This window comes from Phodopus roborovskii, unplaced genomic scaffold (assembly GCF_943737965.1).
Source record: "Phodopus roborovskii unplaced genomic scaffold, PHOROB, whole genome shotgun sequence".
Taxonomy (NCBI): Eukaryota; Metazoa; Chordata; class Mammalia; order Rodentia; family Cricetidae; genus Phodopus; species Phodopus roborovskii.
In genome coordinates, this window is record NW_026126575.1 from 1,084,505 (window position 1) to 1,145,452 (window position 60,948).

The 60,948-nt window shown below is 40.1% G+C and overlaps 1 protein-coding gene across 1 annotated transcript; it reads right to left on the minus strand.

The window, feature by feature from the left end:
• Positions 1-14,243: 14,243 nt before the first annotated feature.
• Aplf (aprataxin and PNKP like factor) lies at positions 14,244-58,611 on the minus strand. The gene is made up of 10 exons (XM_051203334.1): positions 58,380-58,611; positions 54,435-54,506; positions 46,036-46,208; positions 41,238-41,382; positions 40,813-40,945; positions 37,419-37,603; positions 30,629-30,984; positions 28,037-28,162; positions 23,472-23,518; positions 14,244-15,478 (listed from the first exon to the last, which is right to left on the minus strand). Exons 1-10 carry the CDS (start codon positions 58,473-58,475, stop codon positions 15,270-15,272), a joined length of 1,542 nt encoding a protein of 513 aa, XP_051059291.1. The 5' UTR covers positions 58,476-58,611; the 3' UTR covers positions 14,244-15,269.
• Between the last annotated feature and the right edge of the window lie 2,337 nt (positions 58,612-60,948).

Here is a 60,948-nt window from a genome sequence, read left to right on the forward strand (position 1 = left end):
CTGTCAACATACTCTTGGATGTATGGCTTTTGCTAGAGCATCATCAGCCAATGAGGGGCCACACCCTTAAAGAAAACATCTTCATCCTTTGCTCTCTGTAGCTATCAATTGCCAATAGCTCCTTATCTGGCATTGAGACTTTACACTCACTTCCACTCTCTATGCTAAAATTTTGTCAGCCTTGAGCTTGTGTGGGTCTTGTGCATGCTGTCTCAATTACTATGAGTTCCTATGTACAACTTCACTGCACTATCTTCTGCCAGCCAGATCTTCCACAATTATTTCTGTTCCTTGCATGTGTGTGGTGAGGCATGATACAGCTGTCCCATTTAGGGTTGAGCATTCCACAGTCTATTATTCTCTGTGCCTTAACCATTAGTGTATCTGTGTTAAGTGTTAATTACTGAATTCTCTGATGAGGGTCAAAATATGCACTATTCTGTGAGTATAATATTGTTACTAGGAGTCCATTTAAAACTATTCCTATATAGCTGAATAGTATTAGCAGTTTCTCTCCTAGGTCCTATGACCCATCTCTGTACAGATTATTGTCTCTGATAATGGTGCCAGGTGTGGATTTCATTTTGTGGAGCAAGCCTTAAATCTAATCAGAATGTGATTGGTTGTTCCCATGATGATCATGCCATTGGTGCAACAGGGGCTGTGTGTTGCCAGGCAGGTCATTTCTGAAGGTCACAGGGTTCACACCTGGGTAAGGTTGATGATTACTTTATTCCTCCAGCAGCACATGCAGCACCTTCCAACACTATGAAAGCTAACCAGTAGGGTTGACGCTTCCAAGTCAGTACCCAATTTGATTTCTCCATGTTCTATAACCCAAGTATTGTGCTGAGTTCAGCAATACAGTCTTACTGTGACCAGTGACATTAGCAATCAGCTTTAATGTTTGGGTGTCTATGGGACTTCACTTGTCAACAACTCCAGAAGGTAACCCATTCTAGGTACAGGGTTTTTTATTTCATGTTCTAGGGTGTCCAGTAGAGGCACTGTCACCTCGTTATAAGGTAACTACATCTAAATCCTTTTTATATGTGCATATCTTTTAGGAAAATTCTACAATACTAGGCTTTCATATAACTTTTTTTGAAGTGTTTTAATCCAAACAAGGTTTTGAAATGTTATTAACCCCTTCCTGTATCCCCTGCTCTACCCTGCTTTCCCACCTCCCTCCGCATTTAACACTTCCTGTTCCACTATTCCGTTAACCCTTCCTATCATATCATTCTAACTCCCCTTCTTTGAAATCCACCCAGATCCTTTGCTAATTTCCTGACCTTTATGAGTATTACAAATGGACTTATACATTTCTGAATATTCAAAACTAATGCCCACCAGTGAGAGAAAACATATGATGTTTATATGTCTAGGTTGTCTCATTCAGAATGACCGTTTTCAGCATGATCCATTTACCTGCAAACTTCACAATTTCATTTTTTTCTTAATAATTGAATAATACCCTGTGTAAATATAGTACATTTCCATTATCCATTATCAGCTGATGGACATCCAGGCTGTTTCCATCCTAGGTTCTGAAAATGGAGAGGAACACTTATTCACTGCTGGTCAGAGTGCAAACTGGTTCACTCAGTATGGAGATCAGTGCGAGGCTCTTCAAAAAGCTAGAAATTGATCTACCATGTAATCCAGCTACATAGCATCCTTGGGCATACACTCAAAGGACTCTATAGCCCACAGAAGAGATACACATGTGTCCACATTAATAGAAGACTTTAATCTTACTTATATTTGGTGTAATTGGAGATAGGGAAAATTGTTGTTGCCTTTCTGTTTTGCTTTGTTTTCTTTATGTCTTGAAGCTTTTTGGTTCCTCCAAGAAGAATATTTAATGAAGCTTCTATTTATAATCATATCCAATGCTGAAATTGGAGATTGAGCAGATCTATGAATTTTAAGATATCTACAGTCCTTTGCTGAACATATATTTGATGAGTCTGTTGTGTAAAAATAGATGATAGAAAAATATTCTGAGTGGAGCATGAGATAGTGACCCTAAAAATATTTGGGTTGGCATAGCCACCTATCAATATAAGCTAAATATATTTGGAGACAGCTCTCATTAGCAAAGTTTACTCTATACTCATTGGGCACATCAACATCGATAGTAGGTACTTTTCCCACTGACAACTTTGTGTTCTTCAAAGAAAAGTGAAAATATTTCAGGTTGATTTCTCATACATGTAAACTATGAAGATATCAAAATAAGGGCATGTTTTTTAAAATGTATTCTTCAGTAGCATACTGTGTCACAGAATACGGCTAAGAAACTGACTCAAGTACAAGAACCAGCACAAAGAATAAATATTATGCTAATGCTGAAAATCAAAATATGCAAAATAAGTTTTAATTTTTTATTTTTGAAAAACACTTTGAATGCAACAAGTGTACAGATTGTTAATACAATACAATTAATTAGTTATTAAATACGTATTTTCAAAATCATTTGTTTCTAAAACATTGGGCTTGCTGCACATAAGACACAGGCATACCTGTGCTCTGAACACATACCTCTGACCCCATGAATACTTTTCCTGGGCTCTATTCCCAGAGGAGGCTGTCACCCACAGACTGAGCTCACCACTGCCAGGAGAGGACTGACGAGATGACAACCAGATAGAGAAAATGTCCCCAGCTGGTTCTGGCACAGCCAGACTAATCCTGGTGTGGAAAGGAAATTTTCTCCCAGGCAATTATCTATGAAAGGTTTTAGAAAATATGTCAGAATTTAAAAGACCACACTGTAAGTGAAAGAGGGGTCATATAGACAACTTTGGATAGACAAGTTAAAAGCCACAGAGTGGCACGTTCAACACAGCAGGTACCAAGTGTACATTGGACACATGGAAGATCCTCTGGCCTCATCCTTGCAACATGTGAAGCAAAGTGGCCTTCAGGCCACACCTTCCAGGGGATGGCAGATCAGCTGCTGCACTACCCTGTCTTCCCAGGAGAGGGTGGGAGAGCCCATATGGAAGCAGAGGGGGAAAAGCAAACAATTTGTTTTGCTTTGTTTTACACACACACACACACCACCACCACCACCACCACCACACACAAACTGTAATCAACTGGAATGTTTAATGTTTCAAATAAATGGGCTTGGGAATCACTTGGGAGCAGTGGTTAACTAGAGGCCTCCTTAACTCAACCAGAGACCATCATGCCCTGTCTTGGATATGACCTGTGACAACCTAGACACCCCCGGCATCACATCCCACTATAGAGTGGGCTATAGCTGGCACAGCTAATCAGATTCCCCTGCTGCCAAGAGTGATGCACACATTTTTCTCCCCACATTAAACATCCCATTTGCGTCCAGCATTCAAAAATTTGTTTCTTGGTAAAGGTCAAGAAAAAGCAAACAGTGCTTGAATTTGATTGAGCTAATCATCAGTCACTCACTGCCAGGAACAGAGACAGGAAGACATTTAATGCAGGAAATCAGCTACAATTAGCATAATGGGGTCTTTGTGTCTCTGAGTTAAATTTCTTCTTTCAAAATACTTCATCTATAGCTGTAGGAATGATGCCAAGTACGAACCCATCTTACCATTTTATGGCAGCTTGTTCTTTTCAGCAGCAAGTCTAGCAAAAACAAGATGCCAGTCCTGCATGCCAGTGATTCAGTGGGGCCTTAGAGCAAAATCAAAGCATGAGATAAAAGCCAGACCTCACATACTTGGTTAACGTAGGCCTGACAGGGTGTGGTCCATGTTCGAGTACTGATTCCATTCCAGAATGCATCGCTAATTAGGGTCAGGTTCAGAAGTTGAAAAGGCTTGTGAGTTGTTCAGGGTGGCAGGTAAGCAGTGATGGCTGCTACGGAGCATGTGAGGAAGCAAGGCACGGTCACATGACTCCCGCCTCAGACTACCACGGCTACCACCTTTCCCTTGTAACCTTGGTGAGTTCATTTCACATAGTTTAACTTGCCAACTGCAAACTAGGAATAGCAACACAAGGAGAGTCACCCATGGTGGGTTGACAGTGACAGTAGCTATACTTGGTTTAAGTGCTGTTTGTTCCACTTCTCTGAAATGAAATCATAGTATATTATAGATATTTAAATGTTCTTTCACCATTATATGTCATAGTTTCCTTAGTATTCTATTGTATGATCCTATAACAAATACTATTCTGTATTTCTTCTCTTACGGTGTGACCCAAGCCTGCACCTGCATCAGTCTGCTTTAAACAATTGAATTAAGTCACGCCCTTTAGCAACCTCTTGATAATTTGTATATAAACATGTCCCAGAACAAATCCCCAAAATAAGGAGATGAACTGGTCTGGCCTGAACTGGCTTGAGGAGAAAGAGCAATAAGGTGAAATGTGTCCTCTAAGTGTACGCAGAGTTGGGTATGCATAATTAGCAACAGACGCATCACTGGAATTGACATGTGCAGTGAGCAAAGACTGACACAATCCAAGCCTGTGAATCCAACAACCACAGTCACTATGCTCCTTAGCAATTAATCCCTCCTGGTCTTGAACAGTGTAAGACGAAGCCACAAATAATAACCTGGGCCTTTGAGTAGTCTCACTGGACAGCATTTCCTGATTTGTATAACTGATTTTTTTTTCTTTTCTTCCTTCTTTTCTTCTTTTTCATTGTTTTGGTTTTGGCCTCTGCCTTCCCACTGCCAAGACTAAAGACATGCAGACATTACTTCTTTTTTGGATGATTTTCTTGTGACTTTGTGCTCTGTGTGCTTTTATTTCAAGTTTTGAATAAGGGACCAAGAACCTGGAAACATCTGGTCCAGATGCTGACCACTGATAACAGCTCTCTAGCTAACATCTGGGCTTTGTACTGGAGTCAACCAAAGGTCCTGAGAAGCCTTGCCAGCTCTGCCACCTGGAGCACACACAGCGTCTCTCTCGAGATGGCTCCACTCTGTGTGTGGAGCTTCTCTTGGTGGCCATCCCAGGGTTCTGCCATTCCCAACATCCTGGGTTCTCCACAACTTCATGCAGTGACCTCTCAGAGCCTCCTTGAAGGGACTCTGACCCTGCCACACAGTCTGGCCTCAGATGCTCTCTGAAACCATGGCACAAGTCTTGCTGAGGTTCCAATTTTGCATCTTTTGTGCTTGAACAGCTAGCACCTCTCAGATGGTGCTAAGTTCCAACATCAGCTGGAGATGTGGCCTGGGTGCCTGGAACCACAGCTGTCTCTGTGTCTGAACCTGAGGGCACACTTCCCTGGACACTGGCTTTTGAGGATTTAGAGGGACCTTCACCTGCACTCTAGCTCAGGTCCCCTTTTTTCAACTAAATTTGCATTCTCACAATTCGGAGCTCCCCTTTTTGGTGGGGACTTGCCCTGGGCACATTTGCTATTGTCCCATTGCTTAGCAGGGTGCTTCTCTTTAATAGTTACAGCCTTTATTCTGACATGCTCCTTGGCTTCAACTTTTTACATTCTTTCCTCCTCAACTGTATTTTTTAAAAAATATTTATTTCTCTTCCCAACTTTTTGGTCCCCCCCCCCATATAGACTTAGAAAAGTGCATTAAGAAGTAGCCACAGCACAGCCTTCAATGTTATTCAAATCCCCAGGGGTATGGGCAGAATGAATTGTGATTCTTGTGTAAAATATCACACAGAATGGCTTGATTTTTCCTTCTTATGTAATCTAGAACACTAGGTAGGTGATGATGCTGCCCACATTTAGGGTGTGTCTAGTCACCTCGGTTACTGTGGTTAAGATAATCCCTTACAGCTAGCCTAGAGGCTGACCTCCTAGGCAATTCTAGATCCTGTCAAGTGAATAATAACCATTAACCATCACACCCTGTTCTATTCTCCTGTAGACCAGGTCTCAAACTCACAGACATCCACCACCCAGCTAAAAGAAATAAATCCTCACATGTATGCCATACATACTAACTACTCTGGTAGCCATTTCTCTCCACTGTTTGGGAATTCTTACCCTCTTTTTTGAGTTGTCTACTCTGAGAAATTCCAACCTCAGTGTTTGAATCTGGCTCTGGGCCCAAGAAATTAGTTACTGCATTTTTATAGACATCATGATTGAAAAGCAGCAGTTTCTAGGCTGGCAAGAGACAGACTGTACATGAGTTTAGGTCAGTTTAGAACAAACCCAGGGGTGGCCTTGTGCAGGACCAAGTTCATACACCAGAAGGGAAGCAGCTGCTACGGGATTCACTGTCCTGTCTCCAATGTGTATGGCCTAGCCTGTGCCTCTTGTGCCTCTTTGGAAGTGTGGAGGACACCCCTTGGGAAAGTCAGCTTGCCGAGAAGTGTAACTTGTGCAGCCTTTGCTCTGCTTCCTACCTTCAGAGCCAAGCTTTCTTTTACTTGCAGTATGTGCTCAATCTAAAACTTCTCTCCAACAGCTGCAGCTCCAGCTGTACATAAATCTGTAACAAGCTAAGCATATTGTCACAGCATGCTGCACACAGGGTTTACAGATCCAAGGAACTTGTCCACACAAAGTTCCTATATGTAGTTGAAATTCAGGGGGATATTGACAAAGTGCCTGAATGATCATATACATTCCTAGACATTGTCTCAGTAAATAGCCAGACCATCACGTAGAGTTAGTCAGACCCACAGTAACTTCACCTCAGCAACAAACATGAACCCTGGCTAGGGAATCCAGACTGCTAATTCCCAGAGTTATTTTACACAGAATGGAAAACAGCTAAGCCATTAAAGTACCATGTGTCCCAGGTGGCATGGTTAATATTTATACATAATGATTAGCAGCATCTTGAGATGTCAGCCATTATTTAGAAACAAGCACTGTATCTATGAAGACTATCAGCCATGATCTGCAGCTCTTAATTAGACCTACCAAGCAACTAAATCGCATCTCCCGTCAATTAGCGCTTACCTTTCAACACAGTAGAAAGAGGTAAATTTCTCCAACAGGTAATCAAGGATACTTTGCTTAATCTCAGTTTTGGAACAAATAACTTGTATTTTAAAGCCAAAGAGATGAGTTCTGAAGATAACCTTTCATTATTAAGCCAGTATTAGTATAATTAGAGACTATTTCCCACTCTCTACCTAAGCACTAGGGGTGTGGCGGTGGTGTGGGGTCAGATCCAGTCCAAGTTCTTCAACTTGCATTTATCCTGCTTGCCATCCTCCCAGCCATACTCCACAGATGAACAGCCCTCCACGTGACATAAACACTGTGGCAGAGTCCAGGCCTCCGGGGAAACCAGATCATTCAGTGTCACAGTGGGGATGGGTCACCACAGAATGTGAGCAGATCTCCAGAAAGTGCATTGCTTTCTGGGTAAAGACGCATAACTCAGCGCACTCACCCTTTCACCTCTATCTCCCCACCCCTGGGTCCCACCAACTCCCGCCCTACAGTGCCTCACAAGGCTACACTCAAACTTCCTGGAACTTGGGGATATGAGGAAAGTCCAGGCATCAGATGTGGGACAGGGCATCCACTGATTAACCTGTAACAAAGAATATGCCTGAATCTATAAAATCTCCTAAAATTCTAGCAGTTAAACCATTTTTGTTTTTGTTTTAGCAGAGCCCCACAAGCGATGGCTGAGGGCTTAGCAAAGCACTTTGTTGATAGAAATGCCTCTGTGGTGCCAGAAACAACAGTTCACTGGCCTCCAAGCGCTTCATCTTGAGATCACATGCTGTCTGGGCAAATGAAATGCCCAGAAACATATTTGTGGCACAAATGTTATTCAGACACCTCCTTTATATTATTCAGTCAGAACACTAGTATGTACACGCAACTTGACAGTCCACCCCTAGGGCCCTGCCCTCAGTATGGTCATCCTTATTGGGAGGACAGTATTATAGCAATTATGTATGTAGTCTCACATTTTCTATTTATATCTAAATATATGCATAATTGTTTTTGCATATAATTATGCTGGGCTCATTATTCACCTTAGAGCCATGAGTTAGCACTATCATTTTTCTACATAACTTATCCCTACTCCCCACTGAAGAACACATTAGGTGTCTCCCTTTTGTATTACTTCATTGCTTGCTTATTTTCCTTTCCTCTTTTTTTAAAAAATTATTTATTTATAATCTATGTATATATGCTCTGCATGCATGCACAAATACCAGAAGAGGGCATAAGATCCTATGATAGGTGATTGTGAGCCACCGTGTGGTTGCTGGGAATTGAAATCAGGACCTCTGGAAGAGCAGCCAGTGGTCTTAACTGCTGAGCCATCTCTCCAACCAACTTTTCCTCTTAGTACAGATGGAGCCACATATCCTGGTATATTCATCTTTATAAGTGAGGTGCAAATGTGCTGTAGGACAGTTTCCTAAAATAGGAATAGCTGAGTCAAATATTCAAATATTAATAGCTATGGCTAAACTGACTTCAAGAAAGACCTAGCCAATTAGCACTTATCACTGAAAATTATAAAAGGTTGATGGTCAAAAACTGTTTCCCTCGTGTCTGTACTAGGTGTTATTGGATCCCTTTGTCCCTCACAATAAATAAATCTTTCCCTGTTTTTTATTATAACTTTGTAATTAGCATAACGAGACAGGTGCCTAAGCATCATTTGTGGGTGCTGCTGGAATCCAGGCTTCATCTAACCCCCCCCCATTACAGATGGAGTACATGGACCCATTCCTGCCACTGAAGTCCCTGAATCTGCAGCCTACATCCTGCACCCAACCAGTGCCCCTATGCTCACACTGAGACCAGCTTTGAAGGTTTTCAGATGACTTAAAGAACCGTGAAGCCCCACGTTTTCCTACATCTTAAGATTTCTAACTGGGAAGCCATTCTATGAATTAAGGTTTGGTGGACTTCACATGCAAAGCCAGGGTTTCGGTGAGCTAGGAGCTCTGAACACCTCCTATTCCTAAGATCTATTAAGATTTTAAAATCTGTCTAGAAGGGGATTTTAATATATTGTATTTTTCTAAAAGTCATATTCATGTAGACCTGAAAGTTGACAGAAAATTACACATATCCCTCTTTCCAGAATGTAAAGTGGTATTTGCAGTGGTAACCCTTTCCATCTCTAATTCCTGTCTTTCTCTTGTGAAGAGTTGTCAATTTTACTGTCATTTCAAAGGCTATTTTTTTATTAATCAAGTCTATGGCTTTTTATAATCCTTCATCTTAAGATTTGTACTTTATTCTGTCTTGCTTTTTCTAGTTTTATATAGATAATTTTGTCTGGCTTTTGGAGTAAAACATCCAGTTCATTTATTTTTTAATACTTAATCTTACACACTTAAAGCAAAATATTCACCAAGTATATAGCTGCACATCACACAATGTTATAATTGTCTAACTTCCAATTTCCATCTGATATTTTTCACAAAGATTATTCAGATTAAAATTTCACATTTATTAATGTGATGATTAATGTTACCAATTTAAGAGAATCTAGAATCCCTTTCTACCTCTCTCCTTTCCATCTCCAGGCAGGGGACCCTGCCATGTGTAAGTAGAGAAAGTCAAATGAGCACTAACAAAAATCCATCACTTTCTGCTACTTGAGTCACTGTGGATACAATGAGATCAGTTTCTGCTGCCTCAACTTCTCCATGATGGATTATGAATCAGAGGAGTAAGCCCTCTTCTCCTTAGGTTGCTTTTGTCCTTAGTATTTTATCACCGCAGCAGGAGATGAGGCTAAGGCAGCTGGGTTTATTTTTCTCATCCTGTAGGCATTCTTTATTACAGGTCTTCTTCATGAGCTCCATGGATCTGATTCTCCCCCATGTCTGAGTTCTCTGGGCATAACTAGCTGGTAGTGTAAGAGGCTGAGCTCACACCTAACAGAGTTTAAAATGAGAAAATTAATACAGGATGCTGATGGAAGCCTTGGTCTTGTAGTTTGATTTCAAAGAGTATTTGCTGCTGTTCCTACTTTTATTGTGAAAATGAATGTCTCACAGGCTAATCCTCAGCTTTGGTATCATTTTCCTTTGAGATGTCTGGTCCTCACTGTTGGGGTTGGGCTTCTCATTGGTGATCCATAGAAGAGGCTCACACTGGCTGCCCTCCCATCTTCAACTGCATCTCATCATCGATGTCAGACTACAGTGTGAAGTTCTATTTGTCTGGCACTAGGACTGCTGCTCATGTAAGAAATTCTGACACAGTAGGTTTGTGATGCAGTCCAGCACTTACCTTTTAAAAGATTCTCAGAAGGAATTCTAATGTACAATCCAGTTGAAAACCAGTTTTCATAAATGTAAATTAAAATATACACATAATAACAATTAAAGAAGTAGAGGCCATGAATTTGAGAGAGCAGGGGAAGTGGTACATAGGGTTGTGGTGGGTTGGGGAGGATCATTATATTAGGTTATTTTTCTGTTGTGGTGATAAAAACACCATGACTGTCTTAAGTTAGGGTTCTATTGCTGTGAAGAAACACCATGGCCACAGCAACTCTTATAAAGGAAAGTACTTAATTGGAGCTGGGTTACAGTTTCAGAGGTTAAGTGTTACAAAGTTTTCCCACCAGCCTGGCCCACAGCTGTGTCAGCCCCAAATAACACACAGAGACACTTTATTAGATATAAATAAAGCTGTTGGCCGGTTACTAGCCTGTCTTATTAGCTAGCTCTGTCTTAAATATTAACCCATTTCTATTCATCTAAGTGTTGCCACGTTATCTTACCGGAGAGAGGATCCCAACCTCTTCTCTCTAGTCTCTACATCTTGAATCTCATCTACTAAATCTCTCAGTATCCTCCTTGTCTCCTAATCCCACCTATCTTGCCTTCCTATTTGCCAATAGTGCTTTATTCATTAACCAATAAGAGAAACATATTTACAGAATGGCATCTCCTATCAGTTTAGTTCATTACTGTCATGGTGGGAAGCATGGCAGCATGCAGGCAGACATGGTGCTGGAGAAGGAGCTGAGAGTCCTACATCATGATCTGCAGGCAGCAGGAGAAGGCTGCCCACTGGGCCTAGCCTGAGCCTATTAGATCCCAAAGCCCTCCTCCAACAAGGCCACACCTAATAGTACACTCCCTATGGACCAAGCATTCAAACACATGGGTCTATGGGGGCCATTCCTATTCAAACCACCACAACCAAGGGAAGTTATGAAGGGTTTACTTGAACTTACAGCTCCAGAGGGATGAGAATCCATCACCACCATGGGCAGGGAGCATAGGAGCTAGCAAGACACTGAAGTAGCAGCTGGCAACTCACATTTAAAGCTACAAACAGGAAGCAGAAAGAACCCTGAGGACGATGCGACACTTTTGAAGCCTCAAAGCTCACCCCAGCAACAAGACCACACCTACTAATCCTTCCCAAACAGTTCCACCAAGTATTCAAACTTATAAACCTATGGGGGCCATTCTCATTCAAACTATCACAATTATGTAATTTTATTTTAAATGTTAAAAAAATTAAATGTAAATATTAACTACTATACAAATATTCATTCCTTGACAATCATACCTTTTATAATCCTCCTTTTACCCCAGCCTGTGTTCTCACTATCACAATGCAACAAGACAAACACCCTCTGATATCACTATCTCTGAACTTCTCCAGTACTTGAATCAACGCCTTGGTTTTCTCTCCACTACTGGATCCTGGATATCCTGCAGTCCTGCTTCTGTCCACACCACACTACTCTTTCTGACACGACCCTGAATGTCTCAATAACTACAAGTCCACTCAAATAGCACATCACATGCCATTATCTTTTGGGTTCTCCTCTTAAACACTAGCAGCAGTGGAAGAAATGCACAAGAACTTCTGTCCTAATGGAGCTTACATCTTAAAGGGGAAAAGAAAACATAAAGTACACACTGAGGTAAGAAATCAGTATTACAGAAAAACTGAGTGTGAAGAGGGATCAGGAGTGTCAGGTAGTAGATGCAGAAATACTTATGCTGGGTGACTCAGGAGAGCATTAGGCATTTAGACAATTTCTTGAGAAATGAATAAATATTCCAAGAAGCTTGTACACACACAAAAAAAAAAAAAAAACAACACTATGTTCTTACTGTATTGCTAGCACCTGAGACAGGTCTAGAACACAACACAGCACAAATTAAGTAAGATATTATTTATAATGTATGTTATATTAAGAGGGAAAATGTCAACATCAACCATCACAATTACCATCAATTTTCTTTCTATATGTTTAGAGGTGGAACTTCACAGGAAGACCTCCTTCCCCCATCAGACTCCTAACCAACAAGAACTTCATAGAGAAGAGCTGGATGCAGCCTGGGGTTGTGTGGCTGACACTTTACAGTGCAAACTGAACTCTGAAGATTAATGGAAGGAAAAACACGATCCATTTGTTCTTAGCTTTGCATTGCCATTCTGTGCTCACAACCTGTGTGTTTATGGTACAGGGAAGGCTTTCACTCACTACCATCCTTAGAAAACAGTCTTGTCTCAAGAGAGCCACCTGGAACCCAGAAACAATGTACTAAATCAAGTATTCCCCATATTCCTGTCTCCAGGTTCCCCGGGTCCTAGAAAACTTTTCTCCTCTCAGAAGACCAACTAAACACATTTGCTGTTAAAATTAAACCTAAGTGAGATGAACACACAGGAAATGACTCTTAATTATGATCAAAGCTGAGGACACAATTTAAATTCATTAAATACTGTGTTGGAGAGCATTGGTTCTCAACTGATGTTTAGGACAATCTTTTTTATTTCTTTTTTCTTTTTCAAGACAGGCTTCACTGTGCAACAGCTCTAGCTGTCCTGGAACTCATTCTCACACTGTAGACCAGGCTGGCCTTGAACTCACAAATATCCACCTGCCTTTGCCTCCTGAGTGTTGGAAATAAAGGTATGTGCCACTGTAAGGATGGAAAAATTTAGCCTAATTCTCCCTAGACTCTGCCCCCTAGCAGTGAGTAGGCAAAAGGTCATTCTTGACTGTTTACGACAGGGACGTTTAGGGACAGCACCTGTGAGTGAATGAGAACAGGAAATGAGCCACACTACCCAGAAGCCCTAGCGAAAGCAGACTTCCTGGGCTAAGCGTGGGCTTGGATAGTTCAAATTGATTGGTGTACACTGGATGCTATGAAATGATTGGTTTGTGATGTGCGGGCTTTGTTGTAACCCTATAAAAGCTGTCTGAACCCTGTACCCAGGGTTCCCAGTCTTCTACCCCACGTGGAGTATGGCTGTGGACCCCAGTGCACTGGAATATAAAAGACCTCATGCTTTTGCATCAAGACCGCTTCTCGTGAGTGATTTGGGAGGGGGGCGCCTTTCCTAAGTAGGGGCGTGAGGGTCCATGCCCTCCGCGAGTCTTTCACCACCACCACCTGGCAGAAAATTTTTAAAATCAAGTTTTTAAGCTGGGTATGGTAGAGAATGTGGAGGCAGAGGCAGGTGCATCTCTGTGAGTTGAAGGCCAACCTCATCTACATAGTGAGTTCCTGGACAGCCAGGGTTACACAGAAAGACTCTGTCTCAAAATGTTAAATAAAAGTAAATAAAAAATAAACAAATAAACCAAGTTTTTAAATATTGCTTTTGAGCTGGGAATGTGGCTCAGCTGGTAAAGTCTTTGCTTAGGACCCAGGATTCAATTCCCAGCACTGTATAAATCAAGTGTGATGGTACATACCTATAATCCCAGTGCCCAGGCATGGAGGAAAAAACAAACAAACAAACAAACAAACAAAAAACCCCCACTGTTTCAGAGGCCCTCAAGAATAAAGAGACAAGTGTTAATCTTGATTAGCTAAGGCATGCCTCTCTGGGCAGGTCTGTGAAGGTATCTCCCAGGGTTACTTGGGGGGAGGGGCAGAGACCTTCCCCACAGGGGCTGTCACCAAAAGGTAAGGATCTAAAGCTGTGGGGAAAGCAGTGTTGCCTCTGCCACCATCTTCATTCCCTGTTGGTGAGCTTGTCAACCCCACTCCTGACTCTGCTGCAGCCATCCTTTACCCACATTGGAATCTTGCTTCTTTGGTTTTCTAAAGTTGGACAAGGACCAGCAGCTCTCCAGAGTCCTCCAGGCCACCAGCACCAGATTGGGACTGCTGAGGACTTCACCAGCCTCTTGTACTTGGCAGTTCTTGGTTCTCTGCCTCTCCAGGGTGAAGACAGCCATGTGGACTACCTAGCCCTTACCATGTGAGCCAATCTAATAAATCCCCTGTAACATAGTCCTATCCGTTCTGTTCTTCTGGAGAACCTAACACAGAAGGGAAAAACAAGTTTGCAAAGAAGTCAACGTAACTGATAATAGTATAAATATTTATTTAGTCTTTCTTCGATTTAAGTAAAATTTAAATTGTATAATTACATGGAGAGGCTAAGAAAACATATTCAGCATTGTTCTTCTAAAATGTGTATTTTATTTCCTCTTAAAGAATGACAAGGTGCTTACAGATTGCTGCTTCATGATTTGACACACCCCCAAGCTCTGTGTGCAGACTCTGTGAACAGTGAAAACTAGAAACGCTAAACTGCCTAAAATGAGTTACTGAGAGCCTGGTTCAAGGACAGGAGTGAGGAGATGTACCTCATTAACTTGGAGCAGGGGATTCTTCAGAAGCCAGAATCCTAACCATGGCAGAGAACTTTCTCCTCTCACCCAAGCCTAGGAGAACCTCCGAGAAAAATATGACCATAAAAAAAGCTTTTGGGCATCCTATGTGTAAAGTAGTGTAAGCAAAGTAATCAAGGATGGGCATAATGTGAAAGCAACCATAGTTATGGGATGTATAAAAAACATCTCCTTGCACAGTGAGTGTTGCTTCCGTATATCTTAACAGGGTCATTTTCAGCATCTGTTAATAATTTTCCCAGGATTCAACAGACAAAAGCAGTAAATTAAATCACAAAGCCACACGTAATGCATGAGGAAAATTACAGACACTACACTGGCTATCACTGTGTTCAATGAGGGACTCTTTAAAGAGCAGTGTAGGGCTATGCCCTCCACTGTTCTGTAATCGTCTGGCTATGCTTGCACAGGATGTTACAAAGATCAAAGGCGTGTACTACCTATGGCTTTTATTAGCAGTATGTAAAGTATATGAAAAAGTGTCAGTCCCTGCCTAACCCCTTTACCTGCTTCCACTAACAGATGAACTAAATAAGCACCCAAACAGGCAACAACATAACTTCCACCTACTTCTCTGAAGGCTGGTGTTTAAATGTTTCAAATGAGAAGAACTATAAATGAAGAAAATGGTTCCTGAAGTGCCTACACAGTTTCTGGACGTTTCCCATAAGGACAAAAGCAAATGTGAGTTTTATTACTGCAGAAAAGTTACTTTTTCCTCTTCATAAACCGTTTTGCTGCTTTCAAAAGCTCTTCCACATCTTCCTTCTCCTCATTGTCCTTTCCCGGCTGCCAGTCAGAATCCTCATCTGTTGGCTCGTGTCCTTCATCCTCATCTTCTTCTGGAAAGCTGTCATTCAGGTCATTCTCACTGGGGTGCCCGACATCATCACTATCTTCATCTAGAGCAACCCTGACTGAAACACAGTGTATTGCAAACAACACATCAATCAATACAACTGGGGTTAGGGACATCTGTTGGAAAATATCTCCCTGCAGCAAGAATTAATTACTATTGAGCTAACAGGCGTTTTCTTTCAGGCCACCAACGGCTCCCACATCAGGACATGGAGACTTATTAGTTGTGAATGCTTGGCCTTATCTTAGCTCTTATTTTAATCTGTTTCCTTGATCTACGTTTTGCCTCAGGGCTCTTTACCGTTCTTTCTTTACATCTTACTTCCCTGCTGTCTCTATGTCTGGCTGGCTGGCAGCTGCCTGGCTTCTGACTCTGGGTGTCTCCCTCTCTTTCTCCCTTGTTCTCATCTCTCTCATTCTTTCTTCTCTTCTCTTTCTCTTCTCTTCCCCCCCCCCAACCCGTGCATGTGTGCCTACTCCTACTTATTCTCTCTGTCCTCCAGCCTTACCTACCCTTTATCTACCTAGCTGTTGGATGTTCCACTTTTTATTAGACCAATCAGGTGCTTTGGACAGACAAGGTGAAACAGCAACACATCTTTACATAATTAAACAAATGAAGTAGAAACAACTGTAACACACCTTTACATAGTTAAAGTAATATTCCACAGCATAAACAAATGTAATACATCTTTTCCAAGTTAATATTCCATACAACAACGGGCTCTAAAATGATCATTTGTTTATTAGTCTAACTCTCCACACTGTGAGGTACCTGTGACTAACCTGGCCCATGAGAATCAAAGCAAGGGTCCCTAATAACCCATGCTACAGACCCCCAGCCAGCTGTGCCATGCCCTACCCCTTCCTAAAAGGGCTACTCTTATGTCTCCACTGACTTGGCCAAAGGTAAAATGGTGACAGCATGCACCACTTGCAAGTAGATGCTTGGAAACCGCATTTAAGAACCAACTGGGAAGCTTTTTCTCTGGAAGCTCGGAGGCAGAGGGCAATCCCTGAGAAGCAGGAGCTCGGGAAGTTCTATCAGGCCTGGGTGCTCTCCCATCTACCTTTACTCTGACCTTGGACCCCAAACAGCTGTAGGGAAGGTTTCCTCACAGATTCCCCAACTCTGTCCTCATTCTTTCTGACTCAGAATGATTTGTCTTGAGTCAAACCACAGTCTCCAAGGCCACACTCCATATGGTGCAGTGAATGCCCCATTGGTGAAAAGCTTACACAACACCAACATGACCAGAGCCCAGCCGCAGATGTCCCACTTCTAAAATCAGTAACAAAGCACAATTTAGTAACTTCAGTTCTCATAGTTGTGACTCCCAGTAAATGTGCACAGGATTCAAAAGCATAATGTACTTTAAATTAAGAGCTCACAGCATTTTCTTGTATTAGATTCAGCTTATTTGATATATGATTTCTGAGTATACTTGCAAAATAAAAGTGAGCATGTTTCTTCCAAAGTAAGGTGAGCATAGAAGTTATTGTTTTTCTTTTGCAACTTTCTCTAAAAATGCTTAAAGGTTTCTTACTGTAGATACTCTAAGTCTTATGGTTGGTCATTCACCCTGCCCCAGAAAAAGAGTCTTACGAAAACCAGCATGGTTTGTAAGAAACAATAGGCCTGAAGTCTAGACATGGGTAAGTCAGTCAATGTGGTGAGTAAGCCAATGAGGGCTGCTCTGCTTTACCTTCTGTTGCTGTGATAAACACCATGATTACAAGCAACCTGGGAAGGAAAGGCTTTATTCCATTTTACCAGCCACAGCCCTTCACCAAGTGAAGTCAGGGCAGAACTCAGGCTGCTGACTGGCTTGCACTCTGGTTCACACTCAGCTAGCTTTTTATACAGTCCAGGCCCACATGTCTAGAGATGTTGTCTCCCACACTGGGCTAGGCCCTGCTACATCAATTAGCAATCAAGAAAGTAACCCACAAACATGCCCACAGCCCAATCTAATTTGGGTAATTCCTCAAATATGGTTTCTTCTTCCCTAGGGACTCAGTTTGTATTAAGTTGACAATAAAACTAATCAAGGCAATGATGAACTTTACTTTATATGATGGAATTAAATATTTTTTTAAATCTATGAAGTAATTAAATTGTCTCAAAGATCATTTGTAACTCTAAAATAAACATTTTAAAGCCAAAACAGGAATCTTGAACATCTCTACAAATCAGTGAAACACAGTGAGTTGTGAAAATGTACTGACAGCTTGACTACTTGAAGACAGAACAGAGGATATAAACTGTCATTTATTTTTACAAACTGGTGGAAAACACTTAACTACCATGATGGTGAAAACAACTTTTAGAAAAAACAATAGATTTGACCTCACCTACTGTTCAACAGACAGTATTAGAAAATGGCCATGTTGGACTTCCCTAATTCTCTAATGACTCTAACTAGGCAGAGGAAGCTCTAAGAATAAGATGACATCAGAATTATAAGAATTACATAACAGTTCTGGGGGGCACAGCTCTTGCCTGGCACAACCACTGGGTGAGTTTCCAGGAGAATCATTCCAAATTGTTGCTATACATGCTTCATAGCAGATTAATAGCTTAATTCTTTGGATTTTATTTTCCTTTTTCTTTCCCATAAATACTATTTGGTACACTACTCTAGAGAAGGAAATTTTACTATAGGCTATAATAATATATTTTCATTTTACAACCAAAGACTAGATTTTTTTTTCCCTTTTCTTTCTTCCTTTTTTGGGGGTGTGTGTGGATTGTTTGTTTGTTTGTTTGTTTTTCAAGATAGGGTTTCTCTATGTAACAGTATTAGCTGCCCTGGAACTCACTTTGTAGACCAGACTGGCCTCAAACTCACAGAGGTCTGCCTGTTCCTGACTCCCAGGTGCTGGAATTAAAGGTGTGCACCATCACTGTGCAGCTTTGTTTGTTTGTTTGTTTTTTTAATATACCAACACGTTAGTAGGTGTTCACATTTGGAAAAGCAGCTTGTAAACATCTGCTGCACTTTATCACACCACTGCATCGGCTCTCTAACAGCCCATACTCCTGTATCGCTCAGCTCTTCCCATTTACGTAGCAGCTTGAATCTCAGGTTCTTTAGTTGCTTTCTGTCTAGGTCTCTGGGGTTCCATTTCTTGGGGGGAAGAGGGAAACTATCAGTGTGTGCACACCACTACAGAAGGTTTGAAGCAGTTATCAGTAATCACTCTGAGCTCTTGTAACAGCATCAGTTGCCTAGAGGGACACATACCACATAGTAAGTGACTTGAAAAAACAACTCCAAAGTCAGATGTGAATGCTGGTGACAACTGCTTTTAAATGTCATCAAGAAGTAAGACAGCTAGCGATATGACAACATTTTCCTGGCACTGATTTCTCTTGCATTCACTATCTTGTGCCAAAGCTCTAGTACTCTGAAAATGTGTGGAAAGCTCATGTTAGCTAGACACAGAAGAAACGTGACAGGTGGCAACAGAACAATACACAAGCAATGCAAACCCTTAGCTGCAACATGTAAAAAATCTCTATGGACTTTCCAGCATTTCAGGAGGGCTACAAATGAGAAATTAAATACCCAGCCTCTAGTGTGGTTGCTTTAATGCTGATACTCTGCTATATTGCATTATCTTATGTGGCCATGAGTGTCTACCTCAAATGAAGCATGTTTAGTTTTTTAAAAAGAAACTCCTTCGTGGAGTGTCATCTCCCTATCCTGATCACCTGCACTACAGTCCAAGACCACTGCTGTTTCCTCTCTCTCATGCTGGCCTCCATTCCATGGCACATCAGTTGGCAAGTCCTATTGATTCTTTCAAGATCTCTTAGCTTTGGGGTACTTCTCATATCCCTGTGCCCCTTCTCACACAGAAGACACATGACATGAAAAACTGAGTGTGTGAAGTAATGGATCTATACACATATGAGGTTAGGATCTAGGTAATGATAAATGTTTACATTTGGGAGGTAAGAAAAACAACTGTCAGAATTCTGTCTTAGACATTGCTGAATTAGAAAATATGAGACCCTAACATTTAATTTACCATTTAAAGTATTCAGACCCACAAGTTTTAGAGGAGGAAATGATGTTCTGATTACATCAGCACAGAGATTCCCAAGAGCTCACAGAATTGCTCCCTACTTACAACTGCTCTGGAATCTGAAGCCAGTTAACACACATACGTACACACATACACACACATACACATCTAGGATAAAGCCTGATTTGTAAGAGATTAATAGCAGCAATAACGAAATGGAATAAATAAAACAACAGTAGTTACAGCTTATGAGTTACTTATTTTATGACTTTTGTTTTTCGTTTGTTTTGTTTTGTTTTTCAAGACAGGGTTTCTCTGCATTGCTTTGGAGCCTGTCCTGGAACTTGGTCTGTAGACAAGGCTGGTCTTGAACTCACAGAAATCCACCTGCCTCTGCCTCCCAAGTGCTGGGACTAAAGACATGTGCCACCAGGACCTCGCTTATTTTATGTCTTTTCTATTTGCTACCTTTAGACAAATACTGACTGCAAGTAACTGAAACAGAGGAAGTGATTAAGGTTACCTGGTTAAACAGTGGTCCACACGTATGAGTTTTTGTGTTGCTAGTAAGAAAAAGTGTCCAGTACAAAAAAAAAATTCTTTAAACATTCACTGTTGAATGCTGTAATTACATTATAAGCTCAAAAACTATTTAAGTTTACAGGTCTGAAGTATATTCTTCATTTAGAAAACACCTATGCTACTGGATGAGGGTGTATAAAAGACTGCAGATAGAACCCTGTCTGTCGCTGTGCACAAAACACAAGTCCAAATGGATCAAAGACCTCAACATAAATCCAGCCACACTGAACCTCTTAGAAGAGAAAGTGGGAGGTACCCTTGAACAAATTGGTATAGGAGACTGTTTCCTGAACATAACTCAGGAACATAGCACAGACACTGGGATCAACAATTAATAAATGGGACCTCCTCAAACTGAGAAGCTTCTGTAAGGCAAAGGACACAGTGGACAAGACCAAACGGCAGCCCACAGACTGGGAAAAGATCTTCATCAACCCCACATCTGACAGAGGGCTGATCTCCAAAATATACAAAGAACTTAAGAAACTAGTCACCAAAACACCAAACAACCCTATTAAAAAAGAGGGTACAGAACTGAAGGAAGAATTCTCAATAGAGGAAATCAAAAAAGGCTGAAAGACACTTAAGTGCTCAACATTCTTAGCTATCAAGGAAATGCAAATCAAAACAACTCTGAGAAGAAACGTGACAGGTGGCAACAGAACAATACACAAGCAATGCAAACCCTTAGCTGCAACATGTAAAAAATCTCTATGGACTTTCCAGCATTTCAGGAGGGCTACTTCCTCCTGCCAGAATGGCTAAAATCAGAAACATCAATGACAACTTATGCTGGAGAGGTTGTGGAGAAAGGGGAACACTCCTCCACTGCTGGTGGGAGTGCAAACTTGTACAGCCATTTTGGAGATCAATATGGCAGTTCCTCAGGAAAATGGGAATCAGTCTACCACAGGACCCGGCAATCCCCCTCTTAGATATATACCCAAAAGTTTCATATCCATGCAACAAAGACATCCGTTCAACTATGTGCATAGCAGCATTATTTATAATAGAAAGAACCTGGAAGCAACCTAGATGCCCCTCAAGTGAAGAATGGATAATGAAGATGTGGCACATCTACACAATGGAATACTACTCTGTGGGGGGGAAAACAATGGAATCTTGAATTGCACAGGCAAATGGATGGAACTTGAAGAAACCATCCTGAATGAGGTAATCCAGTCACAAAAAGAGGAATATAGATTTTAGACATAGAGCAAAGGACCACCAGCCTATAATTCACACTGCCAGAGAAACTAGGATACAAGGAGGAACCTAAGAGATTCATACACAGTCCCTCACAGAACGGGAAGGGAACAAGATCTCCTGAACATATGGGGAGGGGGGGCAGTGAGTGGAGAGGGAGCTAGGAGAAAGAGAAGGGGAGGAGAGGAAAGCACATGGGACTAGGAAGATTGAGTCAGGGGAGGAATAGATGATAGACCAGAGAGAGGGGGGGAGGGGAGAGAGAGAGAGGGAGAGAGAGAGAGAGAGAGAGAGAGAGAGAGAGAGAGAATAAAAAAGGAACCATTATAGGTTTGAAGAGAAAACTGACTCTAGAGAAACAATTTGAGAAACAGTGGAAAGGCTACCATAAAGAGCCCTCATCTAGTAGCTGATGGAAACAAAAGCAGACACCCACAACTAAACACTGAGCCAAACTGTAATATAGATGCAGAGAGGGAGGACAAGGCCAGGCTACAGAAACCCACAGAGACAGCTGACCTGAACAAGGAGGAGCTAATGGGCCCCCAGACTGATAGCTGGGAATCCAGCATGGGACAGACTAAGATCCCTGAATATGGGTCTCAGTTAGGAGGCCTGGGCAGTATAAGGGACCTCTGATAGTGGAACCAGGATGTATGCCTGGTGCACAAAAGGACTTTGGGAGCACATTCCCCATGGAGGGATACTCCCTTGGCCTAGAGGCAGGAGGGAGGGCCTAGTCCCAATTTCAAATGACTTGAAAGATTTTGTTGACCCCTCCTGGACGGCATCACCCTCCCTGTAGAAGGGGGTGGGGTGGGATGGGAGTGCAGTCGGGGCATGGGAAGGAGGCAGAAAGGGAGGAAAGGAAAGGGAACTGGGATCAATATGTAAAATAAGAAAAAATAATAAAAAAAAGAAAACACCTATGCTATATGATGCATATTGGTAGCTCCTTTTTATATAAAGATATACAATTGTCTTTATATGGAACAATATATTGGCATAATTTTCCAATAAAATACAGTTAAAATATTACATTATTGCTGGAAAAATCATTAAATCCAACCCAGTAAAGAGATTCTGTCATATATAACAGCCTCAAGACCCTGCCGGCCAAGACAAAGGGTGCATTTATGTCTAGAGTGCTAACACGCTGCAATGGGAAACAACGAAGAGACTCTTGGTGGATTCTCTCATTGGGAGTTATCATCATCACTTTGTCACAGCCGGCTTACATGTGTAAACACAGTACTTGAGAGCACAGTCCTGACAGTGTATGCTTTATTCTCCTTCCTCAGGGATAGAGATAGTATTCGCTGACTTGGTCTCTACACTATATACAGGACCCAAAGAAGCTGAGGTTTATTGAAAGGAAAACATTTTTTTTTCTAGGAAAATCCTTAAAGAGTTCAAAAACAGGTAAAACTGGACAGCTAAAGGATTACACTCCAATAGGGATGTCCACAGTCCCAGTGGTACTGGAGGTTCATGTAGCAACCACCAGCTACAGTGATTGGTTCAAAGGGAAGGATTTGGTCTAGGCTAGCTGAAGGAGGGAAATCCAGCCTTTCTTCTAAGAATCATGAATCAGAAGTTGTTCATTCTTTCTTCAGATGTCAGCACTGATTGTACTGTCCCGGCTTAATAAGAGTGTAAAAATTCCTCTAGTTGAAAGAAATACCTTGAGAAGGAATAACCCTGAGACAGAAGGATGATAGGAAATGGAGACATTACTGACAGTAATAATGAACCAATAAGCATTGTTGAAGCCAGCCCCCCCCCGCCCTCAAGCTGTTCTGTTACAGAAGTCAGTATGTTTCCATCATTGCTCGGGCAGAAGATACCCACTAGACATGGGAAAGCCACAGACTCCTGAGCTATGATGGGGAAAGCATTTGCTATATACAAGCTTACAATTCTTTCATTGATTTGGGACAGTGAATTGTGCTGCCCAGGCTGGCCTCAGACTTGAGGCAATCCTCCTTCCTTCCTCAGCCTCCCAAGTGTTAGGATTCCAGGTATGAGCTATAATACTCAACTTCTAAATGTTCATTTAAAAAACAAATGAACAACAACAAACAACAACTAAAATCTAATTAGAAATAACCTAAGAGAATTATTCAAATTGGCAACAATAATTCACAAAACAACAATATTTTCTAAATAACTGTCTCAATGGGAGAATTATCTCAGGTTTCTTTTGCGTTTACTCAAGTAGTTACTTACCTGGAAGTGCACTGTGTCTGTATTCCATCTTGTGCTGGGGGTTCTTCCTGAAAAAGGAAAGGAGGTAAAAAATAGAGTTCTCCAAAGACTGAAAAGTGCTGTGAAAAGTCGAGCGCTCAGTAACCCACTAATAAAGTGTGGACCCTGGAAACATCTTATGGAAGGATTTGTCCCCTAGCCCCTGCCCCTCCTTCCCTTCTTTCCCCCCCTCCTCTTCCTCCATCACCATCATCATCGCCAGCTGCTCAATATCAGGCATGTGATACTCTGCCCAGCTACAGTATTGCCTTTCGCTACAGTATTTACTGAGTGTGCATCCCATGCCAGGGTTAGTTCTTTGAAACCCAAGCAAACACAGTACAGAGAGAGGGCAAACAAATGAATGAACTGGATTTCAGAGCTTCATAATAATCAGATTATTAAATCTTCCACTTACAAATTATAGCACTATATAAAAAATGTTCTTTTTCATCAGCTAAAACCTGTACACTTTGTTTAAAATGTTTCCTAATAATATCACACCTTTAAAGTACTATGTTTTTTCTCTTCTGTACCTCTGAAACTACTAAATAAAACAAATCATTTCTGATTATATGGAACCATCTGATTTATAGACAGTTGTTTCCTGGTTTTTAGCATTACCTAATATTTTATATTTGCTCCAAGCATTTTCCTAGGAGCATTGTCATTATAAAATTATAAAATTCGAAGTCATTACAAAAACACAACTTTAAATTAAGTAATGAGATTTAGAAAATACGTCATTGTATGTAAGTTGTAATGAGTTTTATTTGATTTTAGGTAACTTAGTTAAATTATAGCTAACTTGACTAGCATATTGAACAACACAAATAAAAAACAAACAAACATGGTAGAGCTCCCTGCCCACTGAAGAACAATAAAAAATTGATTTTAGAAACTCCCACCATAAGATATCCTCTATGGACTCAAGAAAAGTAAAAAACTCTATAGATGGGAATGTCACTATTAAAAGGAGGATTGGGATTAACACGAGGAACACCTGATCAGAATCCTGGCCCAAACACCCTCTGGCAAGCTAAGCTTCAGTTTCCCTGTCTGAAGAAGGGCCAACGACAGCCCACACACAGATGAGACTGCAGTGTGGTAGATGGAGGGGCAATGTCAGTATCCGTTCCAAAATCACTCAGACTATTTCTGCAGGCCAGTCTTGTGCCAGGTGTCTGTGGCATTTCTTGATGCTAATATCTCTTTTTTCACAACTTTTCCTGTGGGTGAGCATTAAACAGTGCAAGAGGAAACTATGCAGCTAATTAGGTCATAACTCAGCAGGGCTGGAAATGAGTCTATAGAAGACCTCATGGTTGGGGTAATTAACCTAAACCTGACCTTCTGCTGGATGGAAACTTTAAGCTCGAGAAAAAATTAACAAGACAGCTGACGTGCTCCAGGGAGCTGCACCCAGAAAAGCTGCAGCAAGCCTTCCCTGATGAACACGCTGGTGCAAGTGACTGGCTTGTAAACTCTTTTCTCATTGAAGGAACAGTCAGTGCTGAGCACTGGGGAAGGAGGGACAGGAAGAGGAAGTGACACCAGACAGCTTACTCCTTCATCCAGGAGAAAGACTACTGCACAGCTGAAGATTTTATTAGTTTTTATTTAAAACTTTTCAAACCTACAAAAATGAAAGAACAGGCCACTAACAAATGTTCCTTCCTCTCCTCTTCCCTCCCTTACCTTCCCTTTCTGTCTCCTGCCTTCTTCCCTCTTCCTCCCTCCCTCCTTCCCTCTTCCTTCTTCTTTAGAAGTGCTGGGGATCAAACCCAGGAACTTGAGCATGCCAGACAAGTATTCTAACCACTGAACTAGAACCCAGCTGATAAGTATCATTTTCTTCATGGCTCACTTATCATTTTATTATTATCTGGAGGCACCTGAAACTTGAAGTGTTTTGTTTTGTTTTTCCTGTGAATATGTTTGTTTCAGGCACCAAGCAGTCTTTTTTACCCTTAATAATAGTTGTACAAGATCATTGAAAAGTTAAATATGGTCTTAGCTGTTTATTACTGGAGTGTCTTTCAAAGTCTGGTTTAGAAATTTTAACTAAATGTTGGGCTTTAAAAACAAGTGAAGGAACTGAACCAAAGCTGAAGGCTGGCCGATGTGGGCTGGCAGGCTGAGAAGAACAAGCCTATAACTTCCAAAGGGGAGAGGAAAATGGGGTGCAGGGACCAGCACTGTGGCTCCACAATCATTCCTGCATCTAGTCACCTCCCCCACCCTCCCCTCCCTGGGCCTCTCTATTTGATGGCACTGATGGAAAGCAGCTTCCATTTCCTCTTTGACTTGTCTATCTTCACAGGGTTCTGTGCAGTTAGGGCTCACACTCCTTCCCTGGTCAACCCTCAGTGGTTCAGCACTGATTGCTCTAGTGGGTTCCTGGAGACAGGACAGGAACCCTCCAATGCCTCCACCCCCCTCCCCAATCACTGTGACAGGAGACAGCTTCCCCAGCACCTGCATGGGCTCCACGACCCATGTCTGGCTAAACGGAACCCACTCGATATTGAGTCCACTGTGATCCATGGATAACATCGTGCTAACTGAGGAAACACTTTCAACTCTCTCGTTCTTACAATGTGTGACATCTCAGAGCAATAAGGCAAATGAAGAAAAGGGATGCATATGGGGGGAAGAAATCAAACTACCCCTTTTTGTAAGTGATATGGTCCCCTCTCTAAGAGACCCTACACCTCCACTAGAGGACTGACAGTGGAAAGTTTCAGCAAAGTATCAGGATATAAAATCATCAGCAGCTTTTCTACACACCAAAAGTGAATCTGCAGAAAAGAAGTCTGCAAAGTAACCTATTCACAGCAGCTGTAAAAGAGCCTTCACATCACCAATGTGGGAGAGGCGGACAGTTCTCACTTCCAGGACCATTTGCATAGCTTTTCCAGGGAGGAAAAACTTAAGTTCTTAAGACAGAAAAGGCTGACAGGATTAAAGAAAAAAGACAAACATATGAGTTAAGATATTTTAAAATTCAGAAGAATTTTTGTTACTGAGTTCTCTCAGTAACAAAAACAGAATAAAATCAGTGAGGATATAGACAATCAGAATAATACCAAAACACTTGGTATCAAATCAACACACAGAAAATAGCTTGGAGCATTTACAGAATGCAAACTTCAAGTGCCCTGATATGTTCAAAACAACAGGCCATGTGCAACAATTTACAGTGGCCAGTAATATGTACCCAAAGTTATCTAAAAAACAAACAAAATATTCGTCTGTGTTAAACCTCTTCAGGCCTGAGATTACTTTCTTTTTTAGTTTGATTAAACACAAATCTATTCACTCATTAAACAAGGTTACAAAATACCAAGAATTCTTTCTGTCAATGTGATATGCTTACTGCCTCATTGGAGAGAGACCGTAGTATGGAGAGGTCTACTCTGCCTGATAGAAGGGAGGACATGCAGAGAGGAGGATCTGCCTGACCTAGGGGAGGGCATTGGGAGCCATTGTCATAACAAGCACATAGCAATTAACATTTAAGATGTTAACCCACCAGGAAGAAATTCTCTGATGGGAGATCCTGTTAAGCAAGACTACAAAGTTACAGACTCTGAAATATCTTTTGCTTCTGTGTATAATTTCACACGTGCTATTGCAATTTTTCTCTAGCAGCTATGGGGAATCCCCCATTGCCTGTATCTAGTGTGTGTGTATCTTGTGTATGGCCTGATCTTCTGGGCATTTTTATCTGTGGATTCTCAAGAATTGACTCCTCCTGATGCTGTGTCTGGTTGATACCAATAATGTTAACTTATACAGTTTTGATGAATAAAAATGAATTCAAAGAGATGTTACTGAAGTCAGGGCTTGTAAGTTCCCCCTTAAAAGCTGTCTTGGATTACAGCTTAGCCTGACACTAAGAAAACAGCTGTATTTCCCCAACTGCCAAGATAGATGATTAAAACTTCAACGTAGCTTTAGATCAGACCAGGTGCCTTGCGAATGGTCTTTAAAAGAAACTATCCCCCAGAAAAAAAGCAGCCCAAAGACATACAAGCTGCTTGATCTGTTGAACCAAGAAAGCAACCTAAGTGCTGTCTCCTTCCTAGGTCTGGCTGATAACCTAGAACAATGATTAACTCTCTGCACAAATTCCTAACCTCAGTTTTATGGACATGCAAAGGAGAGGCTCTGTCTGATACAGGGGAGGAGGACAGTGGGGACATGTTTTCAGCTGCCACGGAGTTCTGGGCATTAGGTAGAGGGGTGGATTATGGGGAGTTGAGGAAGCCGACAGAAACGGAGATAACATCCCCAATCCACTTGCATATCACATTTCAGTGTCTTCATAGAGTGGGATGTCTTACAAGTTAATCTGATTGTATTTTACACAAAAATACAGAAAAACTTCAGGTACTTATAAGATTTAGAATTATCTGAAAGAAAATATGTCTTCTACATAAATGTAATGTAAACTATGATACAGATTTAAGATGGGGAGCTGCTCAAGTCACTTAATTTCATCTGGCTAGGAAGAGTGCAGCCACATGGCTCAGTTTCCTTACCTGTAACAAGATGCCCCATAAGGACACTCAGGCCTGTCACCAGTCACACCTTCATCTGTGACTTGTATGTCTCCATAATCACTGTCTCCAGGGTGGCTGAAGTGTTGAAAATGCAGAGGATTCTTCCTGTGAGGATCATAAACATACCATCAGAAGAAAAAATAATAGGAAGTTATAGGTTTATAGTGACCTATGTTGATGATATCAATACAGATGACATCCCCATGCCATGCTGTTGACCAACCTGACATAACTGTTGGAAACAGTCCAGAAATGGGGTTGTGTGCAGAGAATTCTGGGTGCTTATGAGAAACCTCCAAGGAAACAAGAGTCCTGTGACCTCAGTTTCTTTAAAACACATGATTGTTCTTGTAATGTGTTTTCATGCTCCTCCCAGGTGTCGCAGATAGGAGTGAGTTTACCTCAAATTATTCATTGCTTGCTGCTGTTATTTCAATTAGATGTTTAAACTATCCTTTATATGGCACTGTGGAAAAACTTGTTTCCGTTGTGGCCTGACCTTGTAATTGTATACAGCTTGAACTCAGGAGAACTTTACTCATGTAACCTTTCTTAACCCTCAGAGTATAAACTGTCCAGGAATCTGAATAAAGTTGGCTATTGATGTGACTACAGTCCACTTCATTTATCCTCTCTATTCTCACATGTCCCACGGCCTCAAGTGAGGTGACATCTAGTCAGCACAGGACTCCCAGGGAAACGATCTAGTACCATAAGACAACTCATGTGTACAAAAAGATGATTTGTAAACATTATCTCTTTCATGTAGGTATGCAACAAATATAAGCATCCATAACCTTTGAAGATTTCTGTATCCTATGCTAAGAACATTCTAGAAAGACCCATGTTTCCGTTCTAATCATTATGTCTTCTAAAAGCATTTTCAAACTCTTTTATTCTTAAAACTTATTATTATTAGAGTTTAAGAGCCATTTCTTTATGTGGTGGGTTTACCCTGTGAGATATTTATAGTAGGAAATCAGAAATGTACATTTATTTAAGATAATAGTAATATACATTTGCACATATTACAAATAACATGCTTTAAGAGCTTTTAAAAACCCCACTTCTGCATTTGTGTGTGTGTGTGTGTGTGTGTGTGTGTGTGTGTGTGTGTGTGTGTGTGTGTTTAAGCCATGGCACACATGTGGAGAAAGGAAGACAACTTGTGGATGCTGTGGAAAGATCCTTCTGTATACTATGAAAATGTGTTGTTCTCATTGTTAATAAAAAGCTGACTGGCCGATAACCAGGCAGGATTTTCAGGGCAGAGAGGATGCTGGGAAGAAGGATAGAGGGTGTGAGTATGTGGGTTTATCTTAAACTCAATATGCATTCTTCCCCCTTCTTTATAAATTAAACATTCAATAAAAATTACTTCCTCCTCTTTGTTACAAATATAAATATTTTGATTTAAACTTTTTCAGACATTCTTTATTTCAAAATTAATAAAAAATTAGTTGCTTCCTAAAGCTAAGAATGATTAAAACTATCATCATTATACAGTATAAGTGAATGAATTATTTTTGATGAAACATTTACTCCTTTTAATGAAAGGAAATGACAGTGTTGAGTACTGTTATTCACTGATCTCCACGTATGAGAGATATAATTAAGGCTAACTGACGTCATCAAGTTGGGGCCCTGAGGAAGGGACACTGGGAAAATGACATACAGAGGAAAAGCACAGAAGAAAAACCACCACCTTCAAGGCAAGAAGAGAAGCCATGATTGCAGACCAGGCTTGCAAACCCTGGAGTCTGGCATTTCTAATGTCAGGCTGAAGGAAGGTAAATCCTGTTACTAAAGCAAAGCCAGCCTATGGTATTGGGTTATGGCACCTTAGCCAATTAACATAAACACAAAAGAGAGACTTTCAAAAGCCAAAGTAAAGATTTACAATGTCATGTATAAATTTAAAACTCAGAACTGTCAAAACTGAAAAATGTAGTTACTCTAATGCTTTTAAAAAGAAATAATGAGTGTGAAATGAACAGAGTATGTAGTGTACGTAACCTGTGCACACAGCACAGGGGTGCACTGCACAGGTACAGCTTGACAAGCGGGACAGCAAACAATGGAAGCAGACTGGTTAGCACACACTGCTATAAACACATGGTCTAAAACTAAGATTGCCATTTAAATGCATGAAAATATGAATTCATAAAAATTCCATTTTCATAATTTTCAAAATGTGAAAATACATATAACACAATGCCTAAACACAATCTAAAATTATCCTAATGGACTATTTCTAAAAGTATCTCTTTAAACTTAAGACATTAGATAAGCCGGTATTTAAGTCTGTGTGATTCAGTTTTTAAGTCTGCATTCCCTAGTATTCAGGCCCTTGCATTAGTCAGCATGTCTACACATAAAACATTTAATTCCCCATTACATCTTAAAAGCTTCTGGCAAGATTTACCAGAATGCATAGTGGGCAATGCAGTGAAACATCTAACCTTAAGGCAATAGTTTACTGGGCTCTTAACACACACACACACACACAGAATCGCATGGCAGCACCTAGTAAAGCACCGGGCTAAAATGCTACCTGTAGGCCCATCTTACCTGTAGCATTTAGCCCCATACATGCAGGACACCCTCCGGACCTTGCTTTCTTCTGAAGAGCCTAGAACTGAATCAGCCACTGTGTGTGAAGAAGCATCAGGGCTGGAGGGACCAGAGCTGGACTCGGGATAGAATCCTTTCGATGTCTCAGGGAGTGACTTACTTTGGATGCTTGAATGACTCTCAGGATGCCTCACTGTCTCACCATCTTTGTTTGCTGTTGCTTTGTTGACAGTTTTGTATTTAGAGACCTCACCAAGTTCCTCTATTGGAACTGCATTGCTCAGTTCATTTGTCTTCACAGTATCTGTATCTGTGCCACTTAATGTGATTGAAGACAATGATTCTGGAACTTCCTGTAAAAGAAATCCAGAAAATGCATCATTTAAATATATATATATTATATATATATATTATTATATATATTATTATATTATATTAAAGCTTAAGAGGACAAAAATACAAGTTTCATGATACAATGATACAAAAAGCTTAAACTTCAAGCTTCTTATTTTGAAGATACTAAAGACACAGTTTGGAAACTTTTAACAATTTGTAGTTCTTACAATATCAATTTATAGGTTATTTCATTGTCACATAATCTAATTCAAAAAGCTCTTAAATGTCACTGTCCAATGACACTGTCCTTGTGATTTCTTAAAAATGAGTGTGCCACTTACTTTTCTCTAAATAATGGTACTTTTCACATGGCAGAGTGACCAAGCTGCTTCATGTCTACAGGTCAATCTGCATGAGGGATGCTATGATAGATCGGAGAAAGGAAGCAGCTTCCCTTTGAGACACTCTGATAAGTGTCAGGTTAGGCAATTAAGACCTAGGGAGCCAACTACTGCCATCTTGTTAAATGGATAAAACAGACAACTGCCCTCTGAGACTGACTTCTTACAAATGGCTGCAGTTTCACCCTCGTCAAAGGGTCCTCTTTTCACAGAGAACTACAACTAAGTGAGGAGAGTATGTGACTGCGGAGAGCACGACCTTACGTGGGATCTGTACCACACAGTCCCTGCACCAGGAGTCACAGAACACCGCACCAACACACAGGAAACACACACCAAGGCACAGGGAATGCTGCACCAAGAAGACACTGTAATCACCACTGCATTCCTTTTAATTTGTTCTGGCTGCCACCATAAACAGTAAGCCTCATCTTGAAAACCAATCACTTAAGTACTCCTCTTTCTGTAGAGTAGAAACATTGCTCATTTAAACACAAGTGTCCTTTAACCAAGTCACAGATATGAGGAGCACACACCTGACACACACAAATGTAAGGGTTCAGGTCTGTTGGCTGCTATCTGGCAAAAGTTGATTTCAGTACTAATAGATGTGGGTCTTATCACAGCTCTACACAGCAGAAGATAATCTAGGGAAAACAGTTACTTGGCTTTCTCTTGTTACTTACACTTGGAAGGTGGCATTTATGCTACATCCCTCTACACCAGACACTCTACTTCCAAGCTTCTCTATCACACCCCAACCCCATCCCCTTCTGCTCAGGACCAATTGGCACAGGCCAACAACTGGAACTCAGGGACAGGAGCTGAGAAGTCCTGATTTACCAGCCCACTTGACATCTCTTCCCAGTTTCCTTCATTCCTGCTCAGCAGAGGGTGAGCCAGATAAGTTTTCTAGCTGAGCAATGGCCAAAATGTATTATAATAGTGTTCCTGTATCATTTTTAGGCTGCACAAGTCATTTTCTATCCTTAGACAGGAGGATAAGACCCCTCAGAAGCATTTCACGTGCCTAGGCCTTAGGAGTTCCCAGTTTCTCGGTATCTTTGTACAAAGCCTGGAGGTGAAGAGTAGATGATGCTCAGGCCTTTCAACAAGCCCCACAGGAAAAGGTGATTCTCACTAACTGTTAGCTAGGGTTCCCACCAAATCTGGATCTCCATAGTACTGCTGTTCCAGCGTCCAGCCACACCATAATTTGGGGGAAACAACCCCACTCAACTTCTTAGCCAATTTATTTCAGAACAAAGAGATACACTGGAGAGTGATAAAATAAATTAGAATACATCTTTTCTATAAAATATTGTAAAGATGTTGAACTAAGGACTGCTTTTAAAAGGAGGTTTTGTTTATGTATTTGTAGGGGGTGGTGTATGCACACCCACATACACACATGCAGAAGCAACAGCAAGCTATCAGATTCATTTCTCTCTTAGTCTTCACACTAGTAGCTGAAAACAGGATCTCTGGGCCCAAAACCCACCGTTGAGGCTAGGCTGGCTAGCCAGAGAACTCTCCGGATCTGCCTGACTCCTCCCTCCAATGTTGGGATCACAGGCAAGTGAAGCTGTGCCTGGCTTTTCTTGTGAATACTGGAGGCATGAACTTTGGTGCTTTCAGAGTAACCATTCTTACCCACGGAGGCATCTTCCTCCTAGCCTTCTAAGGATGTTTTTAACTAAAGAACAATAAGACATATGATAGCATTTAATGTTTTAAGTAATCTCTCACACCACTCCCATCAAAGATTTTGTGGCAGATAATGACTATTCCATAAATCCACCATCAGTCAACACCCAGAGAACAAGTGACAATGGAGTGCCTACACCCAACTCCTATGCCAAAGGCTCAGGGTAAGACATGGAAGAGGAGGCAAAAAGGTTTTAAGAGCTAGAGGACCACAACAGCTGCTGTAAGACAATGTCTTCTAGACAAAACAGGGAGGATGTACACATCAACAATATGATCTAAGTGAGACCTGTATAATGAGAACACCATTTGATATGACAACACAGATGAAAGAAATTTAACAAGACAACACCCCTAGATTAAGAGCTACTAACAATCAACTCCCACTGAGAGAGGGAGATTCTGTTTGCCCTCTGGTAGGTCAACCAATTCCAAAGGGGAAGTCTTAAACATATGCACACATAAGCAACAGGAGGTGGATTCAGTGGGGGGGGGGGGTGCACAAGGCGTTTAATGGAGATAATTAGGAGAAGGGAGGGTCATAAATTTAAATGGGAGTGGGGAAAGGGGTAGAAATAATGTAAATACATACTCAAGTATGAAACTCTCAAAAATTTTAAATTAAAAGAATCCTCATAGCCAAGTGCAGTCACATATACCTGCCATCACAGTACTTGGGAGGTTGTAGCAGAAGGATCAGATTATGAGCCAAGTTGAGTTACAGAAAGACCATGTCTGAAACAAATACATCTTTATATATGCATGTGTATGTATCTTCCTGTATAAATCCAGATGAAGATTTTATAGTGCTACAAAAATCAGTACAATGATGGGACTGAAGGATGAGACAAAATTCAATTTTAATAAATATGCCTCTGGAAATCCTATTTTGGCAATAAGCAATAAGAGAATGAAATCTATAACATCATAGTTCAATCCTCTGTAGTACTAAGAAACATAAAGAAGAATCTGTTTACTAGAAACTAAACTTTAGTTCCTTACAAGAACATGTATAATATTCTGATTTAGAGAGAAAGGAACTTTAGCATCACAGATGTCTATACTGTGAATTAGGGGACTTCAGATGAGAGAGATAGCGGGGCATGGTGGTATAGACCTTTAACCCAGCACTCAGGAGGTAGAGGCAAGAGGATCTCTTTGAGTTCAAGACCAGCCTGGTCTACACTGTGAGTTACAGGACAGCTAGGGCTATGTAGAAACCTGAGACATGCCCCCCAAAATCAAATGAGATACCAAAGTTGGAAATCATAATGCTCTTTATGGAACTCCATGCAATATTAATATATAGTAGCCTTGGCATTCAAAAATTTAACATTCTTGGTTTCAATTATTTATAAATGATCCCAAAATCCATTACACATGCAATAATTTTTAAGTTTGCTGATACATAAATTTGAACTGTGCCAATTCCAAAGCTCATGGGCTTAAGCAAGACAGTACCTGGGGTGGGGATGGGGAAGTAAGGGAACAGGAAAAGTGGAAGGTGTACCCATGGCAAGACAGAGAATGAGAGCTTCAGTTTTACTAAGCATCTCCCACTGCTTACTAAGATTTGATGGACACGTGAAGGATTAAGCATCGGTGGTTAGAGAGTAATGATAACAGTAGAGAGGTCATCTACAAAGTAAAAATACTATGTTTGAGACTGGAGTTCATGGGGCTAGTGGTCCTCTGAGAAAGATCAGAACACACTCTTAAGACTACTAAAACAGCCTATCAACTTGTCTAGTGAGCACTCCCTGCCCCTCAGCCACCTGAGCATTGATGTATTGAGAAGGGTAGGATAAAGAACTGCCCTCTAACATAAATCCAGTAGGGTGATTTGTTGTTTCCAAGATGCTCTTGGCAGGATGTCTGTGCTGATAAAGTTGCCTAAAAGTCCTGTATCAATTCCATTAACATTCCTGGGAGAATAATGGAAAAATCCCAGCCCCATACCCAAGCACGAGCTAAATATTGCTTCCTGGGAAGTCCATCCACTGAAACTGAAAACATAACAACTAAACTCCTACCTGTGTGTTCTCTACCATAATTTTTCCCAACACGTTATCTGTCCATCCCAGCTGGGAACATGGAACCTGTCTTTTATTCCCTGTCCTTTCCCCAGATCCAGTGTGCAGACACTGAGCACTGAAGTTCTACATCCTAAATGCTTCTCAAATCAGATGCCTCATTGTCCTTAAGTGGCTCAAAGTCTCCGCATTCCTTAATCATGCCAACATGACCATCATTTCCGTCCCTTCTCTCAGAGATCCTACTTTGTCTCTTCCAATCTCTCTCTCTAGAGACCTAAAAGAACCTCAGTGGTCAATACCTTTTTCAGCCCCTCCTCCTGTGGGATCTACTGCTGACTTCAATTTTAAATGAATGCCCTTCCTTGTATCCAGATTTCTAAGGAGAAGAGTTGACTGACTGTCCCTTACTCAAAAGGCTTAGGACCAGAAATGCTTATGGTTTCTGAGTTTTTGGAGTATTTTGTCAAGATTTACAGTTGAGCATCAATATCTGAAACTATCCAAAGCCCCAGCGAGTTGAGAATCTTGTCAGGATACAAACAGTTTCAGACATTGAGACATTTTAATTTTTTTTTTTTTTTTAACTTTTGGATTAGGGATTCTCGAGATGTATTTGTTCTCCCTTGCTTTCATCCTTAGCCTATCATCTACTTGGGACCTTATAACTTTCTATGACTAAAAAGTGCAATAGAAACGACCAGGTCTAGTCCTGGGCATCTTGGAATCCAGCTGTCAGGTAAAGGTATTTAGTCTTGACTAGCTAATGGTAAATGGAGGGAGGGAGGTTCAGTCAGCTACCAGATATCCCATCAACCCTTGCAGGGACCCCATTCATGACAGCAAAACCGCTTAGGATGAACCCACCACTACTAATAACAAAAATGTATCATAAAACAGGTGTCCAACCAAGCCCAGCCAACTCATAGGATCTGTATGAAATATAAGTCATTACTGTGCTAAGTGACTAGGTGTGGCTTGCTTTGATCACAGCACGAGATAACTAATAATTTTATGACAGTGTTTTGAAGAAGTTGTTTTGGTTGTGCTTCCTTTTGCTGCTTGTGGTGGTTCTAATTAGAATGTGTAAAAGAAGTTCTATTGTCTTAATCTCCGTGCTACTGGAACAGAACAGCCCAGGTCATTTATAATGACAATGCATTCTCTCTCAGTTTTGAGTTCTGGGGAGACCACTGTAAGGTGCTGGCATCTGAAGTGGAATTTCCTATTCTGTCCTCATAGGGCAGAAGGGAAGGGAGGACAAACGTTTCTGACGCGACAGAGGCACAGCAGGATGTGCACTTGTGTCCTCTTGTGACAGAAAGGCAAAAAGAGTAAACGAGCTCCTGTGGACTTTTCCAGCAATTTCAGTCTACTCATGAGTGTGGAACCTACTGAGCAAGTGCCTGCTAACACTACTGCACAGGAAGAGTAAGCTTCAAAATGAGTTTAGAGGACACAAAACATCCAAAGCACAGCAGTGACCTTTTCACTGATTCAAGAATCCTCACTTTGGCTATAAGCTGGACAGACACATAACCTGTAAGGACAGCAGAAGACCCATAAGGACTGACAAAATCCTGGACTATAAAAGAACAATTAACTTCATGAAGAAAAGAGTGGTAGTCACAAAACTCGCTCATAGTGATTTCTTTTTAAATATCCAACATCAAGAAATGTCAGCTCTGCCGAACTATTCTAGAGGATTGGTACAAACTGAAAGAGGGTAAAAGGTCTGCAGTCACTCTAAGAGGCACAGCAGAGTGATCCTGTGGCTCTGTGAGGACCCATCCACCACTAGTTCTCTTTGCTGTAATCACAGTGGTCACATCAGTCCACATATGACAGCAACCAGGCGTTCAGAACAAAGGACAAACTATGACCAGAGCCAAGAGGTCTCCACCTTTCTACTCTGAAATATTACCCTACAATGCAAAGCCTCCCTCTATATTAAAAATTAGTTTCAATAAAGAAAAAACCAGGGGGGCTCAGCAGTTAAGAATACTGACTGCTCTTCCAGAGGATCCAGGTTCAATTCCCAGCACCCACATGGCAGCTTACAAGTATCTGTAACTCTGTAACTCCAGTTCCTGGAAATCTGGCATCCTTTTTAAAAAAAAAAAAAAAAAGATAGATAGATAGATAAAGAGAGAGCAAGTTTATATCTATATAAGTGCAAAACGGGGGCAGCTTAGTTTGATAAATTGAGCACATGATTTATTTCTATCACTTCGTATGCAAAGGGATGAAAGGAAGCAATTCCTGTCTCAAATACCAGACAAAGAAAATAAACAACACATTTTTAATCACCTTGGATGAAACAACCAGTCCTTCTTGATCAGAACTTTTACATTTTTTCCCAGGGTCCTGTTCTGTTGACATACTTTCCAAATTTCCTAGTGAAATTAATCGCTTTCTTCCATGCTGTGTTATGTTCACTGGGGTTTTATCTTTGCAGGTTCCTTCTTTTCCACTCCTCTGAACAGCATCCTTATCTAACATACACACAAATACACACATACAAAGAACAAGGAGAAAATTAGTTCCTGAATCTTCAAAGGCCAATACTCTACATGACTAAACAGGATAACACAGCAAGTGACTCACAGGCTGAGATGGCTCAGTGGGTAAAACAATTTGTTATGCAAGCTTAAGGGCCTGAGTTTGAATATCCAGCACCAACACAAGAAAAAGAAAGAAAAGGTGGGGTAACTCTATGGGCCTGCAACCCCAGCACTTAGGTCAGGGACAAAGACAAAGATCATGTGGGAATGACACCAGCCAGAGGAGCCAAAAACCGGGGAGGGTCAGACTCGGAGAGAGACACTATTTTAAGGGATTATGGCACGGAGATGGCCCCCTGAAAGATCAAAATTACATTTACAGTAATGTCCACTGGGAAACACTCATTTACAAATCTCAAACAGCACTAAGCAGCACAGTGGCCAAGAACTCCAACCCCAGAGCACACCATGCTCAGACACACTGGGTCTACTTTAACTGAATCTTGTTTGCATCTGCAAAGTGGAATGTGGTGATATTTTGTTTATGATCTAACAAATAAAGCTTGCCTGAAGATCAGAGTGCAAAGCTAGCCATCTAGTTAGCCACAAAGGCCAGGCAGATGTGGTACACATCTTTAATCCCAGAAGCCACACTAGTTAGCTATAGAGGCTATGCAGTGGTGCTATGCACCTTTAATTCCAGCACTCAGGAGACAAAGGTAGATGGATCTCTGTTAGTTCAAGGCCACCCTCAGCTACAGACAATTGATCAGTCTAAAAAGAGAGCTCACAAGGGTGATCCCAAGCACTTGGATTGGCATGACTTTAATTCCAGCACTAGGGAGGTGGAGACAGGAGTGATGTGACCGGGTGGAGAGAGGAGTATGAGGTAGTCAGAGTGCACTCTGAGGTTTGGTGAAGACAAATTCAATATGAAGATTCATGGAGACAGGAGATAGAGGTAAGAGCTAGGGGCTGGCCACTTTGCTTCTCTGATCTTCAGCTTGAACCCCAATATATGTCTCCATGTTTTTATTATTCATGCTAAAGCAGAGGACTATCAGGTGTCTACTATGACTACTCAACTCTGCCTCATAACAAAGAGTAGCCATTAGATATAGACAGATGAGCATGGCTCATTACTCATTGAAATGGGCAATGCTCAGATCTGACCTATGGGCATCAGTCTCTCAGCCTAATTCTGAAGGACACCAAAGGTCCTAAAGCATTTCAGGGAATAAATGCCAATACAACACTGACTGCACAGAGTAAAGGAAACCCTTAGTGAATATGTGTTGTTGACATGAGTACAGCCAAGGTAAGGACTGCAATGTCTCAGCCCCATGGGAATGGAAAAGCCTTCCACAGGAGTCTGAGTGTGGATGTTGGTAATGTATACAGAAAACATCTACCATAGCTTTCTCCCTCTGGATATTTATGGCCTGAAGATGACTCCTACAGAGACAGCCCCTACAGAGATTAACAAAGCCTGCCTCCTTGTTCAGTTATGTGTTTAGCTATATGTTATAAACCTGCTTCCGGTTTAGCTGTATGCAATAATCCTGCCTCATTGCCCTGCTCAACTATATGCATGCTACTTACATAAATATTCAAACACACACACACACAGTAGGCATGATGAGCTTCAAGGGTGCTGCATTTTTTTCTATCAGAGAGCCCAGTCTACTCAATCCAAGATTTTTTGTGTTTCTTTGTGTCTATGTGTTTATATTTTCTTCATTTCTTCTCACCATCCCAATCAGGTTCATCCCTAAGGCTGTGCAAGCATTCAACAACTATGTATATTATCAGTAGAATATTAATCACACCAAAATAATAGTAATATACAGTAGTCACATTTTATCCATCACTTTCCCCTTTTCACTTAATATCAGTCATGGAAAGTTCCAGAAATAAAAAGTTCATCCATTTTAAATCACATGTTCTTCTGAGTAGTATGATGAAACCTACACTCTCCTGTCCCCTTTAAAAATATAAGTCTCTAGCATTATTCACACTAGTCTATTTTCCTTATCAGACCAACTGTTGGTTATAGTGCTTGTATTCAAGCAACCATTACTTTATTTAAAATTTTTCCAACGCACAAGAATAGTGACACTGGCAAATTTGCTACACATGGAATGGTTTTTTTGTTTGTTTGTTTGTTTTCGTTTTTGTTTTATTTATTCATTTATATACCAACCACATTTCCCCCAAGTAGTGATATTTTCTTTCTTTTTTTCTTTTTTTTTAAATGTTGATGGGTTTTTTATTTATTAAGTATACATCGTTCCTCCTGCATGCATCCCTGCAAGCCAGAAGAAGGCGCCAGATCTCATTATGGATGGTTGTGAGCCACCATGTGGGTGCTGGGAATTGAACTCAGGACCTCTGGAAGAACAGCCAGTGCTCTTAACCTCTGAGCCATCTCTCCAGGCCCAAATGGAATGTTTTGTAACATCTCAAAATCATTCGTGTGTGTGTGTGTGTGTGTGTGTGTGTGTGTGTGTGTGTGTGTGTGTGTGTGTGTGTGTGTGTGTGTGTGTAAGAGAGAGAGAGAGAGAAGGAGAGATAGAGGGACTAGAGAGAGTGAGGTGATATACAGAGAAGACAACTATGAGAGAGAGAGAGAGGTGATATACAGAGAAGACAACTATGAGAGAGAGAGAGAGAGAGAGAGAGAGAGAGAGAGAGAGAGAGAGAGAGAGAGGTGATATACAGAGAAGACAACTATCAGAAGCAACATGCTACCTACCTTCATGGATCCCTGACCTACAGAATTGTGACAAAGTTAAGGTCACTTAGGGCACCTAGGCTACAGTACTCTATTACAGTGGGCAGAAAACTAGGATAAAAAGAGTAATACTTCTCAATGCATTTTACCAGGCCAACAATTACATTAAACCTCCCCCCAAAATACTTCACACTAAAATAAAATTATACCTTTACTAAAATAATAGTTCAACACCACTTAAAACAATCATTTAAAAAAAAAACTGCAACTCCAGCACTCGGGGGACTGAGGCAGAGGCATAACATGTGCAAGATCATGTCTCAAAATTAATAAATAGAACAGAATTTAAAGTCCAGGCTAACCCATACCATGTACAACTACCACTCTATACCCATTTGCTCAGAAAACTTTTAAACTGTCTTTAAAGTTTCCTTGAAAGTCAACATTAACAAAAACAAAAACCTACCTCCACCCTGGACAGGTGATGAAAGGTTTTGATCACTTAAACTTTCTGCTAACATCCAAGCTGGGAGGACTCTTTTTCTCTGGGCGGGGTGTGGCTGGCGCTCACAGACATCTCCACATGCACCTGCCGAAGACTAAAACAGCATCCATAAACTAATTCCTAAAGGGGATGTGCATCCTGAGTGAATTTGTAAAATAATTTACTTTGAAGAAAATTACCATTAACAGAGCTACACACAACTGAAGACTCTGCTAGTTAAATTTCTGACATTACCTATTGTTTTGTGTCAGCCTAGTGTGACATTCTCTACAGACTTAAAAACAACAAAAGCAGATCAATGCTGCAGGCATTATAATATGTGTGGTTTCTGTTTTCTTCCTGTGAGGTGAAGGCCATGCTAGGAAGGTGCTTCTTAAGTTTCTCACCATGGGCTCTACGGCAGACCACTTGGCCTCGGTAACTGGGGGGCGTCCTTGCAGCTGTAAAGCACCAGGTGTCTCATCGGGTAAATTAATCACAGGGGACTTCTGCATCTTGCTCAACAAATCATCTTCAAGTATTTGACTGTTCCTATAAAATAAAACGGAATTTTGTTTTTTATCATTTACAACACTTCTGGTGGCAACCTTGAGGCTGTTCAGATCTACATTTAAGACTTCTCAATGGGGTATTGAGCTCCTTTGTCTAACTTAAAAAAATCTAAAAACACAGTTATACCACAGTAAAATGATTCTTTGTTTTTTTTTTTTGTTTTGTTTTGTTTTGTTTTGTTTTTAATCTCTGGCCACATACATCAGTCTTTAAAAATCATGGGCTGGGGCCAGAGAGATGGGTCAACAGTTAAGGACACTTGCTGTGGACCTAGGTTTAGATCCTAGTACCCACATGATGGCTCACAACCATCTGTTACTCCAGGTCCAATACCTTCTTCTGGCCTCAGTAATCAGAGATACATATATGGAGCACTTACACACATACATCCAGGCAAACACACACAGAAAATGAAAATAAATACACCTTTAAAACTGAAGAGATTTCAGAAATGTGTACTGAAGTCTGACTCATAGTTTTAGTAGCTTCAAAGTAAGGATCATTCAAAGGTAGACTTGAATTTCAATGCCAGGAAACATTATAAATGGCAGGAACTCTAGTCTATACCAAGATTATTCCATATTTGCTTACTAATTCAAAAGCTGATGGACATTTGGCTTGTTTACCCACTTGGACTATTATAAATGATGTTACTGTGAGCATCCATGTTTAAGTTTTTATGTGAAAATATAATTTCAATTTGGGAGCATAAACCTAACGAAGGAGTGCCAAGATACCCAGCTGGTTTTATTTTTTTAAAGTCTAAAAACTTATCAGAATATGGACATTCCAAGGAGAATGCATTGTTTCAGAACACCACAGAGTATATGAGAGTTCCAGTTTCTCCACATGTTAACATCTATCAATGTCTTTGGTTTTAGCTGCCTAGTAGCTTAATGAGCATTTTTTTTTTTCAAATTGTTAAAAGTATCTCATTATGGAGTTGACTTAAATTTCTCAGTGACCAATGATGCTATCTTTTCATGTTATTATTGGGAAATATTTATTCTAATCAGTTGCACATTTTAAAACTGGTTTAACCTTGGATTGCTGAGTTATAACTACTTATATAATCTAGATGCAAATATGCTATGGACATATATATAAAATGTACAAATTTTTGTCATTTATTTGTCCTTTTTGTTTCTTGGCTGTACTCTTATAAGCATACATGTTTTCAAACTGGAGCAAATCCAATTTCTCTAATGCTCCTGCCTTTGCTGTTGCTTTGATGTTAGAGTTGTGAAACCATTACCTGATCAGGTGGTAAAGATGTAAACCTCTGCTCTCCCTCTTCATATTTAGGTCTCTGATCCATTTTGATTTTTATGTGATATACAGTGAAAGTCTAACTTCACTTTTTCCATGAGAATATCAGCTGTTCCAGATTGTCTGAACAACTGACTTGACTGTTTTGTCAGTGTGCCCTGTTAGAAGTAAAGACCATGAATGAAAGGGCTCACTTCTGAACCCACAACTCCACTGAGCTCTATCTGTCTTTATGCCAGGACCACACTACACTGTCTTGATTTCACAGTAGGTTTTGAAATTGGGAAATGTGAGTTTTTCAGTAATATTCTTCATATTTAAGATTGTTTCGGCAGTTATCTCTAAGGGTTAAAATTATATTCTAAATTATGTTCAAATATCTTTAATATAAAATATGCTACTAATACAAATAAACTGATCTTAAAATAACTACAAATGAATTTTTTACTTTTCATTTTTTTAATTAAAGATAAATTATTTTTATATAATTCAGTCTGATTATGGTTTTCCTCCCCCAACTCCTCCAAGATCCTCCCAGCTCCTCACCCATCCAAATCCACGCCTTTCTGTAATTACAAACGAATTTTAAAGTTATTTGTTGTACATTACAATGAGATTTTCAACATTTTATTCCTTTGTTCAGATTAGTGTTTGAAACTAGCAGCTATTCATATGGAATCTAAGTGCTAAGAACTTTCATAGTTTGGGAAAAATAAGTTAACATGACAACAATTTACTGTATTTTCTTTGAGACTCTCTTTAAGAAAATCTCCCCAGGGGATGAATCTATGTTACTTCCTCATCAACAATGAAGTTTAACCATGCAAACAAAATCTTAGTCAAATCACAGTATCACTCAATCTTATATCCCAGGAGCCAACATGTACATTGTGCCTAATACTGGGGATGCATCAGGAATGGAAATTAGCCCCTTTTCATGTGGAGTGCGCATTATTTAATTATTTAAATACAAAATCAAGTATTTTTTTCTTTTGCTCATTTGGATTTCTCTATGGCTTCTCAAAAAAAAAAAAAAAAAAAAAAAAAAAAAAAAAATGTAAGCTTTAGTGTTCCTAGCAGAATAATTTCTGACATAAGTAAAAACAAAGAGTGAAAAATGAAAACTTACAGGTGATGTATAGTGGCCACATATTCCTACAAAGAAGGCTGTGAATGACACTGTACAATCTTAGGACACTGTGGAAAGTGTGTAAACAAAAGCAAAATGAGAACTGACCAGGAGTTGTGTTTCTTTTTTTAACTACTATTTTATTGTTTGGTGGAAAGTGTGTAAACAAAAGCAAAATGAGAACTGACCAGGAGTTGTGTTTCTTTTTTTAACTACTATTTTATTGTTTGGGTTCTTTTCTTAAATAGCCAATCAGTTGAAAAAAAGTTACCAGGTTAAAAGACGTCTAACAAATGCAACAAAGTATTACAAGAGAGGATCCTTTCTAGCCTTTTTAAACTCTGCAAGAGTTAAACAAGTAGCAAAAAGAGAGCAAACCCTGCCTCCCTCTCTGCAAATGTGAATACTGTGAATACTATCACACTGAGAGCACTTTGCCATATTTGCTTCAATTAAAAATAATCAAAACCTACTGTAATCAACCTCAAATTTGTTCCTATGATTTCTTTATAACTTCATTATATGAATACATCCATTATTTGACAGAAATAGTATACACTTTATATACTTGTAAGTTTCCCCCTCAATACTGTAGTACAGAGATTTGCCCAGGTTTTAATGAGGATCTCTCCCCCCCCTCCCTTTTCTCTCCCCCTTCCTCCCTCTTTCTTTCCATGCTATGTCTATTCCAAGCTGACTTCCCCATTCTCTGGGTATGTTCACAGTGAGTGCTAAGACTGGCATCCTGGTTGAATGGTGGGTAGTCTGTAAGAGCATCATTTTGGAAAGAGCTGGCTAGAGTCTGGAACCTAGACCTGTTATGTAACCTCAAACCTTCTCTGTCTCAAACCTTCTCTGTCTTCCTTCAACTGAAACACAGAGACATTAGTGGTATGAATCCTTCACATTCATTGTTATGAAGATTTCAGTGTTCAAATATATGAAACTTATGTCATACTTAACAGTGGCTACTCCTAGGAGTTGTGTTCGGCTGTTGCTTTTACTTCCCTTCCTTTGTCCACTACTCTACATTCTATACAAACACCTAGATGACTAACTGCTAAACAATCTTTCTTTAAAACCCAGACCATCTCACAACTCTCAGAAAACATGATATCCCTCCATATCCTGTATGTGGAACACCAATTAACACAAAGCATGTGAACTGTCAGAGTGGGTAACCTGCAAAAACAGTAATATGCTTGTCTAAAGGAATTAGCCCTAGGAGTTACTAGTTTACAGTTGAGGGGGGGGAGAGACAAGGGAAAAGCCCATGGTTAATGGTATAGATGCTGCCTTAAGACCTTGTTCAGCTGGCAGTGGTGATGCACATCTTTAATTCCAGCACTCAGAAGTTGAGGCAGAAGGATATCTGAGTTTGAGGCCAGCCTGGTCTACAGTACAAGTTCCAAGACAGCTAGGGCCATAACAGAGAAACCCTGTCTCAAAAACCAAAAAGAAACAAAACAAAACAAAACAAAACAAAAACCTAAAAACAAAAGCCAAAAAAAAAACAAAAACAAAAACAAAAAAGAAAACAGAACATATCCTTGTCCAGCACATGGTCTTCCACCACTGCCCATGTACCTCTCCTCTCCATCTCTATAAAGCCCTTCCCTGTACTTACGTCCCCAACATGGTCTTCTGGGGAGAAGAATGCTCCTTCCACATTTTAGGGTGGTGGCTCTTAGCTCTTTTCTACCAAGTATCAGCTTTTCAGTGTGAGCAGATAAACACAGGACTGATAAATATTTTACATTTTTGATGTGGTAGACAATGCAAAATAGAGATAATTCTAAAATACATGAAAACCTCAATGATATCAAGAAATTTCTAATGTATATGTCAATATTTCCAATTAGTTCTATAAGCCTAGTGTTTAATTCTGTCATTTCTTCAGTTCTCCTATTCTGTTCTTTATGGCCTTTTTATAAGGTAAGTCAGTGATATAAGTCAAAATACCTTAACATATAAAGCTAAAAGTTCAAGGAAACATGTAGTTAGTTTTGTTTGGTAAAAGCATTAGGAATACAAAGGTAAAGGACAGCACACATTGGAGCATACCATGAGGCATATGTGTCCAAAGCAAAGCATTTTCCAGAAACACAAATTATGTGGCAACTATAGCCCAAATATGACTCAAACCTTGAATGATTTTCACTGAAGCATTTGTAAAGGTGGAGGAATTAGATACAAACACCATTACTCACTCTCACTTCACCAGGCAAGCTTACCGTAAAGTACACTCCATTTCCTCTTCAGCTTGTGTAGTAAGAACACGAAAAGAGTACTTGTTGAGTAACAAGGAAAAGCTATCCCCAGGATTCAACCAGCACCACGTGTGTGTCTTCATTGGCAAGAGCTGGCTCTTCTCAGAGGACTGATGGAAACATGGATTCGTATGTATCTAACCAGTAGAGAACACAGTGATGCATCAGGATTGTGAAAAATACAACAAAATAAGAAATGATCCACAATTTTGATATCAAAACAATTAAGTACAAAATTACACTTGAAAGTTTAGTAAGCCTAGCACCTAGTGCCATAACCATTTACGTGTGTAAAAAGGGTTCTACGTCACATTTCTGAAGGAATCCAAGATAACAAGCAACATCATCAATTGATTAGTTAAATAAACTACTCAGTGGATAAGAAAGATGAAAAAACAATTCCCAATATGGTAAGGACCCCATTGTTTATCCCAAGTGCACAAAGCCCATCAACAGCACTTCTTTGCTAGTTGCTGTCTCCTAGTACTTTCTGACACAATTTAAAAGTAAAAAACCATGAGGCAGGAAATGATGATCAAATATCTCAAGCATAACTGTTTTCTTTCTAGCTGTCTTAATAATTTCACTTTTAAATGAAATCCCTTCCATGAATATCATTTAGATTGAAATCACAAGTTATTAACACATATCAAGGACAAAACTATTACTGCATTAATTACTTCAGATTATATTGTTCCACTGACTGCCTCCATATTAGCAAAGATAGTTTCCTCAAAGGTAATTTTTAAAATACCTATTGCAAGTATGAACTGGTGAGAAGTCTTAGCAGGTAAAGGTACCTGCCACCACACCTGAGGACCTAAACTTCATCCCCAGGACCCACACAGTGGGAGGAAAGAACCAACTTCAGCAAGCTGTCCTGTGCTGTCTACAGACATGCCCCCCACACTCACACATACACACGCAGGCACGCATATCCTCTGCTCTCTGCAAACACATACACATACATACACCACAACCACCCCCCCCCCCACACACACACACGTAATTTTAAAAATCTTAAATGTAATCAAGGTAAAATTGACTATTTCTGTAAGTCAAACAGTCAATTTTTCATAATTACTATTAGGTTTTGAAATAAAGAAGCCTTATTATATGATAACATAATCTATGATAATGCAAAACAAAACAATATAAAAATCTGTGATTTTCTTCAACAGAGTCTTATACAGAACACTCCCTGTGACTTCTTCCTCTATTACATCATGGTAAATTATTGTTTTCTAAAGAAATCAATTTCCCTAATATACCAACTTAATCACTCAGCATTTTTTATTGGTCAGTCATTTAAATATACATATGTATGTATTTGTACATATACATATCACTGCCTAAGAATGGAGAATATCATTTATGCAATAACATTTCCCAAGGAATTACAAAAGCTTGGTTTAAAATATCAAATCATCAGGCAGTTATTAAATCTACCCACAAAAAGAGTGAATTAATGTTCCTTGATAATCTTTTTCTTAAGCTGTTTATACAGTGGACTCCAGAAGAAAAATGAATGACATTTCAAGGAAGTATACTGATCAAGCCTTTAAGTTAAGTCCAAATACATATTATCTGCTAAATATATATGTACATGTATGTATGTATGTATGTATGTATGTATGTATGTATACACAAAATTACATACAATCTAAGTTTTTAACAGGTATAAGTCAGGAAAAATAAGTGGCTCAAAGCCCTTATGATTCTGTTCAAAAGTCAGAATTATAAGCTATTCTCATGGTACTTTTAGATTTTCCAGAACCTCTTAATATGTTTTACATATTGAAACCACTGAACTTGTTCCAGATGACTCAGGATTAACTTTGATAGTTATTTGACTATAACAAGTAATTAGAAATAGAAATCATCTCTTGTATATAGCACATATCATCTCCCATGTGGTCCACCAGGCCCTTCAGCACAAGCTAATGATAAACTTGATCAGCTGTTGCTATATACTAGAAGCCTCAGAGTTTCATAAGAAACACCACGTTAATAGCGAAGATTTGAAGAAATATTTTTCTGTCACTTAGCAACAAACCAATGAAATTATAAGGAAATGTCCTATTTGCTCTTGTATACAAAATACCATTACCAAACCCAAAAAGTACTTAAGAAATGAAATTTGATAAATATATTTCATTTTGCAAAGTTTGGAAAATTAAAGTATTCATACCACACCATGGATACTTTTTCAGAATTTCAATGGGCAACTGCTTTGAGTTCTGAAAAGGCTGATTCTGTAATTACACATTTATTAAAATTCATAGCCATTATGTGAATACCTGTACAAATTAAGACTGACAATGCTACATCCAGTATGTCTCTAGTAAAATGGAACAGTTATTATTTTTTGCATATTACAACATAAAGCATATAACAGGTATACCACACAATCCTACATGGTAAATAGTTATAGAAAGATCTAATCACACTTGAAAAACTATGCTAAACTGAGAGAGGTAATAAAGACCCCCCCCAAAAGATACATTATACAATGCTGTATTAACTTTAACTTTTTAATGCTAATGAGAAAGGGAGAACATCTGTGGAGAGACATTCGATAGCAGGGAAAAAATACTGCTGAATTAAATCAGCCTGTATACTTTATTGCTAGTAGAAAAAAAGCTGCTGAATTAAATCAGCCTGTATGCTTTAAAGATGCGTTGACCTCAGACTGGAAATCAGGACATGTGTTATGTTGTGGAAGAGGTTTTGCTTTTGTTTCCACAGAAGAAGAAAAGTTATAGATGCCATGAAGATTAATAAAGATTAGATTCAAACAGGGGAGACCTCTTGATTAGGAGAAGCAATAGTTCATTAAACAGCATAACTATTCAATCCAAACTAGCTTATAAGACTATCAAATGCTTTTCATTTGATCAGATATAACCTGCCAAAAGGGGAACTCCCCCAAAGTTAGGGCGGAACAGGGTTTTGTTTTTGTCTTTCCAAGAGAATAAAAGCATCCAACTAAGGTATCTGAAGACCACTGAACAAATGAGATACCTGAAGAAGGACAAATCATCAAGAGAAAAATGTCCCAAGAAAAAGAGTAAACTGATCTATTGGTGTATCACATCTCTCACAGGATAGAATTTTATAAATCTTCCCAAATGTGTGTTTCTGCTGTTCGCTACAGACATATAAAGCAAATAATATTTTTGTAGTCCCAATTCAATTAAAAATTAAAGTGGGCTTTGAAGTTGGAATGCCTTTCTCTCCTTCTCTAATCCTTGTTAAAGAAAAATTGAAAATCTGTCTGTCAGAAGAGCAACCTACTATGGGACAGAAGAAAACAAAATTTAAGGGACTATTCTATTGTCACTAATCTCATTATCTTTTAGTTTTATTTTGACTCTTTAAAACTTTTCTTAAGGCATAAATATCCCAAATTTCTAAGATATATATATATAGACACACACACACTTTCTGTCATGATATTAAAGACATACATTGTACTAAATAATTTTAGAAATAAGCTTCATTCAGCTTCCGGCTTGAGTCTGAATCAGGTACTAAGTTTGTGTACCCGAGATATATTTAACAGATTGTGGTCCTTTAACCTCTGGGAGATCTGCTGCATGTGGCATTTGAAATGTTTGGTTTTTTTTTTTTTTTTTTTTTTTTTTTCAGTGCACCTTGACTGTTTCTGGCCTTTGAGGTCTCCAAGAAGAGACCTGCAATGATGATTCCACCTAGATTGCGGTAACATCACTAAGCTGACAAACACCACCCAAAGATCAGTTTCAGACTACAAACTTCTCAGGACAATTTCAAGGTGACTAGCTGAGATGGTCCAGTCTCACAGATTACTCCAACCAGGACTTCAGAGAAGCCTTGCACTTGCCCATCACAGTGACACTGGACAAACAGCTAGCTCTCCCAGGACTTGACCATTATCCCAATTTTCTCAGGATCCCCCAAAGATGCTGTCCTGCCCAGACAGCAGAAAGTAATTTTAAGAACATGATACCCACATGCCTAAGAAGTAGGGTGGGTGGATTTTGATTGGTGGATTATGAGTGTTTATCATTATTTGGGGGTAGATGGTTACAAGTTGTTATTGGTCATGGTCAGGGAGGAAACTAAACAAAGGAGGTTAAATTAAGGGATCTCTTTCTGATAAAGAATTTTGAAAGGAATGATAGGATAAAAGGGTAGATTATAGAATCTACTTTTAAACTAAAAAGCAACTATTAATCTGAAATGTTTTACATTGGTATAGATTTTTATATATTGATACAAATTTAAGGTTATTTTTATTACAACATACACATATATATGTGTTTACTCTAGTTTAAGGAATGTTTATATACTGATACAAATTTAAGATTATTTTTGCTATAACATACTGTGTGTGTGTGTGTGTGTGTTTCTACTCAAGGTATTATACCTATACAGCTCATTTTAAAATATAATATAAAGTTCTAGTAATTATTATTGAAAGCTATTATTACAAACTATTTAGGATAATAAAAAATGCAGGTTAGTAGTTAGTCATCTATAATAAGAAAACCTATAGTCATGGTGGGTATGTTTTCAACAGAGATACATTTTAGATAGATGGTCTTCAAATACTTCAGAGATCTACAGAATATGGCACTTAAGATGCTTAAGGCTTTTCATGACAGATATATTTGCTCCTGGAAGTACCAATCTACTTCAAAGAAGATGATAGGCACTAAAGAACCTCCATATGGACTTTGCTTTCATTTGTGGCAAAGTTTGCCACTGGGTGAGAAACTGCCCTTGCCCCAACTGCTGACAGTATGCTGTCCAATTTGGACAATCAGGACATGAAAGAAGATGAATGCTGAACTTTGCCAAGACCAGGTAGGACAGCCCTTCACAATCCTGCTTCACAGGAAAGTCTGTCAGGTATTCTAGACCCATAGGCCAAAGACAGATGCCCCAACATCACAGAGAAACCTTGGGGGATTGTCCAGGCAACCAGCTGTCTGTCATTTCTACAGTTTAGGAAGCTGTTTACTCTACATTTTCTGTTTACTCAGATAATATCTTTATCCTTCTCAGGTCTTTGATAGGATTGAAGACTAGATAGTTATACAGTTTTCTTTGTTACCAGAAAAGAAACTTAAAAAGAGATATAAAGTTGAGAGACATAAAAGTTTAAGTTGTTTATCTAAGAAAAATTTTAGAGGTCTAAAAAGATATTTTTAGGGTGGTAATACAAATTATGATAGAAAGTGGTTTAGGTAGCCAGGTGGTGGTGGTACATGCCTTTAATCCCAGCACTTGGGAAGCAGAGGCAGGTAGATCTCTGTGAGTTGGAGAGCAGCCAGGTCTACAAGAGCTAGTTCCAGGACAGGCTCCAAAGCAACACAGAGAAACCCTGTGGTTTAAGTAGCCGTGCTTTGGTGGTGCACGCCTTTAGTCCTAGCACTCAGGAAGTAGAGGCAGGCGGATCTCTGTGAGTTCGGGGCCAGCCTGATCTACAGAGCTAGTTCCAGGACAACCTCCAAAGCAATACAGAGAAACCCTGTCTCAAATCAAAACAAAACAAAAAAGTGGTTTATGTATAAAACATTAAACTCATCAAGATAGGATAGATAATAATTTCTCCAAATTTGCCAAATACAAATAAATATATTGGATATTATAAATGTAATTCTTATCTGATTATTGTTCTTATTGTATATAGTTTTACTATGTTAGAGTTAAAACCTTTCCTTTTTATTTAGACAAAAAGGGGAAATTTAAATGTAGCATTTGGTTAACTTGTTCTATTAATAAAAACTCGGGAGTCAGATATCGGGGTATGAACCTAATTGATCAAGAAAGCAGGTGGGGAACTATTACCTGGCCCTCTCCATCCTCCCAGATCAAAAGTGCTTCAAATCTTTCCAAGCCCCTCCCTATCTCTTCCTGTGCCTCTATTTGAGCCCTCAAATCTTTATGGTTAATTTGTGGACTTGATTCAATGTTTAACTTTATTAACAGGCATGGAGTGTCACAATACAATCAAATATACCACAACATACATATGTTATAAAAATTATATTGGTTTATTTCTCTGCACATAATACTATTCAGTAGGATTTGAATATTAACAAAACAATCTAGAAAAGTCTAAGAGTTAATGTAAAACAAAGAAATCTAATCATCAAGACAACTCAAAGGATCTACCAATGTATCAGTGTCCATTCCTCCTTTCACTTCCATGGATTACAGAGTAAGCAACTGAAACCTTAACCTTGCACAATGCCGAGTGCTGTCACAAAGCTCTCACCAGGGCCAGATGTGTCATTGTCCACCTCGCTTTTCTGAACTAAATCCAAACAAGTAACATTCTACAGAAACAGGAATTGAAATGCTTCCCCCTTCCCTAAAGATGCTTCAGTAATAATAAACTTCTTTATTTTAAGCCATAGTAGTTCATTAGAAGGGTATTAGAAATTGGGTACTGAAAAGTAAGTACTTTTATAAAAACCCATGATATACCAACTTTCCAGAAATTCCACATTATATTTCTCATCACAGCAATGACTCATGCATTGGACTATACTATACTGAGAACCTGATACAGTGTAGGCATTACAGTAAACACCAGAGACACAAAATGAGTCCAACTCCCCATATTAAATGAGCTTAAATGATCTCAACTAAGGAAAATAAGAAAGCAAAGATCCAGAGGTGCTCTACTGCTAGTCTCCAGGGTGCAGGCTACAACACTGACACACTGTCAAGACATTCAGCCCAACATGATAACAACATACAAAGCTTTAAAACAGTATTCATTCATGGTTGAGATGAGGTAAAGTCAATTCTACTTAAAAGTTTTCCCAGTACTAAATCTAAAAGGCTATTATTGTAACAACTGTTCAACATGGAATAATAAAAGGAAATAGTATATTTTTTAAAATGTGTAAATTGAAGTAATGACTTATATAACAGACAGTAATACAGAAATGATGAAATCACAGGGCTAGGGTATAGTTCAGAAGTGGAGCACAAGCTAGGATGGGGGTAAAAATACAAAATGGCTTAAATGTCATAAGTCAGAGTGGATTTAGTTCCCTAATATTTATTTCACCACAAACGAAATACTCCAAAGTGAATGAGGTCTCATGCACACAACTCATCACAACGAAATACTCCAAAGTGAATGAGGTCTCATGCACACAACTCATTCTCCTATACAAAAGAGTTTGCAACTGAAAGAAAATAAATAGGTGGTCTCAGGATCACCCTGCAAAGCACTGATGCTCAGGCTATAAAGCAAAGGATTAGAAGTCCAGCCTATAGACAATGCTTCAAATGAAAATCATCTACAAAACAGAGAAGTAGAATAAATTATGCAATTTACAAATACTTCTATACAAAGAACCACAGAAATGTGTTGATAAAAATCCTCTAACACTGAAGTGAGTTTACTTACTACCTCATCTGTCCCCATCAAACCACACATCACATAGTTACAGGCATTCTTTGTTTGGGTGTAGGGGAACACTGCACAATGTCACTCGGAGATAGGAGGCAGATCTCAGGTGCCCTCCTCTATCTTCTCCATTCTCTTGAGGTAAAGGTGTTTACTGAACCTAGAACTCACCATTTTTAGCTAGGACAGCTGGCCAGCAAGCTGCAAGTGCACTGTCTAAGCTCCCCTCACCTCTATGGTTATAGACACACATTGCTGTGATGACATACCATGATCATAACAACTTATATAAAGGAAAGCATTTAACTGAGGTGACAGCTTACAGTTTTAGAGATTTAGTCCATTATCATCATGGTGGGGAGCATAGAGGTGTGCAAGTAGACATGGTGCTTGAGAAGGAGCTGCTACATATTGATATGCAAGCAACAGGAAGCAGACTGAGACACTGGGCAGTATCTTGAGCATATATGAGACCTCAAAGCCCGCCTCTACCATGACAATCTTCCTCTAGCAAGACCATACCTATTCTAACAAGGCCACACTTTCTAATAGTGCCATTCCCTTTGGGGACCATTTCTTTCAAACCACCACACATAGCTTTTCATGTGTACATAGGGACCAGAGCTCAGGTTCTCATTTACAGAGGAAGAGCTCTTCATTGCCCATGTTAAAGGTACTTTTATATGAACCACTTGGAATATCCAGTATGAACAAAATTATAATTTACACACAGGCAATCATCTTCCATTAATTCTAACCATTCAAATTCATCTCTGTACTATGAGAAATACAGTTTACTATTTAGATATTTACCTTAAAGGTATGAGATGAATAGGTTCCATTCTGACATCAATTCCCTATTTCCAAACCTTGGAATAAACAGGCATATCTAATCATATATTAGAAGGGCAAGAAGCAAAGGGTTAAAATAAACCAATATACTCACTGGTTTGATTCGAAGCTGATTGGCCACTACCTCTAGAATGGCATGTCTTCTGGATACTCTTTTGTCTGTTATCTACAAGGGATAACATGTCAAATTTAGCCACCTCCTTAAAAGATAAACAAAACCCTTAGTAACACGTATGAAATTAGTAGGCTAGACATTAAATATATTATTAACTAAATGACTGCATGTCAAAAAAAACAAAACTGCCCTCATTTAACAGATAATGAAACAATGAAGAGAAGGGGGAACTTACCAAACTCATGAAAGAGTAAATGACTACCCAGAAAAGCCTGAGGCCTACACATCCCCAAACTCTCCCAATTCCTACACATGAAACCTACCTAGAGAGGGTTCCTACCAGTAAAGTCTACCAAATCAGAAAAACATTCAGGATGCACTAGTTAGGGAACACTTCAAATATAAAAATTTAGTTTGTCCTAAAGACTAAGTGGTAAATGTGAAGGGTGTGGTCACAAGGTTAGACAGATCAAATAACTTGCATTCCTGTTCTAGGGCCACGAGTGGCAGCCCAAGTCAAATATTTACAGTGAAGAGGAAATCAGTATCTATGTCTTCAATATAATTACTTCCTGTTTTGAGATAATAATGGTCAATTTACACTCACAATTATTTACCACATCTATGTTCAAAACTGCTTCTATTTTAAATGCTGAAATGATCATCCCTTCCACCTCATTGTAAACGTAACAGCTGAGATTAACTTTTTTATCCCTGACTGATATATGATAAAAACATCTTAAGCAACAACTAATGACATTATTATCATATGACCTGTCTTATGATTAATTCACTTACTGTCAAATACTTGAAGTCTAGCATTACATAAAACAGGATCAAAATTATCTCTCAAAGCATGCTATAGCATCATATGGATAAAATTAAACCCACTAAGGCTACACAAAAACATTGAAACTGTCAATAATCAGTACTCATTTTTTTTTAAATCATGTAACACTTCATCAAAAAAAAACAAAACTTTTTTTTTTTTAAATCCTAGGAAAAATATCTTCGAAACCTCATTAAACTATGGCTATTTCATAGACATAAATTATCACAACTTAAAAAAAATAAAAGTTTAGAGACTCCTTCATTGTATTGTGAAGGGTACCTGAGTGGGCAGAATCAGTAGCAGTTACTAGTGACTCACCCTACCATTTGCATAATCTACAGGCTGAGCTATATACTAGGACTTACCATAACACTACTGCAGCTATTATCCACTTTGCAGTTTGGATTCTGAAAGCCCAGAGGGGATTTAAGTAACTTATATAGTCACTCTCAGAACACTGTTCAAAATCCTTACTCTTACTAATAAAAATAAATGACATATGTGAGGAAACATTTACATATGACTAAACCTAAATAAAATCATTCAGAAGCAATCACAGAAATGCAAATAACTCTCAGAGCTCAGAGTAAGAAGTTCCTGTTTTTATTTTGAGTATCAAGATCTCATTGTCACTTCACCACAAATGGATTCCCTAACCATCAGAGGAATGTCATGATAAAACCACGATATATAACAAAGGTTTCTCTAATATTCCATCCAAGGCTTCTTTCCTGTTTATATGATCCATAAGCAATAAAGGCTCTTTTATATCTGAATCTATTTTTTAAGCAGGCTTAACACTAGGAAGAAAGGGATATTTTGAATAATACAAAAGTACAGTGTGACCTCTAGTGAGAACATGGTTTATTTCATTACAAACTACTGACACCAATAAATAAATAAATAAATAAATAAATAAATAGATGGTTTTGTTGGGTACAGGGCTACTACATGCCTCTAACCCCAGCACGTGAGAGTGAGGCAGAAAAATTACAAGTTCAAGAGCAACTTGGGCTACGTAGTGAGACCCTATCTTTTAAAACAAATACATTTGAAATAACCTAAATTCTAACACACCAACACGTCCTACAAAAATTCAAAGAAATCAACAGCTAAAACAAACCCTATCAACATCTAAAGCAAAACCAGGAAACTCCTTAGCGAACACACTCAAGAAAGACAGAGATAGCAATCCAACAGGCTATACAGGAGCAGGAAAGGCGATGTGGTATAGGGAAGAACGGAGGAAAGCAACAGGGAAGCCGGCATCAAGAAAGTACCACTCAAGCAGGAGATGATGGTGATCCATCCTTTCAGAAGAAAATGCACCCAAAACAGAAGCTTAAAGATAAAAAGCAGCTGAGTCTCTGAGCCTTTACTATTGCCAAAAAACCAACCATCACATAGCCTCATCTCACATTAGCAGGGCTAATAGAGCATGGCAGAGGCCAAAATCCACCCCTCTCCTCACCAATCCATAGTAGTCTGGATTGGCAACAGGATATCTTGCCCCTCTGAAGCAAGCTAAAGCAGGTTAGTCTCGGGCATCTGATTACTTACCAGGTGAAGCACAAGCTGCACTGAGGGCTTAACCTCAACATTCAAAAGAAGACACGTTTCCAGGAGACACTTTCCAACCTCTGTTCAGTCCAACAAAGGATGGAAAGTGGCACGGTGTTTACATACAATAAACAATCACCTTGGAGATGTAGGCAGCATGTAAACTTCTGCTTCTGCAATGTTGTGCCACACATATGTGCCTCTTTTCTCACACACCCCTCTAGAGCTAACATACAAAACACAGTATCAAGCATCAATCACATTTCCTATTCCCCAAATAGCCTTAAAGCTAATACTAATGGTTCCATTCAGACGCTGGAAACTAGCCGAGCTGACTACACTCCTTACACCCTGTCATTACCTGACCCAGGTCTGCTCCACTAATCCAAGACAAAACACACACAGGGTGCAGACCCTGCATGCCTCATTCATCTCTGTATGCCCACTGTGCTATAATCAGCAAACTGACATGCACAGAAGAGAATGGGGCAGGGCAGGGGAGTAGGGGAGACATGTAATTAGGGAAATAGCTATAAATGTAGTAAACCAAAAAGATCATAAACTTACTTAAGATTTTATGTTTTATTATACATGTCAGGATATGCATATGTACACAATGCCCAGAGAGGCAGGTGGTTGTGAACTGCCTAACATAGGTGCTAGGAACTGAACTCCGTCCCCTGTAAGAAGCCACAGGCTCTTGGGGACCTAACCCATCTCTCCAGCCCCTTGTGATATTTACTGGGCTGACAGGTTCTCTAGAGTGGCCATTGTAAATGATTTGCCTTGTGGTAATGCCAAATGGATGAAAACTACTGAATACAATTTCATAGCACAATCTACAAATGTTCTAGTTCCTAATCTTCCCAAAGAGGGAAAGGAGTATTTAGCTTGGTGGCCATTTGTATATGTGTCATCTGTTAATAACCAGTTTATAGTACAGTTCTCTCAACTGAACAAGGCTAAAAAAAAGCACCTGACTCAAAGCTTTGAAAGGATAAAATTTGAGTATCTCTTTAGACCAATGATTGGTTCACTACCCAGACTACTTAAGGGTTAGCTACTGATATTACCAAAAGAACTACTACTGTTATGGTAAGGCCACCAGCGCTGAAGAAGAGAGGATAAAAATAAATCAGCCTGGCGAGGTCACTGGATTGACCAACCTTTTGTGTAACGGGCCGTACAATACTGTAACTATTGTAAGCTTCGTAGGTCAACATGCAATACGTTAACCCTTAGAGTAACTAATCTTCCTTAAAAGCTAATAGTGGTTTTGTTTATTTGGCCTGTTTACATTTTATATCTTATAACCAAACTTAGCCTAGATTTGACCCTTTTGATCATGATGCTAACACACTCAGTACTTTTTATAGGTACCAAAAAGAAATGTCTGTGAGTTGACTAACATTGACTGAAAACATACTGCCCCCAAACTGTAGAATCTTGACAAGCAGAGCCAAGCTGTGGAGTTCACAAGGACAGGAGACGAAGCCTCAGCCAAGCAACCTGGGAGCACCACCCGCACTTACTCCCAGCAGAGGCCCGCGGCCTATCACCGTCTGCCCAGGCCCCACGAGCACCCGGGGACCGCCATCCAGAGGCTGCAGAAAGAAGTCCAAAGACATGGAGATGAGAGCCAGTTCCTTCTCCAGGAGATGCCTCGCAGCCACCTCCGTCAGACACACGGAGCATGTCCTGCAGGGGTGTGAGACCCCAGGCTCCTTCAGTAGTGAGTGTGCTTTCTCCCTTTCCGGAATCACCACTCCACGCGAGTCAGAGACTCAAGCAGGTATCCCCGTCAAATCGCTGCCAAAATACTACTTAAAGGCACGGAGGGCTCACACCCACATCCTCCCAGCCCTTCCTCCCATAGGACCTGTGGAATGTTGGGTCTTGTAGTCCCTGACACCTCTCTTCCTCTCCTTTCCGGAGCGTAGACCTCGTGGAAAAACTACCAATCCCAGAAGGTAATACGCGCATCTCTGCGCCTGTGCAGATTCCAGTTGAGGGCCGAGGGAGTCGACTGGCACTGTCCTGATATCAAGGTCTATGTATGGAGAGGTTTTACCTGAGTGTTTAAGTAGCCATAGCGCTAGCCTGGTGGCCCTGTGTCCTTCCAAGAGGAAGGCGTTCTTTTTCCAGCGGAGTGTGGTGTGTGTATGTATTTCTTCCCCTTCCCTTCCGTAAGGAGGAGGCTTGGGCCCCAGTGGCAGGAGTGTCTTCCCTACCCCAAGGAGGATGTCTGGACTTACGCTTTTAGGGTTCACCGTCAGGAGGGATTTTTCTCTGCTCTGCAGAAGCGCCATGCTCAGTCAGGGATCAGTAGCCAGCGGGCCTTCTCTTCTTTAAGGCAGAAGCCTGGCTTAGGCGCTTGGCCCATGTGGCTGGAATGTCTTCCTTGTCTATAGAGGAGGCCTGTTCTCTGGCTGGGATCTGTACTGACACCAAAAGGAAGTGGGGGAAACGACTTGGGGAAAGCAAATATATGGCAGAGAAGCGAGGTGGTCTTTCCTGTGGAGAAGCCATGTGCTAATACAATATTAGGGCTTCTAGCTCTAGGGAACCTTCTCTTTGGAGGAAGCCTGGCCCAGAGTTTGGCCTTGCCCTGTTGTTTTCTTTCTTGTGGCTGAGACCAACCAGACTCTGCAAGGCCTTGTGTCAGGAGGGCTTTCCCTTCCTTAGCCAGGCCTGCACTATAGGCAAAAGGAGGTCTTCCTGTCACAGAGTCTGAGACAACAAGGTCTTCTCTTCCCTAAGGCCACTTTGTAACAAGCCTGGTAGAGATGAAGATATTCTAGAGAGACACTGTGTCCCTGGCTTCAGCTATCTTAACAGTAGGCCCCAAGAAATGGAACGTCCCCCAATACGCTTGTGCTGTGTGAAGGAGAAGCCTAAAGCCTTGCCTAGCCAGAAGACAGACTTTTCCCCCCAGAGAAGATTTCACACGGTCCCATCAACTTGTCAGAACACCTTGCTGGAGCAACTACAGCAGCCACAGTAATGGGCAGGGCCTCACCTTAACTGGAGACTGCTCAGATATTCATAACTCTGGCCCTCTACTTAAACTTCAACCTTGCTTTAGGAGGTTGAAGGTGGACTTGAAGGTCACTGGAGCTCTTTGTCCTTCCTCTTAATCAAAATCCCAATGAAATTTTCCACAGAACTAGAGAAAACAATTTAGACGTTAATATGGCCAAAGCAATCCTAAAGAAATGGTGGTATTATCACAATATCTGATTTCAAATTATATGACAGAGCTGTAGTAATGAAAGCAGTATGGCATTGGCACAAAAAGTGCACACATATAGTAATGGGGTAGAAGAGAGGATCTAGCAATAAACCTAGAGCAAACCTCATCTTTTGTCTCTAACACAACTGGAAAACTAGTTACCTACATATAAAAGAATTAAAGTAGATCCATGTCTCCCACTTGCACAAAAATCACCGTCTGATTATCTTGTGGGTATGTCTGTGGGATATTTTCTTGGTTAATGACTGATTTGGGAAGCCCCACCCCATTGATTTGGTGCCACCCCTGGACAGATGGTCATAGATTGTAGAAGAAAGTAGGCTGAGTCAGGTGTGGTAGAATTTCTCAGCACTTGGGAGGCAGAAGAGGTGGATCTTTGTGAGTTTGGGGGCCACTAAGTAACTAATAAGTTCCAGGAAATCAACAACAACAACAACAAAAAAATGCTCTGTGCTTCAGTTCCTGCCTCCAGCTTCTTGCCTCAAGTTCTTGCCCTGACTTGCCTTCATGATTGTGAGTTATCCATCAGAGAAGACCACTTGGGCATAGGTTCAAGCCAATAGAAAGTCTTTTAACCAGCTGGTGACTACATTGGTGTTCTGGACCCAAGTGCAGTTCCAAGCCTTCCTCGGGGTGAGTTTTTAATCACAGAAACATCATCCTGGGTTGGCATACTTCACTTAGCCTGAATCAGAACTGTGGAAGCCAAAAGGCAAGTTTACCATTTAAGGCCTTTCCCAGAACGATGGAGCTGGGTGGGTTAGGTCTTCACTCTTGCTTTAGCAGGTGGTGCTGCCTAAGTGCTGGGCTCCAGGGCCTGAATGGTACTCCCATCATGGTAGCAGTTG

Coding starts and splice junctions, on each gene's coding strand:
- Aplf (XM_051203334.1), bottom strand. CDS start 58,475: ATGTCTTTGGACTTCTTTCTGCAGCCTCTGGATGGCGGTCCCCGGGTG. Junction 37,604..40,812: donor ATCACCTGTCCAGGGTGGAG/GTAGGTTTTTGT, acceptor TGTGTATGTTAG/ATAAGGATGCTGTTCAGAGG. Junction 28,163..30,628: donor TATGGGGCTAAATGCTACAG/GTAAGATGGGCC, acceptor TGATCCTCACAG/GAAGAATCCTCTGCATTTTC.